At 33.1% G+C, this 72,089-nt stretch overlaps 1 protein-coding gene, 1 long non-coding RNA gene, 2 other non-coding genes and 1 pseudogene across 5 annotated transcripts; 3 read left to right on the top strand and 2 right to left on the bottom strand.

Annotated features, from left to right (window-relative positions):
- The first annotated feature begins 28,312 nt into the window (after positions 1 to 28,312).
- On the top strand, positions 28,313 to 30,672 carry LOC122523436 (annotated as a pseudogene).
- A 6,195-nt stretch (positions 30,673 to 36,867) lies between these two features.
- Positions 36,868 to 39,236, top strand: LOC122523338. The gene is made up of 3 exons (XM_043645013.1): positions 36,868 to 37,011; positions 37,399 to 37,770; positions 38,832 to 39,236. The coding sequence occupies exons 1-3, from the start codon at positions 36,868 to 36,870 to the stop codon at positions 39,153 to 39,155; spliced, it is 840 nt and encodes a 279-aa protein (XP_043500948.1). The 3' UTR covers positions 39,156 to 39,236.
- Positions 39,237 to 40,220: 984 nt separating this feature from the next.
- Positions 40,221 to 40,304, top strand: Trnal-uaa. The gene has a single exon. It is a non-coding gene; the product is annotated as a tRNA-Leu (tRNA).
- A 485-nt stretch (positions 40,305 to 40,789) lies between these two features.
- Positions 40,790 to 46,386, bottom strand: LOC122522942. 2 transcript variants are annotated; one of them, XR_006305213.1, is made up of 3 exons: positions 46,221 to 46,384; positions 41,372 to 41,477; positions 40,790 to 41,171 (listed from the first exon to the last, which is right to left on the bottom strand). It is a non-coding gene; the product is annotated as an uncharacterized LOC122522942 (long non-coding RNA). The 2 variants fall into 2 exon arrangements; XR_006305214.1 differs by lacking the exon at positions 40,790 to 41,171 and having other exon boundaries at positions 41,223 to 41,477; positions 46,221 to 46,386.
- Positions 46,387 to 47,148: 762 nt separating this feature from the next.
- LOC122523705 lies at positions 47,149 to 47,339 on the bottom strand. The gene has a single exon (XR_006305356.1). It is a non-coding gene; the product is annotated as a U2 spliceosomal RNA (small nuclear RNA).
- Positions 47,340 to 72,089: the final 24,750 nt, after the last annotated feature.

Below are 72,089 nucleotides of genomic sequence, written 5' to 3'. Positions count from 1 at the left end.
TTTGAGAGAAACCGACAAACCGCGTTTACCTTCATCTTCTTCGATTCGCACGTATTTTTTCTTTTATACTAACATAAGTTTGGTACTCTTTTAAACGAATCACAGACTCACTTTCATCTTTCGTATCTTTTTTACGTGTGTATGCGTTATACATATGTTAGTCGATATATATTTTGTTTTGTTCATTTTTGTTTCTGTTTCTATTTCTTTGGGGTTTACTCGAAAATCAGATCTTCTGACAGGTTGTAACACGCGAGAATAGAAAGGAAAAAGAAGAAAAAAATAATGTTCGTTTCATAGTTTTGATGTATTATATTTATTTATTTATTTATTAAAATTGTTAGATACTGATTTATAAATGAACGAAATTAGGGAAATAATGTAATATAAAGATTATTATATATGATTAAGATAATATTTTATAGATGATATTATTAAAATTGATTAAATATATCAATTATTTAATTATTTATTAAATCGATTAATGCAGAATTAGATAAACGAAGTTAAGAAAATAACGTAAAATAAAAATTATTATATACGATTAAGATAATATTTCATGGATAATATAGATTGATTAAATATATCAATATGTCGATGATAAGAATTTACATTGAAAAATATTCTATTAATGCAACTTACGATATGTATAGTAATTTATGATTCCGAAAATGTTTGGATGAAACGTTAAGAAATGAGATAACATTCAATGATATCTGGACAATTAATAAAACTTTGAACAATTTTGCATAGAAACAATATGTCAAAAATGTTGTCGTTTTTTTAAAAGAAAATAAAAATAAATCTTATTCTTTATACAAGAATTTTAAAAAATTTCGTCCTAATGTGCAATTTATGAATAAATCGTTAATACGTTTAAAATTAAACCTATACTAAGAGATAATAAGCACACGATAACTATTTAATTATTTTTGTTCGATTAATACCAGCCGAAAGTGACGTAACGTTGTATCTTTGACTACAAATATCAAGAACATTCCTTATCTATGAAATATTATACATAAATTCAACCAAGTTACTCGTTAAACCGATTTTAATTTCTACTTTTTCATTCTATTGGAATGCGAATAGGAATTTTTTTTTTCCTTTTTTTTTTCAATACAAGAACGTTGAAATTTTTCTTACCGAACTATCTTACATATAGTAATATGCTAATTATTAAATAAATATTTAAATATGTCATTCAAAGAGAGAAAAAGAGTACAGATTTTATATTTTTAATTATTATCCACAACGTTTGATACGCAGCGTAAACGACGTTTTCATTTCCGCATTTAATTTACGATCTCTTGTTTCATTGAGAAAACTTAAAAAAGAAAATATTATAAAAGTATCCTCCGAACGTGTTCATTAAACTGGATACATATTCAACGTATATCTATTTTTATACGTGTATATACGTTTGTATGCGTGTTTCTATGCACCGTTATTTAACATATCGTATTAACGAATTATATCATATCGTTATTTGTCATCAGTAGTTTCTCTTAACAAAATAAAAAGATTATAATATATATTTTTGTTGTTAATTACACGAGAGAAAAATTCGCGAACACATAAGAATATAATATGAATACATAAAAGACAACACACATACACACATAGTTTCAAAGTTCGATCAAGATGTTTCGTTCGTTGCACGAGACCACTCGTAATATCGTTATCACTATACGTGATCGATGACGTATTCCAAAGCGTTGACTCGTAGACATTTTTTTAACTAACACTTCTTGTTAGTTCACTGAGCATGATCGGTGATGTAATTGATAGAAAAAGAAAGAAACACGTAGAACTAGAAAAGAAGAAAAAGAAGAAGAAGAAGGAAAAAACACACAGACACACAGCAGACATACAGACAGACACACACACACACGAATGAGGAAGTAAAAGAATGAAGGAAAGAGAGACAGATATATACATAGGATTACTGGAAATACGTAACGTACGACGGCGTACTATGATTCACGCGAGATTAGATCGAAACGACGACGACTACGACGACGACTATGACGATATAAAAAAAAGAAAAAATTAAATATAAAAAAAAAAAAAAAAAAAGAAAAATGCTCAGCCTGTGTGTCGCGTGTGAGGGAGGGAGTTGTTGTTCTCTTTTTCCATCATACAAAAAGCTGCGATAATCAGAAATTGTCCCCCGAGGAGGAGGAGGAGGAGAAGGAGGAGGAAAGGACTGAAAACTGTACGTCGGCACACGATGTCTCCTCGACTTGTACGTACACTAATAAAAAATGATTTTACGGTTAGATTAGCACGTCATTTCGTCGAATACTTCGTAGTCATTGTCTCGGTAAAAGACATGAAAAAATAAAAAAAGGAAAGTACGTGTGTAATGAAAACACGGAAGAACGTTAGGAATTGATTCGTAAGATTCCTACGGTGTGTAGGGAAAGGGGGAGGTGGTTCATTTTTCCGTCTGGTACGAGTAAAACGATTGGTCGAAATAAAAAACCTTCTAAAATATAGAAAGGAAAGAAGAAGAAGAAGAAGAAGGAGGAGGTAAAAAAAAAAGAAAAGAAGAAGAAACCACAAGTTTTCCGTGTAGTAGACCAATGAAATTTCGGGAGGGGTTGTAAAAAAAAAAGGTATCCTTTAGAAGCACGTTCTCATCCGGGGACGTAACCGTATTAGACCACGTGCAACCTAACCGGGAATGAATCTGATTGGTCGAGACCGAGAGAAAGAGCAGCCGGCAGACGCCCACAATGTGCACGTTTATATAGTACTGCTATGCGAGAGTTCATTCATAGTTCTACGCCGGTGTGTCTAGTCATTCATTAATCCGGCATACGCACGAGACGACGACCAACTTCGAACATCGTCGCAAAACAACCACTATCAGTACATATACCAAACGTTTAAGTTACCGATATCTCCGAGTATAGTACGAAGACGACTGGGAAGAGGTGTTTACCTTTACGGAACGTGCGCTACGTGTATATATTGTATTATACATTTACGCGAGATAGGAAAGAAAAAAGAAAAACCCTTTTACTACATCATCATCTTATTCTTCTTTTTTTGTTGCTGCTGCCTGTATAATCATACTTCACACTTGTGCTGACCTGCTTTTCGAGTTTGCGTGTTGAAACGCGCATGTGCGAACCCTGTATCATTTTACTACTACTACTACTACTACTACTACTACTACTACTACCTACTACTTACTACTACTACCAGTGAATTGCATCCAGAGAGAAAAGGACACTTCCAACGGGGAAGAAATAAAAAGGATTATTATTATTATTATTGGTTATCATCTAGACTCTTGGAATTCATCTCTAATGAGCAAAATGCAATTAGGTAAGGCCGATGATTTTTTTATTCTTTTTTTTTATATTCCGATTTTTAATTTGTATATATATTTATTTATGCGTTTTAATCAGACTTAAACCGTTCGTTTATCTTTTATTAGTTTGAGTATCGTTGATTCCACGTCGTTTAAGAATTTCCTATTTCGCGTATCGTATCGAAATTCTAAGCTTATAAAGTATTGCGAACAGGTGGATTAAAGGAGAACTATCGTTGTTAACGGATACACTTTTTTCTCTTCCCCACACCGGTGCACCGGTGTGATGAGAAAACCTTTCATCGATTTTTTTTTCCTCACCCCTATCCACGAGCCATCGTCCGCGGATAAAATTAACTCGAACACTCTTGTTGGCGTTAACCAATCGCTCGGGGACACATCTTTATTTGCACCCGGTATTCAAACTTTTTTCTTTTTCTTTTTTTATTGACAATCTCACCTTTCCTTTTCCCCACTTTCCCCTCTCCACAACGTTTCGAATTACTCTGTGCTAAACTTTTCGCCATTCTCGCGATTTTTCTTCAGGGTGGTTACTTGATTCCGACCTTTATCGTTAACGGAACTAATGGATTTTCAAAGCTTCTCTTTTCTTCTTCGTGTTGTTCGTTTTATTTTTATTTGCTTCGGCGCGGCAAATCGCTCGTGCCACGATCACTCAAAACTAAATTCACGTTGTCCTATCTTTCTCATTGTAAATCATGAAAAACTATTACACCACAGTTTTTATCCCTTGTGACAAAAAGAAAAACAAAAAAACAAAAAAATTAAAGAGAAGCACGTTCACGATGGAAAAAAAAAACAAAAGAAAAACCTTTTCCATATCGATCAGTCCCACACTAACACATTATAAATTACACGAGAGTAATGCAACGAATGATGTCAGTTACCTAAAGAAATAAAGAAAAAAAGATCATCATCTAATAAAACTAAAATCGATGATTTCATAAGAAAACAATTGTCTCGAGAGGTAAAATAGTTATCTCTATGATTCATCTCCGTGGCGCCCAAGTTGATGCCACCTCGTTATTACTAATCTTAGAATATCTTTCTTATCTGTAGTTGCAATGACTTTCTTTTTTTCTTTTTCAAATCGTTCAGAACGGAAGAACTGGATTTGTTCGCGAAAGACAAGAAGCGTGGTGCGTGGGTGTTGAAGGAGTGAGAACGCGTACACACGTACACGTACACGTACGCGAACGGGGTGCTAAGTTAATTAAGTTCGCCTACTCGTTAAGGAAAAACGTTAATCGTGATTCTGCGTATCGAGAAAGGAAAAAAAGAAAAGAAAAGAAAAAAAAACAAATTAGTGGAAATCTAGGGGAAGGACTTCATGCGAAATGATCGTTTTAATTAAAATAACATAGAAATCCTTTGTAAATGGCGTGATCTCGAGTTAAAATAAGGACGTTTACAAAATAATGAGAATTAAACGGGTCGAGGGGGGAAGTTAGGGGGGGAGAGGAGAGAAAAAGTACGAGGAATCACGAAATTCTGAAGATTGGAAGGATGTTAACGTTAGACCGAAAAAAAATTAGTCTACTACGGGAAACCAAGGACTTGGTTTAATACTTAATCGTAATTCCGTTCCGATGACTAGCAAAAAAAAAAAGGTGAAATTCACAGTCATCGCGAGTGAGACTATCTCGCGTTGGAGTCAGCCTAGCGTGACGTACGTTAGATTTTCTATTTTCTCGCTTTAGTCGCATCTCCAATCTTTGCACCTTCCCAACGTCTTTCGTTTTACGTAATCCGATCGACGAAAATGACAGCGCGAGGGATTCCCTCGCGAGGAAACCCCGATGATGATTTTTTCTTTTTTTTTCTTCTTCTACCGGATCAAGATTCTTATCGGAAAACCTCGAGTCGGTTGTGCATTTTATTTCCGAGTAGATAAGTTTCCGAATATAGACAGGCTTCAATTTTTTTTTCACAAACATTACGTTGATATCGAAGATGTTTTTTTCAAGAATGAATTATTCATACATGTTAGATTACTCAAATCTTTTTACAAACAACGATTATTATTAAAATATATTTTCTCGTAACAATATTTAATATAATAATAAAAAAAGAAAAGGAAGGTGGAAGGCGAAGATGTTACGTTGAGGTATTTTTTTTTTGTTCGGGTGTCGGTCAGCAAACGAGATGATTCGCATTTTGAACGCTTTCCGAAGATCGACCGGCTTTGGGTTTGAGTTTGGGTTTGGGTAGCGTGCAGCAGACCGAGGTGGGTTAATTAACGACGTGACGTCGTAATTGGCGGGGGTAATTCGATCCCCTTAGCGGGAGAACGTCGGCTCGCGCACGTCGTTAAATTAAAATCATGTAGGGGCGAGAGGTGGGAAGAGAATCGTGGCAACCTGTCGACCGTGTTGTTGTTGTTGCTGTTGCTGCTGCTGCTGGATCCTGGATCCTTAAGCTAAGACACGAGCAACCTTCCAATTTGTAAATGCATAATATTCGTATAATTTGCTCGGCGCTAATGGGGATTACACCGGTAACCATCGTCAAACTAATGTCCCAATCACTGGACTCCCGATATTTAAATAATTATTTTTATTTTTATTTCAATAATTTTTCTCAATGCTTATATACCGGATTGAATAATTTTTGACGGAAACGATACTCCTGAATGGCACACGCCTAACGATTGTGATCGGTGTGAATCGAATACTTTTTCTGTTAACTTAAACTATATTGAATTGATAAGCGCATATATGCGTCCTTAAGTCACACGATTTGGTGCTTTCACGAATTTCGTTCGTTCTGCCGATCGTTCTGACGAAACAAACGTCAGTCTTTTAATTGTATGCGTTATCTCGGGTCGTAATAATATCTTATCGGTGACGTATCCCGACGTTCAAAGATATTATTTGTTAATTGCCTCTCGCGTCTCGATGACAAGCCGACGAATAGATTATTCAGTATCGCTTGAAAGAGAAATATACTTGTTCGATTGTTTGCAAACAATTCTATCCTACCACTTCGATTATCGTTTGTCGTAACATTTTAGTGAACGCGTCTAACAATTGGAATAACTAAAAACCGAATGATTTTATTACTAATGTTTAACTATTTCGATAAAAGTAAAAAAACAAAATGGTAAAGAATCCTTAAACTAATGAGAAGAGAACAAATTAATAAGCGCATGTGTGCGCCTTTAGTCAACACGGATGGTTTTAGTCGGGCGCATATATGCGCCCTCATCGTTCAAAGGGTTGAACCGTCATAAAAATCACCGGATAATCATCAGCCAGTACACCCACGTTGCGGAAGCTACTAAGGGTGATACAATAACAGGTGGGGGAACGAGAGAGTGGGGTACAAAAGGGACTAACATCGGGAGCACTGTTCGGGAAAAAGAAACGACTATGTCGATTTCCGACTACGACAACGAAAAAGAAGAAGAAGAATAAGGAAGGTAGACAGGCTGGCTCGTCGAGGCGCGGCACAAAGTAAAGCGGAGAGGAAAGGAAGAGAGTTCGTAGAGTAGAGTGGTGTGTGGTGCGTCAGGTAGAGTGGGCTGGTGGAGGAGAGGTGGCCTGGCGAGGAGAGGAAGGAAAGAGGAGGTGGTGGTACCACTGATGTGAGTCGAGTCGAGGCGCGGCAAGGTGCAAGAGAAAGAGAGAGAGAGAGAGTGTGAGAGAACGAGAGAAGCAGCTAGCTAGTCTCTCAAGTAACTGGGAGTTGCGAGTCCGGGGGAACTCAGTCAGCACGAGATCGGCAAGCCGAATGGTCAACCGCGCCGATACCCTCCCGGCTTGGAAGAAAGTACGCGCGAGACAACGAGGAACGAAAAAGGGAGAGAAAGATAAAAAGATTAAGAAATAAGGGTGAGAGAGAGAGAGAGAGAGAGAGAAAGAGAGGGGATAGAGGAAAGGACAAGAAAATAAAGGGCAGTAAGAGCGTGCGCAAAAAGGGCGCCTCGAATGTCAACTGAGTTTTTAATTCGCGTCGACCGCGTCGCGACGCCTAATAAATATATCGACAACGTTGATAGAAACGTTGTTACTGCTGCTGTTATTACTGTTGTTGTTGTTGTTGCTGTTGCTGTTGCTGTTGTTGTTCCTGATACTGGTACTGCTGCATCGTTGTTATTGTTTATATTGTTATCGGTGGCAATAGATTTGGCGCTAGAGATTCGCGCTGACATGTGGAGATTCCTAGTACGATGTTACGTCACCCTGACGTCCATTTGACGCATCATTGATCGACGATCGATCGTGTTAATATCAGTTTCCTCAGTTTTATCTTATTCATTGATTTCGTTCCTTCTTTTTTATCCGTTTATTTTCTTCTTCTTTTTTTTCTTCTTCTTCTTCTTCTTCTTCTTTTCGTTACTCAAATCGCATTGTATTTTCTTACCTGTTTGATCGTAAAAGATTCTCGTGGTTAATAATAAACAAGAAAAAAGAAAAAAGGAAATAAGAAAGACTTTGTCAGATTGATCGGGAAGACAACGAAGATAAGAAACTTTCTTGCCTCCCCTAATCCCCTACCGCGACCCCCAGCTCGACCAAGGGAGGCGGAAGTGCGCGAGTGGTGGATGAGGACGAGTTCAAACGGCCTGGAGAACCCGAAGAGGAGTTTCTTCTGCAAGAGGACCAGGAAGAGATGATCTTCGAGCTGTTAATGGCCTCACCGTTGTTCGCCCTCGCCACACTAAGGCGGTGTGTGTACATTGCTAGATCCTTTTTTTATCATATTTAATATTCTCATTTATTGTTTAGATTTATTTGATTGACCTTTCGTTTATTTTTTTTTTTTTATTTATTTTCATATTTTTTTATTCTCTCACATCATTTAAATTAAGTATCCAACTTATCCGACGATTAAACGTCGTTTCCAATGCAATTGCAAGGCAACAACAATTTATAGTAAAGAATAGCATTATGTAGACGAGTTCGCTTGGACAGAACGTTAGAAATAATTAGTAATCCTTAGTTGTAGGAAATGATAATAATCGTTTTTATTTGCTCGGCTTTTTGATCGGCACACTTGCTTGCGAGTGCGAGCGCGAACGGTGAGAAAAAGAAAAAAAGAAAAAATAGAGAAGAAAAAAGAAGAAAAAGCGACGAATCACGTGTACGTATCGTTACAGATCGTCTTCTTAGAATTAATAATAAAAATAAATAAAGTAACGTAGAGCAATCGGTCGGTCGGTAGCAAAACGAACGTCCGAGTCAGAACGTTTCGTCGGGGAACATTGTACTTTTTAATGACACAATGACACGTGAGGATTCTTCCATGCGACGGGTTCCATGCGAGTACAGTTTCCCCCACCGCTCCCCATGTCTCCTACCACCCATCAAGATTTCCATTGATCGAGTTCCGTGAATTCATTATGATTTTGGCGAAAAAGGGGATCGTTATGAGCTAAAAAGTAAAACCCATATTTTGATTCCATTCGTTGTGCAGCGATATGAAATTACTAGAAATTACTAGATGAAACGATACAAAATTGACTAAGGTTTTCCTTAAAATATTTATGTCAAATGGTAAAAATCAACAAAGTTTCTCACATTCAATCGATTAGGATAAAGGAATTTTCGTGGGAGAACAAACCTACGAAATGTAATTGCGATAAGTTAGATCAGTCAGTCAGCCAGTCAGTTTAAATCTTGAGTATCATCTTTGGTGGTGTCATTAATTCGAAAATGTGACTTTAGTGGTTCCCCCTGTAAAAGATAGCAGCAAGTATCCGTATGTTTATTTTTCATTGGGATAGGATCGACGGTCATTCGTCTAGACGTCCACCCTTCGGCTTGTTGGGACCGTTGGAAACGTTCTTCTGATCAGGGATCAGGGTTCTCGACTTCCTAGATTGTAATTATACGATAATCTTGTTGACTAAACGTACCCGTCGGTTAGAAAGATCGAAATAATTTATTATCTCGCGACATTATCTTTTGCGCGCGCGCGCGCGCTCACCGTAATAATATACCCGTAGTTGGAGGTTAGTTCGCGAAAAGTAATCGCGCTAATATTCCGTATAATTTGTTTACGTACAACACTGTCAATTCGTAATGGATGAAAAAAGATGTTGAAGAAAATGAAGAGAGAGAGAGAAAAAAGAATGATGTAGAAAATAATCGAGTTACGTTTCGCACGTAGGATTTTTTTTTATCTATCTCTCACTCTCTCTCTCTCTCACAGACATTAATGCGACACAACAAGAAGTTATATTTAAAAACTTACGTTCGAAAAAAAAAAGAAAAAATCATCGTTGATTATACTCGTACGATAAACCGCTCGAGTATTCGGGCTATCATCATAATCGATGACATCATAATCTCAGTACGCGAACGCTTTGCCAGTGATGTCAGAATAATTTGAAAATAGTTCATTGGATTATCGGTAACAATAATTTTCATCGAATTTCATCTATCATTATTTAATAAATACGTTGGTACGATCAAATCTGACGATCTTCGTTCGACCAATTAGAAAATGCATCATCTCGTATTAATAAATATTCTTTATCTATTTTCTTGATTTTACCTTTTCGTTATATAAAAAAAAATAAATATCAAAGAGATTTACAAGCTATAATATTATATATTCCTTGCGTTCGGTAATAAAAGCAACGATCTGGAAATATCTCAGTCGTTCGTGAAATTACCACAACTACTTGTAAGTTGATTTATATAATAGAACGTTTATATGAAAATAATTAGCGATAGAATGACTAAGCAATAAACTGAGTCAGTGTTAAGAGGAGGGCTCGTTGAGATAGCACGCGTCGTGTTTATTTGGCTTCGCTCTAAGAACCAAAAGTGGGTGGGTAAGATCGAGATCGTCTAAGATTTCCCCCTTAGTTCATATATGCTTGATATAATTTGATTTTGTTGTGACTACGTGGTGTTCTCTCCCCCAATCCCTCCACCTCCTTCCTTTCTTCCTTCCTTTTTTCGCGTGTCATTGTTGTCTGAACGTATCCTAAACGATTATACGATTTAAAAGTAAGGGGAATCATTTAAAAGAAAAAAACGTTGTCGTAGCCTTTCAACGAATCAGATCATCGATTGGAAAATGGTGTGTACGATACTTTAAATGGTAGACACACGTAACATCTAAGTGACAAAGCAAATGGTGAATCTAATCGCGATGTGGAAACATAGTTGACAGGAGGAGATGAATTAACCGTTGAGGAACACTGTTTCTAAGCGTTGTTAGATCTTTGGGATAGGAACGGGACCTCGTACAGAAGATTGGAACAATCGCCAAGTGAAAAGTATCCTTATCGAATCTATCCGTCGGATAACGCGTGACAAATACATTGCTAGTAAGCGTCAGTTAACGCGGTACATACGATTGGATAAGAAACCTACTCTAATCCCGTTCGCACGCTTCCTTCCTTCATTTTTATTCGTCATCCCTTGAAATTGCAACTCAAACGAAAAAAAGAATCTAATAAAAGTTCGAAAGTTAAACACGTTTAGTGTCATTCAAGTTATTAACTGTTTTAATTTGCTATTAAATAAATATTTTTAAGTATACCATTGGTGGTACACATGGTCTGGTACGCGTTAATGGAAAATTTTTGAGTACAGGTAACCTTTTTTATAACACGACAGATAGGTTCCTAAAAAATACCGTGTTATATGAGACTTAAAGTTCACATTATTCCTTTGCTTTATTATTTTCAAGTAATTTAGTTTTGTAAATACATTAAGCAAAAATCATATTATCCAATGGTGTAGAAGTATAATTAAATATTCTTCTAGTGTTATACCAAAACCGTATTGTAGAAGAGTTACCTGTACTATAAAACGATTATTATCGATCGGATTAGTTGAAAGATAAAAAAGAAGGGGGCGGAGTTCAAGCAGTTAAAGAGAGGACGGCGTGGGTGTAAGAAAGTTGCGTGAAACTCGAAAGTACGAACATTTTCCATCCGTGTGTCCATCATTGAGTTCGTTGGGTTTGTCGCGGGTCGCAGAAAGAAAGGCGTGCGTGCGTGCGTGCGCTATGTTGGTCCGGGACACACATGAACTGTTTGCTATGGGGTACCATCGCGGATCCCTTTTTTTTTTCTTTCCTCCTTTTTATTTCTGGTCTCGCGTAGAGGAGTCCCTCTCTCTCGCGAGAGTCGAGTCACAACACTAGTAAAGTTACAAAAGCCAAAGGCAAACAGATCCAGGGACGGGCCTTAACCGGTTTATCAAACACTCGTGTGCCCCGAAGGTGGTCTGTCTTCCGTTGTCCCGCTGAAAGCACCAAAGACCAAGACCAAAGAGAATCCAACTGAGGTGAGATTGAGTTAACGACGAGTTAGATGACGACTTTCTCGCCTATCTTCACTTTTCCTGATCGTTCTCTCTCTCTCTTTCTCTTTTTCTCTTTTTTTCACGTTCGAAAGAAAAAATCCCACCCCACCCAACTCCCGCCCCTCACCTCCCCTTCCCTTTCTCACGGATGATCGTTCACGAAGGCGGAGAGGTGTAGAAGAAGGAGGAGTCAACACTGAGCCGGGACAAACCTTCATCTTTTGTTGTCCTCCTTTTTCTTCATCTTTACTTATGGTATATATATATATATATATACCATGTATAGATATATATATATATATATATATATATATGTCTACTCGGTGAAACTCGTTGTTATATTCTTTTTTTTCTCGGTCAAAATCGTTAGCACCTTCTCTTAGTTAGTCCGCCGCCATCCCCCCCTTCCCCCTAACCCCTAGCACAAATTCGGATACACTATTATTTTTCTTACTTTCGGTGTAACTCATTTAGGGGCGGTGGGGTGGAGTGGGGGTTTTAGGATCCAGGCGCGAGCGTGGGTTTTGAAAAGTTAAAAAAAAAATGAAAATGAAAAATTAAAATGAACAACGGCATTTTCTTTCGACCGGGTCGATAAACGAAACCAGACTCCGATTATGAAGGTAATATCCACGTTGAGGATGATTAATCGTTCTAGTAGGACTTCACGAAGAGCAAAGAGGGTCGATATATACCAAGAAATAATGTATGCCGTGGGAAATGATAAACCGTGCGACCAAAAGTACTTCGTGTAACTTCATACTCCGTATGTTCGTTTACCTTAAACCAAAGAAAAAGAAAAGAAAAAATGATACGAGAGAATAAGTTACAAACTTATGGGAAGAGAGAGAGGGAGAAAGTTGAAAAGCAATTTGGTGATACATAAAATTACATATCCGTGTCGAATCGAATTGCTCGGCGTAAAGAAAATCGCTATCGAACGAATCTCGAAATTGTAACCATTGCGAGAACCAGGATTGGGTCTTGTTTTTGTTTAACCCCGTTTTACTTCTGTTTCTGATTGGTACAAGTTTTCGTCAGAAAAATCGAGACGTACAAGTATCGATCGTATCAATTAGAACAATTTTTTATTTGGATTCGTTCTAATCGCGCATATTACCGCTTTGAGTGCTACGGGCGCATATATGCGTCCAACGAAAACAAGATGAAAAAGTTTCGATCGTATTGATCAAATCGAATCGATGAAAGTTTTTGATTTGGATTCGTTCTAGTCATGTTTATTAACCCTTTGAATGCTACGAGCGCATATATGCGCCCTTAGTATACACGTAGGACGCACATATGCGCTCGTCAATTTGTTTTTCTACCTACCACCTTGGTACGAAGTTCTTTTCTTTTTTCTTCGCTTATAACAATCAAAATAGTTCACACTACCAATTAAATCATTCCGTTTTCAGTGATTCCAATTGTTCTCCACTCAAAGGGTTAATTAAAACATCGATAAATAATATCGTTTACCGGTTTAGAAATAAAATAAATGAAATAAGAGAGAATATTTTGGCAGGAGGATCTTTCGTAGGACGTAGTGCCGAGCCCTTAGACGTAGTCAGAGTTTAGTTCAGGAGGAGAAAGAGGAGGAGGGTTTCTTCTTCCTACGTCCCTTTCGCTGTCGCCTGGGCTTGACTTACGTCCTACGTTCGCAAATAAAAAGTAGAAATAAAATTTTTAAACGGAGAAAAGAAGAAAAAAAAAAGAAAGAAGAAAAAGCCAAGTTGGTCGCGCGCGCGCACACGCGTACACACGTTCGCGTCTCCATTCTCTTTCTTTCTCTTTCTGTCTGTGGTTTCGGGTTCAGCAGGGTTCACCGGACATATTATGGGACAGGCGTGCACTCCAGCGTGAAATGAAAATATTATGCCAGCGCCCATGAGTGGTGTCGGCCCCGTGCCACACATCGAAGGATCACAACGTTGTTGCCCTTTGAAAGGGCGTCGACGAGAAAAGAACATTTTCGAATCCTTTCGTACGGTTCTAAAGCGAACGTAATTGTTCACACGGTTTTTTTTATTAGGCTTCACATGTTTTACGCTAAGGTGTATTGTTTCGAAACATTTTTCAAATGATTCTTTTCTTTCTTTCTTTTTTCTTTTTTCTTTTTTTTTTCGAAGAAAACTTTTCTTCTGGCATTTCTCAAACGAAACTCTCCATTCCTGATACATTATGATATTTCGAAATGTTTAACAACCTTCAGATCTTGCTTATTAAACCGTACGTTTATATTGTTATCTCAAAAGGTTTTACCGTACCGGATAAGTTATTCGCATACAAGCGTGGGATTAAAATATCAAGGCGATATTCGAAAGGTCGAACTAAAATCTTTGTATTTTTTATATTTTTCCAAAAAAATCTTAATAAATTTATAATATTTTTAACATTGTTTTCGTTTTAATCAAATAAGATAATATACAGAAAATTCGTTTAGTTATTTCTTCGATTATGATAAATCAAGATTTTTTTCTAACTTATTCGTTGAAAAGTTTTATTACACAGTCCAAAGGAAATGATATTATATTTTTACGAACCTTTGTTGATTATTTCATTCGTCACACTATACCTTGCAACTGTGTCCTTCGTTAATGCGTCAAAAGTTGCAACGCGAGACGATGAAATATATTTGAGATACCGAGATTGCCGACACATTAACGTCCGTAGTTCCCGTAATTAGATCACGCCATTGACGGTTTTTCATCATTGTATCGACTATTTAACTCTCTCATAGATTTAATCGTTTCCCAAGCGGCATTATGGTTGTCACCGTTCGGCCATTTAGAATTGTTTTTTTTTTCTTTCAACCAAACGAGGACAGTTTCGCGTGGATGACTTAAAAGAAAATATCTACATAGATATAACTAAACCAACAAAAAATGAAGAAAAATATATTTATCGTTTTTTAGTTCGTCATAGAAATCGTTGATTTTTAAAACTCGACGAGGTTTGCAGGGGATCGAAGAAAGAGATCTCGATACGGCGTCAGGCAACAACTTGTCTGCCCCTCGACAACAACGAATGAGAGAGGTTGAAACCTTGATGAAGCATCGGGAGTTACTTTTTGCGCCAATTTGTTAATCGATGTCTACTACTACTAGTATCGAGGAGAGAAAGATCGAATGAAAAGAGTTAAGAAAGAAATAAATAAATAAATAAATAAAAGAGTACTACTCTGTAAATCGTTCTCTCGTGCGAAAGAAAGAAATAAAGTGGAACTTATGGTGAGGTTGGCCGGAGCCCGTAATAAAACCTGGGGCCGCAGATATATAAATTCAGTTTCATACATTCCCGTCTGGTTTTCTGACGAGTTCTCTTGTAGTCTGAGCTACCGGTTGCCAATACCTCGATGTTTCTCGAATAATCGTTCGTTGTTTAACCCTTTGAATGCGGAGCTCGACCTAACGATTGCAATCACTCGAGGACGGAATGATTTTTCTGTTAATTTTTATTATTTTCATAAAATAAAAGAAAAGGAAACAAATTTCGAGCAAAGGAAAGTAGAAAAAATATTGATAAGCGCATATATGTGTCTTTAGTATTGTACAAGCGGATTATTTTCGTTGGACGCATATATGCGCCCATAGCATTCAAAGGATTAAGAAAAGTTATCCTTCTTGTGGTGTAAAAGTTAAACAAAATATCTTACATTTTAACGTTTAGCATTTACATTATTTTGGTAAGTTAATTAGTTATTGAATATTTCTTCGATCCTTATCTGTCGTCAGGTTTTTATATTGATGATTCTTACTAAGTTGTAAATGGTTACGATAAATATGCATCAAAATTGTACGGTATTGTAAGAATAACTTATTATTTATTAGAATTTATTGTTCCAAAATGTCCTTTAAAAAAATACGATCCATTATATATGTATTGACATAGTATTACCATGTTATTAGAAATGATTTATTTTTTGAAAGTGTACTACAAACATAATATGAGATTATTAATTATTTAATTATTCATTATTAATAACAATGATTTGTCTTGTCACTTTCCTCGTGACTTACGACCGATAATTGTTAATACTAATTAAAATCGTGTTTAGTTTTTTCTTTAACGTAGGGTAATAGGGTAATACTTCGATAAACACCGACGGGCCTTTTTTTCTTTATTGACTATCACCGATCACCGATAAATAAATATAAAAAGAAAACTCACGAAGGCCGTTTTCGGTTCCTCTCCTGGCAGGGGAGAGTCTCTCTTTCGTTTCGGGCCATTACGTCGAAGGAGGAATACGAAATACCGATTCGTTGCCATTTACGAGGTATAAATACGAGATAAACGGATCGTAACGACATGTAGGATTTATCGGAACGCGTGTAGTTATTAAAGGGGCATTAAACGATGTTACGCTTGTTCGCGGAACGTGGTGTGTGTGCTCCAAGTTCGTTGTTTCTTATTCTTATTCCTTTTATTTCTCTTTTCTCGTGGTTACACGTAAGATATATACGAACGTTCGTTCTGTTCACGCATACATACGCACACACACGCGCGTGCGCGCGCGTGTATTGATATCGATATCGGAATCGAACGAGATCGTACTAAAATTCTTGCCGATTAATCCGAAGTTGGTAAGAACCGTTCGAAGTATTGTAATTTAGGATTATCGTGGATTACTTTTTAGTTTAATCGTAAGTAGTCGCTAATTTCTCAGATTTACGAGCACCAAATGGTATCTTTCATTTGATTTGATTTGATTTGATTTGATTTGATTTTATTTGATTTTATTTTACGGGATAAACCCATTAACGCAAAATTTACAAAAATCAGATCAGGTAACGAAAAAATCAAAATTGTTTTGCTGATCTTTCGTCGAAAAGTTCGACGATAATAATAATAATAATAATAATAATAATAATAATAATAATGATAGGAAAAATATGTTACTAATCGTCTAGTAACTTTTATTATTTTCCAAGATCAGTGATTTCTAATATTTTTTCGTGGATTAATATTATTATTATTATTATTATTATTATTATTATTACACGTTACAAGGAATTATTTTCTCCCTTTGTCCCACGGATTTTCTTAGATCTACTCGGATCTATTGAAATAATCTTACGAGGAACAACAAAGATTGTTACCAAAGATCCGTACGGTTAGAAATATCGTGAGATCATTGTCGTAAAGTAGACGAGATACTCGAATCGAGAGAAATCGAAACACTTCTCTTTCTCTCTCTCTCTCTTTTTCTTTCGAGATAAGAAGAAGAAGAAGAAGAAGCCGACCAATCTTTCGTTGGTTTTATTATAGTTGTTGTATGGTTCACCGGGTGGAATCGTGTATGTAAGTTGGTACGCGGGTGGTACCCTTTGCTAAAGTGAGCCAATGTTTAAATTTCACGGTCCATAGTGAATCGAGCTTTACGACGAGTCCTGCACCACGGTATTCCGTTGCACTCCACCTACGTTCTGCAATTACGGTGCCCCCAAGTAAACCGCAAGCACGCGGTTCGCGATGTCGCCTCGCGAACAGGATGACGCATAGCATACTTGATTTATGTTTCCAACTTGGAACCTATTCTTACTCGACTTGCCAATTCTCTTTTTAACATATATATATATACATATACATGTGTGTGTGTGTGTGCACGTGTACACATATAATATTCAAATAAGTTACAAATGGATTCAACGATTTTTCAATCGACAATAAATTGTTCCTTTCATTTCTCTTCGTTACTAGTGATACTTGTCTTTCATTTTTTCTATTCTTTTTTTTATTATCATTATTTTATTTTATTTCGTTAAAGAAACAACCCAGTAAAAGTAGTTCACAATTTCTTATTACGTTCTTCCTGTATATTATCATTGTCTTTATTTTATTTCATTGAACACAACTCAGACAAGCCAGGGAGTAAGTCCGTGTAAGGTGAGAATTAATCTGCGTAGGTGTCGGAAAACCGATACTCGTACGTCCTTGACGATGCCAATAAAGATTTCCGCCTTTTTTAAACGCGACAACGAATAAACATCGAAGGATATAACGACGATGATGCTGACGATGATCAGGATCATAACAGTTATACGCAAACGAGTAAGGAATCCTACAAGATAGTATAGGAAGGAAAAGGGAAGGGAAAGGATGCCTTTTCTTTTTAGCCCGGGGTGTGTTGATTTTAAAAGCCGTTCGGCCAATTACCGAACTTGCCAGGAGCATGATCTTTCTCCTTTCTCTTTGGACCACCTGACGCCATCCATCCTTACCTCGATTGCTATTCTCTACCTCGGGGCTCTCGTGCGCAATGAACGATGCGTTCATTCATGCCGATGCACGCGCATACACGTATATGTATATATATATATATCTGTGTGTGTGTGTTTGTGTGTAGGTGTGTACGTTTCAAACGTACGAGGTACCTCGTGATATACAGCCCTGGTGATACACGGAGATCGATCGATCCCTCGAATCTTTCTCCTTTTCTCCTTTTTATTCTTTTATGCTCACCCTCGGTAGAAGAAAATCAGGTGCAAGCCAAGTAGATATAACAAGTCGTTTATTTCGTAGATAAAAGGGGAAGTTGTAATACGATGTTCACGCATCAATGAGATTAAAGAGTAGTCGCGGAAAATGATTGATCTCAGTTTTATTTAACTTTATGTATATTATTTATTTATTTATTTATTACTAACACTTGCCATTAAGGTTTCTCCTTGCAATATTTTATCGACAAGGATCAAAGTTCGATCATTATTTATTAACTAGTTTCGTTCATTAATTAATAATATATATATATATATATATATATAACGTTTATTAGATTCTCGTAATAGGTTAGTTACATCGTGGGAAAGTACGACTCGCGATGAACGTTAAAGTAATGGTTTTTTTATTTTCCTTTTTTTTTTTTTATAAAAGTCACGTATTTAAAATAGAGAGGAACCTTTTACCCTCGTTGGCAAAAGGTAAAGAATATATATACATTCTGTACGCGTGTAAGAGTACGTGGTGGTTTTATTTTTCTTTTCTCTCTTTTTTTTAACAATTAGGTATTTGGAATTTAATGTCGTGTATGACAAGAAGGTCAAGTAATTAATTAATGACGAGAGAACGTTCGTTATGATGCGGATGAACGATTACGAATGTAAAAAGGTTGTGACGCGGCAAGATAAAATGAATTCGTCGTTTAATCATCTTTTTGATTCCAATCAAAAATCCTAATCTTTACATCTTAACATTAAATTTACGGACTGACCCAATTTGACTCATTAAAAATTGAATTACTATATATACATATAAAACTTAAATGTTATGTTTGAAAAAACACATATGAATATAAATATTCATTCCTCCCTTCTATTCAAACAGTGTTTGCCCATCATTAAAAAATAATGAACGAAACATTCGTAAAGCTAGTTGTAATATTATTCGCGGTAAGCATACGATAAACATCTTCGATTTCGAACAAACTGGTTTTTACCAAGGTGTTGGCAGTGAGAAACCGTAACGTGTAAGAAAATCGAAGTGGAATAAATCGTTGGCGATAGGGTCAAGTCGATCGAGACACGATCGTTTCGCGTGTTGATAGGAAACTGGTAGATACGTTTACAAAAAAAAACAAGAAAAGGAGAAGAAGAGAAATGAAATGAAATGAAATGAAATAAAATCAAATCAAGATCGTCGTACTCGTATCGTTGGAACGTATCGGACCCAGTTCTACGTTACCAACACTTACAAAATTCATCTCTACGTATATTAACGCTTATACCGGATCGTGGGTGGAGCGGGCCAGTTCTCATGGTGCCTGACCACCGACAACTTTGATTCAATATGATTGTTGCAAGCCGGTTCAACGATCTGTTTGACACGCGAGTGTGTTGCGATGGTGGTGGTGGTGGTGTTGGCCACGCTAAACACGCGTACGATCTTTGCGAGACACCACGTGTTATCTCTCTCCCCGCCGTCCCCTTGTTATCTCTTTTTCAATTTTTTTCCTATCGATTTCTTTCCTCCTTTATCAGTATTACCAGTTCCAGTCCCTTGTTAACATAATCTTTTAGATCATGTTTTTATTGGAGCGTGTTACTTTGAAACCCATTCGTAACAAAAAATTATTCTACGATGATTTATATAATCTATATAAACTATTATTATATTTAAAATTTAATACAAATAAAATAGTTATTATCCAACCGGAAGCAAATATCTTAACTCGTACAACAGATGTGATATTATTCGGTAAGCAATATCGTATTCAAATGTGAACTATCTTAACGTACCTACTACGTGCATCTACCATATGCAAAAGGAAAGATAGATGGGAATAAAGAAGAAGAGAAAAGGACGTAGGTAGTGTGTATAGGGCGATGACAGAAACCCAAGTACTTTATTACCCCGAGGTCGAAGCCGTTATCGTGTTTCACAATGCGAGATAATCGTAAAGGGCCGAAAGGGACGACGACGACGACGACGACGACTACGACGACAAACGACGAGGCGTGGTACGCGACGAATCTTTCTTTCTTTATTTATTTATTTATCTTTATCTTTATCTCTTTCTCTCTTTCTCACTTCGAAAGATCTCTCAGCAGTGTGATGTCTCTGTATACGTGTTACACGTTCGCGAGATAGTCGTCATAAAGGGCTTTATAAGCCGCGGCACGAGACTTCAATTTTATGTTTCCTCGAGAATGGTTAGACCTCCTGCCGTTAATCGCATGATTTTCATACCATTCTACAAGACCGAAAAAGGTTTTCTCTTAGGTAAAAGGGACGAATAGTTTTGCTTGTTTCAAGTATTCTTCCTCCGTGTTCAACTATTACAAGTTTTAGTTCTGTATGTGTATATACTATATATATATATATATTTAATCGTATATATCTAAGGTTGTATCGATCATTATCTCGGCAAGATCTTTGTTTGTAAATGTGAATAAGAACTCACACATTTGTCGGAATTGAAGAGACATTTTAATATGCTCAAATGCTACCTTACAACATTATTATTCTTATCGTTCAATTTTAATCATTGGAATATAATCGTTTGTTCGAATATATTTGAATAATTTTTATTATCTTAAATAGTTTAACGTGTCTATTTTGCGTGTCTATTGCGCGTCTATATGCGTGTTTATCAATATTAATATAAAATAATGTAATGTTAGTTTGCGTATTGGATTATTTTCGTGAGTCTTGTCATATGAAAATAATATTAACTTTTTGAGTGCTATGGGCGCATATATGCTTATCAATTTTTCTAAATCTTCCTTTGCTAAAAATTCTTCTCCTCTTTTTTTTCTTTTATTTAATCAAAATAATGAAACATTAATAGAAAAATCATTCCGTCCCTCCGATGATTGAAATAGTTAAGTGAGATCCGCAAAAAAAAAAAGATTGCAATAAGCCCGTGAGATTCTTAAAGGCTTAAGAAACGAAAACTTTAATTATGTTCATTTATTAATAGAATCTATAATTACATATTAATTAATTTATTATTTAACTAAATCTGGTCAATAATATCAATCAACGGAAAAACACTTTAATTTCAAGTAATCAGCACTGAAAAGGTTAAATCTTTATTTTTGATTCCAGTTAAGAATCGCTTAGACCGTTTCGATTAATCGATAATAACGTCCAAAAACCAGTAACCTTTTGCGAAGTCATTCGCCTTGCGCTCACTAATGCAGGTATTTACCCCCGCATCCTTCGAAAGGCGTGTTCGCGTTCGCGAGAGATCGCTCGTCGCCAACAACCAGACCGATTGGAATGTGTATAATGAATAATGTATAATATACTGACCATTAATCACAATGCTCCTTTCATCCCGTTTTATTGCACCGAACGCGGTAATTTCACAATCGTTTGCATAATCTATTTTTCTCTTTTGTAAATACTATATCTATCTCTTTCTTTTCCTTTCTTCACTTCTTTTTTCTTCTTCTTCCTCTTTTTTTTTCTTTTCTTCTATCGTTTTTCGTAATATCATCACGTTATACGTAAATATATCAATGACTACTTCGTTTAGTACGTCCCCGATCTTGTATATTATACACCTACAAAGGATACAATTCTACATACTCGAAATACATTAAATGTGTATCCTATAACCGTTCTTTTCTCTTACTCGCTTAACCATGCGAAAGAAGGAAGAATACATTGAACGGGCTGGAGGGGGGAAGTGGGGAGAGATGGGGGAAATTTTATTGTACCAGTCGATCGATTTTATCGTACGATAAAACGTATTTTACGAGCCGTCGTAGAGAATCATGTATCATGTATTTAGTTAAAATGAGTTTGGTTAGAGTATGAAAATGGGGGAGGGAGTGGGGGGGGAATTGGTTAAATGACAGATGTACTTAACTGGACAAAGTTTGTTTCATTGAATGAACGTGTAAGCGACGCGCATAAATACATTTATCGTATAATACAAGGATAGAAACAAACCCGACCTATCTTTCTCTCGACAAGATCGAAGCAACCTCCCGAGGTCAGGCGCGTGCGAGAGAAAGCTCGATTATGGCTGCCGTGTTGAATCACCACTTCTCTCAGCCTTTTGATAGGCCATTCACCGATCCTCACATCCGTCATTTAAAACCCTTCCACAATATATACATATATTTACCTTTTAGATTTTCCCTATAAGAGAAAAAGGTGAAACAAACTTTGACGTATTTATCTTATGCGAAATCTATAATATCTAAAAGATAGGATAAAAGATAGGATCGTTGTTCGTTCGAACGAAAGGATCGAACTAACGTAATCGACGATGACATTGAACGCTGCGGTACCGATCGTAAAGCGCATTCCTTTTTCTCTGGCACCTTCCTCCTCCTCCTCCTCCTCCCCGTCCCTTTTTCTTCATAAAACTCGAATAGAACGAGATAGCATGAAGTTGTCGTTAACGATCAATTCTTAAGCCGATGCCGACGGTAGGCTGTCACCTCTGGAAATATAAACGATGGATGACGTCAGTTATAATATGACATCAGTGATCCATATCGTCGTTACGGCTCGATGCCAACTTTCCACCGAGTTTCACCTCGAAACCATCTCTCGACAATGGGGTGAGAAATACAAATTAACGTTCACGAGTTAAACCTTTCCTTTTCTTTCCTTACCTCGTTCCCCTAGCTGCCTTACGAGTTAATGTGTGGTCATCGAAGAAGAAACCCGGGCAAAGTTCTAATCCTCGTGAGATCGGTTCGATCCGTCTGGTGGATCCCCTGACGTCATGGCCCACCAACGGAGAACATCACTGAACGGAAGCGTTGAAATCTCCGGTTAACGAAGTAAGAAATATCGTCTACCTAACGTAGACGATATGATTTATTCCCTTGGAAATTCTAATTCCGTGTGTGTGTGTCGATACTTTCATTAAATTTTATTATTTTTATTCGTTTATATTTTATTTTATCCTTTTTAATATCGGACAATGATAATGATTTTAATAAAACATTGTTGTAATACGATTTTATGATTTATTCGTAGGATCAAATTTAGGATAATTTTGTTAGATACTTTCATTAAATCTAATTAAATTTATTGGGTTGGCAACTAAGTGATTACAGATTTTGTCGATAGATTATTAATAAAATAATCGCACTTACTTAGTTGCCAACCCAATATAGATGAATATTTTTATTTATTTATATTATTTAACTTACGATTTTGTATAATTTATTTGCAGAAAATTCTAATTCTGTTCGATAACTTCCCCTTCGTTTCTATTTTATAAAATTTTGTTTATAACTATATTAGTTGTATTTTTATAACTTTTCTTGAATCCTACTAAATTATATCAACTCGAATCAACATTCTTCCGCTTAGGTATAATTTTTCCGATCAGCGTTAATAAAGTTATCGAACGTTTATATACGAAAATCGTAAAAATGTTTTCGGGGTTTGATCGAATAAAATAAAAATAAAAAGAAGAAGAACGAGCTTCTTCTCTCCGATTCGATTGAAATAAAATAAAGAAATAAAATGTTAGACGCCTTTGCGTTATTCTTCCGGAATTGGTCCTCCTGGTCATCGCGAGTGTATCGATAATTTCTTCTTCTTCTTCTTCTTCTTCTTCTTGCATAAATGCGTTGTCGTAGGTGCGTGCGTGCGTGTGTGTGTGCATGTGTATGTGTGCGTGCGCGCGAATTAAAAAGAAAAAAAAAAGATAAAGAAAAAGAGAGAAAGGTGGAGGTGGAAGTGGATGGTCCATTCTATCACCTTCTTTCTTCTTTGGTTTTGCGTGGAAGCGAAACACACAAGACTCGCGTGAAAGACGACGGTCACGTGGCAGAAACTCGTCCCACATACCTTTGTATACGCGCATCCTTCTTCAAAAAGAAAAAAGAACAAAAATAATAATAATCGGAATAAGAGAGGAATATATTCAACTGACGAGGGTACTCGTGCGTGTAAAACGGATCTGAACGGGTAAGAAAGAGTGCGTGATTCGGATCCGTGTGTCATTTTGGAATAGTTAGCGATGTGTATTTCCTCGGGGTATGCGTGAGTTTACTTTTTGCGAACCCTTTTCTCGAAATCTTCTATCTTTTTTTCTTTTTATATCACATTCAAATCTGTTTTTCTTATACTAATTCGATCTATCGACAATAGTCGTTCTTAAAACGAGAAAATTAGCTTCGTTTGGCATTTTGTATATGTGTTACCGTTAATGTTCACATTATCTGGCTAATCTACAGATTAACTGATTTGGTATTAGGCAGGATTTCAGAAAAATGTGACTGTCAATCTAAGTGTATCACAAATGTGGTGTACTTGTCGTCAAAATCAATTGCTATGTAATTTAAACTGTCATCAATCTTTAGATAAACATAATCTGATCATACGTTTTGTAAATTCATTTTCTTAATTGTAATAATATTAAAATAAATTCTAATAAAATATTAATTAAATATTAATTATTAAATAAATTAAAATAAATGATATATTAAATATAATATTCTACCTATTCTTTTATAGTTTTTTTATTGATTGATAATCTATCAACTAATTATAATGAAATCACCCTAGTTAATCTGTACATTATCTAGATAATTTGCAAAATAATTGATTTCTGATAGATAGTAATAATTTTCTTTTTTCCTCTTCGTTCGTAAAATAATACAAATATTAAAGATTGATGTTAATAAGCTCCCACACTCGAGTACATTGAATTTTTTTCATCTTTCAAAAAGAAACCGAAAACGAAGGTTAATCGCCACGCGATTGGCTACTCCCCGGTGTGGCCAGTAATCCGGATTTGTTCCCAGAAAACGGAAAGTAATGTTGCCAGAAGACCCCTCGAGCTATCAATGAGAATGAATTCAAAACCAACAATCTTCTACCATCGGTTTCAAAAATAGAGAAAAAAAATGAAAAAATAATTTCAACCTTTGTTCTTGTTGTTTTACCTTCTTCTTCTTCTTCTTTTATTTCGAACAAAGTGTGTACTAATACACATGTAAAAAAGAAGTTAACATTTATTGACGACATCTAACTATCAATAAATCTTTCCTAGCGTCTAGCTTGTTGTTGTTGTAATAAATCGTTTAGAATTTTCCTCTTAGTGGAACGAAATGTGACAAATCCCCGTGTCTCCGTCTCTGTCTGTCAGTCTGTCTATTATTTTTTTTATTCAACCAAGTGAACAGTGAGTCAACTATAAAGGTATAGTGGTTAAAACTTAAACTTTACACACGGGAGCAGGCGAATTTCGTAACACGGGACAGACTGTGTGTACGATTAACGTTGCAATACTGCAATAACTTCTCTATCGGAAAGCAAGAGTACTTAGGTGCAAGAGATAACTTAGCTAGCTAAGTCCGGTGGATGACGTTTCGTAGAACCTAACGAGAAAGAAAGAGAGAGAGAAGAGAAGAGAAGAGAAGAGAAGAGATGAGAAGAGAAAAGAGTGGGAGAAGAGAAGGAAGAGAAAAAAAAGAAAAATATCTGAAAGAGGTACACGAGTGGGGTTAGTGGCGGTGTAAATTGATACAGTCGAGAATCGAGCGTGCATACGATATAGTGAGGGCACCTTTGGTGTCCGGACTTACCGCATGCGTACACGCCCACGTTTACTGTCTGTGTATACTAGTTTACAATGTGTATCATTCTGTTTTATGTTTGTGTTAGGTTTCTACTATATTTGTGTATATACATATTTATTTATGTATATATATATATATATTTAAATACGTAGTAGGAAATGTGACAATGCAGTACAATCCGACATCTGAAGACGATAGAAAGAGGAAGAAGAAGGCGTGAAGGTTTCGATAAGATACACCCGTGTGAAACGACCGGCTTCCCTTAAGGATTTGGCTCCTGAGATCGGCTTAATCGAATCGTGATTTATTGCGAGGTAGAAAGATATACTAAAGTTGTTTCGAGAATATTCGAAGGATGAAAGATCGATCCTGCCACCGGTGTAGTCGGATGATTCAATAATTATTTCCAAAATATTTTATATATTGTCTTATAAAAATAGATTATTCAAACCGTATATAATCGAATCGTATATAATCATTCAATAAATTAATTTATATAATTGTTTTAATAATTTATACTATATTATTATAATATAATAATATACCGTCTAAAAATATGTTTATATTGAATCAATAATATGAAGATCTGTTACATTTTTTTCCCAAGAATCATCTAAAACGATAGACGCGTGTTCATTAACGCGTGACCAACGTGCAAAACACATGCACAACTATATCAAATCGCATCGAACTACGACTTCGTTTTACACCAATACGATCGATAATTAACATGCATTTTCTCGGACACGCGGCTAACCAATTAACGTTCGTTAATTATCAGAACACAATCTTTTCCAATCTGACACTTTATTTCTCTCTCTCTCTCTTTCTCTTTTTCTATTACATACGCATACGCATACGCATACGCATGTATATATATGTACTCGGAATTCCTATGAGCTGACGACTAGTAAAATGCTTATGCTGTGTCATTGTTTAGAGAGAGCTGACACGAGATTACATTTACACTAGCATATAAAGGTTCTCAATTTATCAAAAATATCGAGGATTACCAATGAAATTTATAATTTATCTTACAATGCAATTTCATTGCACATTTTATAATTGTTAAAACATTTATACATTATACATTTTATATGTTGCTTTTGTACTGTTGAAAAATTTACGTGCAAACTTGCTGCTGCCATTTCTTTCCCTTCGTATAAAAAAAAAAAAAAACAAGAAAAAATATAAGACAAATTTGAAGTATAGTAAGAGAAAAAAGGTTGAAAACAAACCGAAGAGAACAGAAGAAAAGAGAAAAAAGTTGAACTCGTACGAGAGTTTTGTTCTTTAGCTCGAGGCAAGAAAGTTTTCATGTCGGGAAGGATATAACGAAGCCAAAATAATCGTTAAGGGAAGCAAAGTGCTCGTGCTCTCCGATGAGATTACCCTCCGGGGTGGGGGTGGGGCTGAGGGTGTTAGTACGCGACGCGAAATCACGAAGGGAAGTCGTAACGCACGACGTTTAATTGCGCAATAAATTGTGATTCTTCGATTTGCAACCCATTTCCTACTGTCGGGGCGACGATTGGTCGCTGTTAAATTGGCGCGTAGGTGCGATGGTAGGTTACTACGTGGTTGGTGTAGGCACGCATGCCGTGAAAGTCGGAAGTACCACCTCCCACCCTTCTCTCTTCCAACTCGTCTTCTTATTATTCTTATTATTCTTTTAACTCTTGTCTTTTCGTTTTTTTAGTTAGAAAACACCATTTGCATTTGTCACTTTCTACGAGATTTATTAATATTGTCTTACCTGTTCAAGGTAATTCATAAATCAATAATTAATAATGACCTTCTTTTTTTTCGTCCGATCAATAATAATTTATCACGCTGTGTTCGAAAGTTGGATATTTTTTTTTATTAATAATGACAAATTCCGATAGATCGTATTAAGATTTGTCAAAGATTGACAGTCGATGTATTAATCGACTCGATCGATCATTATGTAAATCAATGTAACTTGTCAACGAGTTGGATCGTATATAAGGAATAATGTAATGCTAGAAAAAACATTATTAACATTGGATGAAAGTACGACTAACTAAATTATATAGCTAAAGTTTCAAGCTAATCGAAATATGTATATACAGTAGTTATGATTTATTTCGAAATATTCCAAGTATGCAGTTCCATATCACCAAGTGTTACAGAAAAGTTAGTAAAGAGTATGCATAATCGTTTACAAGATGTTATTCGTTTGAACCAAATATGAAAAAACTGCAAAGTTATCTGTTCAAATACTTTTGTGGCTTCAGCAATCTTTACGTTTATAAAAAATAAATAAAAAGTTTCGATTGAAATTTTATCTATACAATCTAGGGAATCATACATCCATCCATCTCCAATGTTAATAATATATTTATTATAATTAACAAAGTATTTCTGAGATTGGACGTATGTTCAAATACTTTCGTAAGTCACTGTACGTGAAATTTTATCTATTACAATCCTAGGGAATCATTACATCCCTCATCTCCAATGTAATAATTAATAATGTTTTTATCATTAAAAAGTATTTCTGAGATGGCACGTATGTTCAAATACTTTCGTAAGTCACTGTACGTAATAATGGAAATGTAAAAAAGGATTGAAATGTTAGTAATATGATAGTTGAAATGTAATTATCGTATTATTATGATCAGTAGTCCCGACGTAGAAATGTTTTGACTATTGCAGATTCGCTGGTACAGACGGTTATGCTGACAAGCCGTACATTATTCCTAATTTCCGGGCTGATCAGCACGGTTTCCGGAGCACCATTTGGTTATGGTCTCAACACCGATATCACGGAATCTAAAAGTGAAATGGAACCTTGGTTACAACCATGCGGTACGCCGATAACGGAACCAACCATACAACCAATCGTACGTCACAGCGTTCACAGACAATTGAAAAGGATACAAACGCAAATAAGGATTGCTCACAATCACTAGAAGGAATATAGAAATGACATTCGTCAGATTTACAATAAGGTAAATTTTTGTTGAAATTGAACGTTAATTGTTAACAACTATCACCTATACCTACATTAAAACTATTTAAATCGATGCGGAATAATTTATGTCGTACTGAGATCGGCCAATTAGGCTTGGTACGTTCTGACGAAGGCCAGTAATACTTACTCATTCGTAATTAATCATTCGCGAGAACTCGGGGTTAAGATTACGCGTGTCTGGTTCTCGAGGCAATGCACGGACAACACCCGGAGGAGTCCGCATCGCACGTGCGGTACAATGCAGACAACACAAAGTCCTACTGTCCGTGAGGTACGACGATTTGCATTAGTTACGCGTGTCCCCCCTCCAACTGAAGCAGACTCGATTTTCTCGTTGACTATCTTACGAGATCGTTTAGATGCAAAGTCTAATGAATGGGCAACCGTATAGTGACGACTTAGCTTTCGTATTCAGTTTCACGTACTAAACGTTAACTAACACTCCTTTCTCATAAGTGAAATATTATTTTCAACCTACCCCACCCTCTCTCTTTCTTTCCTCTTTTTTTCTTTTTTATTTCATTCTAAGAAATTACTAATCTCTTTTGCCCAACCCGTAAAGTAATCGAATGCAATAACAAAAATTCGCGTTAAATCATAAATATCGTATTTGCGGATAAAACCTCTCGTTTCGTTTTTCTTTTTTTTCTTATTACCGTAGCATAAATTTATCGATCGAAAGGTTTCCTTTCCAAAGCCCCTGGAGGACTTTTTGCTAGATAACATAAATCGAGTTATGGAATTCGATTTTTCTTTTGGAATTTATTTCATTCGCAATTCTTCTTTTTCCTCCTTCTTCTTTTCTTTTTTCTTTTTTTTTTTGTCTCCCGTTACCTACCTACTTACCACTACTAATACTGATGCTACTAATACTACTTAAATATAATTGAACGAACAACGACGATCTTCCTCGAAACGAACGTCAAGACTAAACACTCGGCCGTATCATTTTTCTTTCGCAGGTGGACAAAGCGCTGAAGGGGCAGTACAGATTAAACTGGCTTCCGGAGAATACGTTCGCATGGTACGAAGAGGAAATTTGGTGCCTCGAAAAGGGTAAAAAGGCGGAACGTGTTCTTCCCCGTCTTCACGACGGTCTTCAAAGGTTCGCGGTTACTTTTCTAAATCTACGAAAGTTCGAATTGAAATCGGAAATAGATGCCGATCTTAGGATAAGCAAACGAAACGAGATCATGGATACCATGCTAACTGAAATACTTCGAGTAAGTTTTTTTAATTATTATTATTATTATTATAGTGAACCTAAAGTTCATGCGGTTTTTTTTTTAATAATTAATATTTCACTCGCATATAAAGTAATTTTTATTGACTTAGACAACAAAATATTGCACTTATCTGAAACAAACTTTTGGTTCACCCTAATACATTTCATATATTTATATCTCCCTCCAAATCATTCGTATATGATATTTTTTTCTTTTTTCCTCGTCGATATTTAGATACTTTGCGAAGTAGAAACGATGATGACCAATCTAGGATTGGAAATTCCAACCTCGCACAAAGCAGTCATAGTTACGGAAAATCATGACTGGTCTAAGGAAGGTGATCTAACGTTATTGCTCATTCAAGATTGGGGTATACTAAGATTGTTCAAAGATTTTTTGAGCGATTGGAAGAGTGCATTTCGTAATGCAACCATGAGAGGACCAGGTACCTGTGTTACTACAGCACCAAAACCACCTATGTTAAGACCGAAAAAGATCGATGATTATACGAAAAAGAAGAACAAGAAGAATCCATGTCCTAAAAAGAAGAAAATCAAGAAGGTCAAGAAAGATAAGGTCAATAAAAAATTAACGGATAGTGTACGTCTCAATTTGAATCAAACTGAACCTTTGATACGAGGTACAAGACTATGCCCAAGGAAAAGACTGACGAAGAAGAAACAAATTACTTTGCAAATTACTAGCACGACACAATCAGCGACGACTATTCACGATTTCGAATGATTTTTTTTCACAACTAAATTTTTTTTTTTTTTTCATTTTTTTTTCTGTTATCTTTAGTATAGGATAAATAATCACATTCGATGTCGAGCACTCGCAAAAAGAAAGAAAATGTCTCTACACGATCATAAACGAAAATGATCATGCATAATTCATAAGCACACATCATAGGACACATCATCATCCACCTTACGATCTTTTTATTTATTGCATCTCTCACCACCGATCATTTATTTGTCTTATCGCGTTTGTTTTCATTTTTTTTTTGTTTTTTATTCTTCTTTCTCGATCTTACATTAGAGAAAGGAATTTTCGACCACTCTTTACCCCACAACCCTTCCCCCTCCCTGTACATATCGAGAGCGAAAATTCGTATGCGAATTTGTTTTTTTTTTCTTCCGAAAGAAAACGAAAACAAACCGAATAATAAATTATTTCTCTCTTTCTCTCTCTCTCTTTCTTTCTCTTTTTTTTTAATTATTTTTTTACGTATCGATTTAAAACGTAAAGCTTGTTTTAAATTTTAAGCCAGTAATTTTTGTCACTACTAGAGGACCAGTATTAAATGATTAACTTCGAAACAGTATTATAACTAATATAACGTAATAAATAATAATAATAGCGATTAATAATAACTTTGATGCACAGAGAGACTTATCGATCGATGCTAAGGAAGATTTGCGATTAGCACGATCAATCGGGATGTAGCGTCGAGAAGGCACTCACCTGGGAATCACCTAGCCATGCGTATATATATACTTTTCTCTTCTTTTCTATTTTTTTAATTTTTTTTTCTTCTTCTTCTTCTTTCCTTTCTCGTTTTTTTATTTTATTTTATATATAATCACGAGAGAGCACACGTACGTTCAAAAACACTCGTCGCGAAATGTTACGGAAAGATGCTTTGAGAATTGAAGAAAAAAAGATAAAAAATAATAATCTTAAGAAACTTGTCTTTCGAAAATATTTCACGAGTATCTTTCTTATCTTACTTTCTTTCTTTCTTTCTATTTTTCTTAAGTATTATATTTGTCTCTTCGTTAAATTATATCGAGTATACTTATTGCGTATTTATTCGACAAAGTACAAGCGACCATTTACAACGAATCGCAGAAATATTCGTAACTATTTAATAGCGAACGGAAAGTTTTCCTAAAATTTTTTAGCACACAATTCATATTTTATTTAACTTTCGAATCGATCCAAATTTGATTTGCAGAAAAGAATATTCGATAGTTAGAGAAATATTAGTGTACATAAATGCTCACGAGATTTAGTATACTTAACTAAATAAAATGTAATGAAAAATACAATAATTATTTTCTGCGAATAGTATTTGATCGATCAAAGTATTAAACACAATAGGCATAAATCATGCAAAACTAATTTAATAAATGATATCAAATAATATTTTTCTAACAATGATAATACATTCATTTCAATCAACACAAATATAATCAGAAAATTCAAACATATATATATATATATTTCTGCTCATAAAAATGTTGAAACATTGCATTGCATTGCAAATATAAATTTATTTAAACATTAATTGAAAATGACAAATATTTTTATGATTTCGTTGTAAACGTGTTCAAATATTAAACGCATCGTTCTCTCGCGATAAAAAAAGAAAGAAAGAAAAACATAAAAAAGGAACAAGTAAACCTAAATCATTCCATATATTTCGATTTATGGAAAAAAAAAAAGGAAAAAAAAAGTAACTTTATTTATCTTAGCTTTAACGTCTGCGGGCGAAAGCTTGATGTTAGCTGTGATATCCCCGAGCGTACGCGGACAGTGAACAGTTCCTACGTTGTATACATAGGTACATGTATATAAGTATATCATCGTATATAGTCGAATGCGTACCATACATATTTAACTTAAACGTTAGATTACTTTTCATCTTTTATCATCTATTTTATTTTCCTATTTTCTTCTATCATTCCTATTTCCACAATAGAATCTCTTTCTTCTTTGCGAACATGACAACAACTTTATCTATCTTTACTTGTGTACTTACTTTTTTCCTTTTCCTTACTTCTCTCTCTCTCTCTCTCTCTCTCTCTCTTTCTCTCTCTATCTACCTATCTTTTTAATATAATATTTTAGGTAGTAGTAGTAGGTGATAAATTATATTAACACTAGATTTATGGACTGAGCCAATTTGATCCATTGAAAATTTAATATTATTTTTTTATATATATTATTATATAATTAATTAATATTATATTATTATTATAAATTTTAATATTATTTTTTCAAAACATATGAATATAAGGTATTAATTCTTCTTCCATCTACGTAACCCATTATTCAAACTATGTTTGTAAATCATTCAAAAATAATGAACAAAATATCCGTAAATCTAGTGTTAACGAATCGAAAATTGGTTCTTAAGGAAAGAAATAAGAAACAGAAAATAGAGCGGACAATTATGCTTAGTTTTATCTTTCTGTTTTCGGTTTCTTTTTTGGTATAGGCATTTACCCTTTTTATCTGGACGCCTATGTGAAAGGTACAACGTTCTGTTTTAAAAATGATTTCTTACTTCTGAATTCTTCGTGACTTTTCATTCCATTATTTCATACTATCCCTTACTATTTTCATATTCGTACTTATTTTGTAATAAGAGTAATGGCAAACATTTTAAAGATCGAGTAAAGCGAGGCTCGCATAGTATTTGATAAGAATTTTAGGAAAGTATTTTCGTGTATTTTTTAAAGGGTTAATTAATTAAACGAATTAATGCGAGGCATTGGACGGTGCGATATGCGTAAAAATATTTTAGGGCAAAATTTTTACGCGTTAACCGTCACACACACGTGTTATTACTTTTAATATCTTTTTTTTATCTATTTCTTATGTATTATTTTGCTGCGTTACATTACATCGAATATACACGTACTTATATATATTTATTCGACATACAAGCATACTTACGTAATGTCTTTAATCTATTATATTATATCACGTTACCATCGCATATATTATTTATTTGTCATCATTCTTATTTTTTTTGTCCTTCTTTTTTATTATTTGTGTATAATCGTCTCGAATAAAATTCTATGTTCTTTTTTTCTACACTGTAAATTATAAACGAGTGAATTCTTTAGCAAGTTGACTTTTTTCTCTTTCTCTCCATCTCAAACCCATATTTCCCTTGATTTTATTTTTATATATTATAATATATTAAGTTGTATACCCATAAGTAATCAATTGTTTCCAAAGAATTTTTTTGATGCCTTTAATTTTTGTACGATTGTTGAAGAAAGGAAACACGTATTAAATATATAAATATATATATATATATATGTATATATTTGCGTGTGTGTATTTTTCTCTGTGCGTGTCTTATTCTCATGCATATGAAATAAAATATTCCATAAAATATTATATATTTATATAAATAAATCAATAATTATAAATATATATTCTATAAATATATATATATATATATATTTTTGAAAACGTTTAAAATAACGTTAGCAAAAACTGACCAGATAGGATACCTTTCCTCAATGAATGAATGCACACAAAAAATTTAAAAAAAAATATATCAAGATCAATTTATGAAAATCGGACTTTAATCTTATATATTTTGATTTTTCATACTAGAATAATATTAAATTTAATTATAAGATTAATACGATTATTAAAGAATACGGTCTTTACGTATACCGCAAGAACAGCTTTATTATTATAAATAATAATAAATATTATATTTTATATATATATATATATAGAGAGAGAGAGAGAAACCATTGCAACATTCGATTTCGATTTGAATCGAATTCTACGCGGAAAACATGAATCTCTTGCGATTCGTTCGTTATCAAGAACGAACGAACGAACGAATTGAACGTCTGGCCAAAACATGTAAGTCTAATCCGAGTTTGTCGGTTTCGCATGATCGTAGATGATGTTGCAATAAGGTCGCGTAAGGCGTTCGTGCGTGAAAATAACGCGTCAGGTCTGTCGTGTGTATTAATAATAATAATACTGAAAAAGGTATATATAATAATTACTAACACGTTTATAAATGAATTTTTAAATAATCTTTAGACTTATTTTTTTCAATAATATCCTATAGTTTTACGCCTACTACGATGATCATCGAGTAGAACACGCATCCTAGGACACGTGTAGGCATAATGTCAAATTGAACTTTAAAATTACATGCTATAAACGTTTATTTTTCATTTTTAAGTTCAACACGTAATATTAATTGTTCTTCGATCGTGTCGAAATGATTAAACAATATCGATTCGACAAACCATTTACAGGAGTACCGAAATAGTAATAGGAGTGCACGTTGTAACAGGAAGTAGAAATTAACATTACTACGATGTCTGATACCTTGATTATGGTTAACAACATTTTTACAATTACAATTTGTAAAATAAAAAAAAAACAAATAAAAACAACAATAAATTCATCGATCGATTCACGACGCTCTAATAATATCGATAAGAATAAAATATTTTTTTCTTCCGACAATATATTGCACCACGGTGTTTTTAATCCATCCTCCTTTTTCTTTTTCTTAACCAAACATACACTTTCTACAATGATCAAGATCAGATAAGATCGATAAAGATCTAACACCGCTCCCAATTTATTCCTCGTTCAAAATTTATCGCAATAATACTTATTTGTCGCATTACGAATCAGCACTAAGGGATATCGAAAGAATCGTTGCATTCAAATGCACAAAATCAACCAATCAACTAACCAACCAACCAGTCAGCCACGTGATTTTTTACTACGATCGTTAAAAATATACTATTTCATGCTAATAGCAATCGTTCGTTTATTTTTCCATGACCTTGATAAACAACCACGAATACGGGGAAATAACAAGACGCATTCCTCGTTCTCTCTCTCTCTCTCACTCTCTCTCTCTCTCACTTTTTTCTCACGTCTTGTACTTAATCCGGCGTGAGAGAATCTAATCTTAGTTCGGTGATCTTCATAAGGATCTAATTATAGTATCTCCTTATATGGATCGTGTCCTACACGCGAAGTGTCTACGCGAGTTAGAACAACACTACGTCGTACGACGTACTTGAGCTTACGTCGAACTTCATTCACAACTTTTTTGTCCCGTATTGAGAATGTAACTCTTTCGCACTGGGGTAAAATTATTGACCACTTGACGTCAGGTTCTTTGGCATAAGGATATTTAACATTATATCTACGCAAAAGTTTCGCGCATTATTTATTAATAACGATAATAAACATTAACGGATCCGATGTACGATACCAAATTTAAATTTCATCTAACTCGCAATAGATAAATAATATCTTTACATTGGGATATAACTGGATATAACTGGGATATAACTTGGATAATCATTTCCTTTTGGATCCTGTTTCTTTCACACACCTTTCTTGACTATTACAAATTTTCACGAGATAATAATAAATACTTCTAGTGTTATCCGATTATTCATTTTATTATCATCCGTAAGAATCGTATTTTTTGTATTTTTATACGCGTAAGAATAAGAATACTCTGGATTGCAAAAGACAACGTTTCGTAACTCCCACCCACCACCACCACCCCTCCTTCCCGATTCCAGAGTCTTAACATTTTTGTTATTATTTTTGTTCTCTTTCACCATTTCGGATATCGAGATCACGATCGTGGTGTCTCAGTGGTGACAACGAGTTTGGTCGGGGCGTTTCTTCGTGGCTTTCCCATTTGAATCACAAAGTCAACAAATCGTTGTTTGCGTCTGCATAGCTGGTCGGACGAAAGATTTTTGCCGATACGTTGTACTATACTTTAGAGTATGATCGTTTCAAACCGGTACGGAACAGTAAAACCCGTGACTGTATAACTCGACCGATGATTACTTCGAAGAAAATCGATATGTCTATAAACCGTCAACGAAATCCACGAAAATTTATTAGGTTACTAAACGGCGAATGTTAAACGCGTCATAACGGATACATTTGGATAACTCTGCACGTATACCTTTTTCAATCATCATAAAGGAATGCCGGAAAAGAAAGTAAACTATTTTCTTTTCTTGTACTCTGAAAACATCGTGTTTCTATGTTTTTCTTTTTCGTGTGGAAGAAGACGGTAAGAGGGGTTTTGAAATTTTTACATACCAACATTGAAAACATCCAAGTTGTTGAATCCAATTTGAAAACTTGTTTCTAAACATATTTGTTACACATACTTAAGAACAAACCTAACGAAATATTTAACGACGAACACATATCAATAATTGTTATTTAAAATAGACGAAATTGCATTTACCATTTAGCAATGATCTTTTCAAGCATATACCTATGTTACGAAGAAGATGTAAATAAGAAACTTAGTATCGGCGAAAAACCTATGGACAAAAGATTTCCGGCCACCCTGCCGAGTGCGGCCTGTTGGGCCGTACAAGACGTCAAACGTGCGTACGTACGTTCGATTGTTTACACAATCCCATATATAAGGAGTAAGGAGTAGGGTTTGACAATCTCAGTTGAAGATTTCACAGCAATCGTGAACAACGGTGTCGAGTTGGACGAGCTAACTATATATATATATATATCGTTGGTCCTTTTGACATATTCGTGCATTCTTCAAAAAACCGAGAAAGAGATCTTTGCTGTACGTCAAAACGTGTTTAGTAAAGTCTCGAGAAAGATAGGAAAACTCTTCCTCGTGTCGAATCATTTGATATATTAAGTTACACTTAATAATAAGAACCGAGCACAGTTCCAAGCCTAGAAAATAAAGTGAACGTTATTTCACTTTATATATAGTAAGAAGTGTGATACAAGTTTAGAGACGTGTTCAACACAGTGCGATCAAACAAATATGAGATTCGAAAGATCTTGCGTATTCATTGCTCTTCTCGCAGCAACAACAGTCATTGCAGCTCCGAATAATAGAAACGTCAGATACGTGACGGATATTCCTCCGTGGTACCTGCCGTGCGGCGATGTTATCGAACAAGGTTTTGACGCTGACTCCCAGCAGGAGTTAGGCTCGATCTTGAGCCGTTTAAAATTGCAGCATAAGATCACGTTGCAGGACTATCTCAATCACGATTACGAGTATCTTTACAACCGCGTCAGAATCGGCGTTCATGAACATCAGTACATACCAAATTGGATCCCAGGGAAGAAGGATTCTAACTATATCAGGAGACTTGGAAAAAGCAGTCAGCAAACGGTAATAATCATGTTTATTATATTACGAAGAATTACACCTAATAGATAGTACTTAAAACGAATCTTGCTCGTTGACTCGTTCGATTAGCGAATTCGAAATCAACGGATTTTATACGTGCACTTCTTATCGATCAAGATAGATAGATAGATCAGCTTGAGCTTATTTCAAAAACACCGACTCGTGTTTAAAATCTATATTCACGATAGGAAATGCAATACGAAGGTAGGTAGTAGGTATTAACGAATGAGTAAAAGTAAAAAGAGTAGCGGAACGGATATAACGTGTTAGTTTGCAATCGTATCTTAGTTGTTGGTACAACGTGCAACACCATGCGTGCACTCTATTGCAATTGATTAACGCAACGTTAAATAACAAATTTTAATGAGACGGTAATTATTATAAAGTAGCAGGATAGCAGGAACGCGTGAGATCGTTTCACCGGTTTGTGATGCTCGCGCGCGCGTGTGTGTGTGTGTGTATTGCGCGCGCATAACGCAGAGAAACGTCGACGTCGCCAACGACGACGACTACGACGACGACGACGACGACGACGATGACAACGACGACTGCAACTGTTTCTCATGTTAGCCGGGTCGAACTGCTCCGTAATCACGCTCGTCTGCTTCCTCGATGTGAGCGTACTGATAAAAACCGCAACTTAACCGATAATACGTTTACTACCCGCTACGTGCTTATCCTTCCTCAGTTTATTGCATGTATTGCAACGTACATGCTTTCCTCTACCACTCCCCCCTTTCTTTCCTTCCAGCCCTAGCAACGTTGAGTGCACCTCCTTCAACACCACCACCACCACCACCACAATTCCTCTTTTTATCTCTAACATACTCTTGAATTCTTACAAAGCTTCATTCATCGATTCGTTTATTCAAGCTGCACCACGCGCAAACTTTCGTGATAACAATGAAAGACTGAAACTGGAAAGAAGGGTGGGAGAAAGAAAAAAAGTGTCCACGAGCAAGCAAGCGTTCTTATCTAAAATGTTGTATTGTATTGTTTCATTCGTCATTATATCTAACTCGTTACCTTGTCATCTGTTACAGATCCTTAATCATTTGCCAAAGTTACACATGGACCTACAAAAGTTTGCTGTTGCATTCGAAGAATTGGTACGAGACGAGCCCATTTCGAAAATCCATGATGCATTGAAAGCAACGCAATCTCATATTCTGAGCATCTTGTGCGAAGTTGAGAGCACTATTGCCGATCTTCCCTCGATACGTTTACCTCAACGGATTGAAAGAAGTATCATGAATCAAATCGAAAGGGATCCGGTTGACGATACTAGAAGACTCGTTCGCGATTGGGGAGTTTTAATTAAGTACAAAGATTATCTTCACGCTTGGAGACGCGTGTTCGATTATTAAAATGGACGTTATATTATGTTTCTATACGTGTGTATGTGTGCGAAATGGAGGATGCTATTTCGTAGGATTCTTCGAAAGGAAGAACTTTGATAAAAACGATACGGACAGTTGATAAAATACGCTGATATAGATTAATTTAGGAATTATCCGTCGAGTGTTCATAATCGATATCGTTTAATCGTTATTCGCACATAGTTGTTTACTAAGAAACATCGAAAACGTACACAAATACTACGTATAGGTTAGATTAGTGTGTGTGTGTGATTCTTTTTTTTTCTTTTTTACTCTTCTAATTTATTTATTTATTAACTTATTTAATATTTTGTTTTTGTTCATTCAAGAACTATTATTTATTATTATTATTATTATTATTATTACTATTATTATTATTAATATTATTTATTTATTATCTACGGCTCGCAATCGAAGTGAAGTTATTTATATGATGAATTATTTATTTATTATTGCCTGACAAGAAAACAGAACTAACGTTTTAGTTAAAAATAATCCTAGGGCTGCCTGAATAATGTGATACTATTTTTGTCACCATAGAGTACTATACTTTAGACTACGGATTATTTATTGTTCATAAAAGACATTGTTTTATATTATGCAAGAATGTTGGATTAAATTCAACGTTGAGAATGACTACATATTTGTATTATTATTGACAGACCTATAAGATATATTGTGATATATCTAATTAGGTTTGTATTTTTTATACGAAGAATTTAATAAGAAATAATAAGAAATTTTAATAGCAATGGCAATTTACTCTATCACACATTTATTTTATACTTTTGCGAATTCTATAATATTTATCATTATTTTTATTATACATTCACATTATAGTACAATTTTATCTTGATACTAGAGACAACTGATTAAAATTAACATAAATATTAATACCTATTTCATATAGGTATATATATACATATTTTATATGTTATACGAATTTACGATATAAATATTGTTTTTTACATTCAATTTGCAATGATTATTTTTTTTATTCCAATTAAACATTTCTAGTCTTATATAAGATCATAAAACAATGGCACTCAACGAGCTAGGTTGGCCGAGCGGTCTAAGGCGCCAGATTTAAGTTCTGGTTCCCACATGGGAGCGTGGGTTCGAACCCCACACCTGGCAGTTTAATTTTTTTTTTCTTTTTCTTCAAAGGATAATTATAAATAAAGTATTTTTATTTCGTTATATCACAATAAGAATTTTATATTATTTTTCTTTTCATTTTTATTATATTTTAAACAGATATTGTCGATTGACATTTCAAAAGATTTTCTTTATTTTGTAAAGATATTGGTAATTAAAATAAAAAGGAAGCAAGTATTGATGGACCTAGTCATTTAAATAATTATAACTAAAAATTCAGATTTTATCATCTATTTATACTTTTATATGAAAATGAAACATTTAAAGAATCGATCAAAGCATCATTTATTGTTTAATAATCAAAAATATTATTATGGTATATTATAAATAATTTTAAGAAATGAGAGAAAGATTAACAATACTTTTTAAACTATGTGTATCTTTGTAATAACACATGAATCTAAAGAGTAGTAATAGTAAAAAAGTAGTACTAATAAAAAAAAGAAAGTAAAGAGTAGTAATAATAAAAGTCTAAATAGTAGTAATGATTTTGAAAAAACATGAAAAATTTTATGAATTATGTTCATTCAGATTTGGTACCTTTGTCAGATATTTTCACATCTTTAAATCGTGATAAATTTAACAATTTTCCAGAAAATCGAACTTTGTATTAGAAGATCATCATTTAATAAGAAGTAATAGATTTTTCGTGCCACCTTCGTGAACTTCATGTTATCCTGATAACATGTTCCTTTCGTGATATTTCCCAAAATTTTCCCCTCGCTTTAGATGTTATTTAAGAAAAACATCATGTTAAGGGTGTATAAATTACTATTTGTAATACCTCCTTAATCTTTATGTCTTTGAAGTTCATAAATTTACTTGTGGCATGTATCAGATGCTTACCTTTATAGAATAAAAAAAGTTTCATGGAGAAAGAATTTTGAAGTTGAAATATTGATAACTTACTGTATATTCATAGTTTATTATCAATCGATAGTTTACCAAGAATTGATAGATTACCAATAAAGCAATATTTAATTCAATAAATGATAGACATTTCTATTTTTGCGAATGTTGGTAAGAGCATTCAGTCGGTAACTTACCTGAAGAATATCAGAAATTGAAGTGAGAGTTGGTTACTTTAGATCATACAGAAGTACGTAGAAGCTCAGGAGACAGCATGAAAAAGTTGGCATAAAACCTCAACAGCTGAAAAAAATGAATAGGTGCATTTAATTGCTAGATACTTGCTAATTCAAAATCCATAATTGCTAACTTTTTTAATTAATTGTTTAAGTAGTTGTTGATAATTGAAAATGTGGAAACATTTTTGTTATTTCTAAGAAAAGCAATAAAGTTTCTAAAAGAAGAAAAAAAGAATAAGTGCGCTATCATGCTAGCAAATTGCTAATTTAAAATCCATAATTGCTAACTTTATTTAATATTTACTTAATTAGTTATTAATAATTACAAATGTGAAAACGTTTATTCTCATTTCTAAGCAAAGCAATGAAGTTTTCTATTGCTTTTTGTTTTAAAAAATTGCCTACTAATTGTTTGTCGGGCTCCTAAAGATTATTTTATTAAATATTTTTTATTTTTCGTAATTATTTAAAAATAATGATTACATTTTTAATAATTATAAAATAACGACGCTATGTGTTGGAGGTATGGTATAAACATACGAAACCACAAGTTCAAGGCGCAAGCGCACTTTGAAAAAAATAAAAGTAAAGTTTGTATATATATATATACCTGCAGAGGATATATTTAATGTTGATTTCCAAAGAAACAACCTACAGGGTATTGAAAAAAAACTGATGTGTGTACTTATGTACGCACGTAAGAAGTTATACTTCTTTGGCATACCAAAACGAATACAACCTCAATAACCTCAAAAATAACTTCAAAGAAAAAAATAACTTAACAAAAAAATTTATTATTATTATTATTATTATTATTATCATTATTAATTTTTCTTATAACTTTTTAATTTTCCTTGTTTATTTTTTAATTAATGTTATTATTATTATTATTATTATTATTATTATTATTATTCTTTTACATAGAATATAGTTGATAAAGAAACCTGTAAAAAATAATTCCCCCAAGAAGAATCGAACGTTAATAACCGGCGCGAGAAGCAAAGACCTTACTATTTAAGCTAACCCACCACTTGAAAAATGTTTAATTTTTTTTCGTACAATTATAGCTTTGAAGCTGAATAAAAATGTATTACTGTTTTCTTATAACATAATAAAAATGAATTAAAATTATGTCTAGACAAAAATAAATTCCACGTTTTTAGAATATCCTTTCCTGTATATCTTGAATTAATTTTATGTATAGATATAAAATTCTTCTTTTTCAAATATGTATTCAATTTGATATACAAATAAATTTTTGTGAGGCACTCGTATACAGAACGCTCAACAATCGATGACCAAGACAATAATACTCGTTATCGCCTAAACAAATAGAAAGGGAGAAATATCGGTTTGTTCTCTTACTCGCACTTTCATTCAATACCGTGAGTCCCGAAGTTGCCGAAGATCCTTTGTTTATGTACTAATCACACGGACGCTCGCATGCACACTAGCCCGCTCGCGTGTAAAAGCCGAAGGAGAGGCGGGACTTTGCTCCCCACTCTACAATTATTTTTTTTCAATATTTCTCGCTTATTTTTGCAGATACGAAAATAAACCTTAGAACATTTTTGAAGTTATACTTCTTTTGGCGCGTTTGGGGAAAATGTAATGGGGAGTGATTTTGTTCCGAGCGTCTGTAAAAACGACACCATGAAGTTTGTCGGTATTTACGACGCGCGGCAAAACGATTTCAAGTTTACGGCATGAAGTTGTCTCTTCTTCTTCCCCTTTTTTCTCAAGCGGGTCACCCATCCAAGTACTAATCGTACTCAGCGCTGCTTTACTTAAATGATCGAAGCGAGAACTAATGCTGTAACCGCGCCATGGCTGTTGACGCGTGAAGTATTTCGATATATCTCTCTTATATTTAGCGTGGACTGATATCTACATTTTTATATTTTTAAAGTTATTCTTTTCATTCTTTCTTATATATAATATATCGATCGATTGAAAATATTTTTCTTTTCTTTTTTGAAGTTATTTAGTTAACTTAATAGAAAAGAATAATTAGTAGCTTATCTACTCATATTTTCAATCCTCCTCCTTTTTATTTGGTCACGCTATAAATATATATATATATATATATTTATATAAAATTAAATAACTTCAATAAATAAATGAGAATAAAAATATAATAGTAAAAGAAAAATAATCTTCTTTCATTAGAAAATATTATCGATCATCAAGCAGGGAAGAGGAACAGGTTTCTTTATCAACTATATTCTATGTAAAAATAAAATTAATAATAATAATACTAATAATGTAATAATAATAACATTAATTAAAAAATAAACTAGGAAAATTAAAAAGTAACAAGGAAAATTAATAATGATAATAATAATAATAATATGTTATCATTGTGATAGGTAATCTGTAATTAATTATAAAAATATGGAGAATTTAGCATGAAAGAATGGAAACGTATTGTGCAACATGAATTTTTTTGATTGTTTTGAAGTTATACTTCTTTTTCAATACTAAATAACGAGCGTAGCCTGACGAGGATTTCCTTCAGAATTCGTGAGACACTCAACGTAATTACAATTTATGTACCATTTATAAAGATTATAGATTCTTAGCGTATATTCGAAATACGCGGCTCAATCATTTCGAAAATATTGAAAATAAGGAAATTTTCTTATCGTCCCTCCCCACTTTTTAAACCGTTGCTTAGCACGCCCTGCAGGGCCTATTAAACAAAGCACTCGTCCCATTATTCCACTGGACGCCTACGACGACACGTCTTAGATAAGCAGTAAAGAATTTACAAAGAAAGCGACGAACAAAGCGATTTAAGCTAGAAGCAAATAAGAAAAGTATAAGTATTCCTTATACTTCCATAAACGAGGTGAACCTTTTTGTTGAATCCGTATACAAGCGAAGCGAGCAAGAGGTGAGATACGTGTTTAATTTTTGTTAAAACCGCAATTCCTTATTATATTTAATTTATCAACCAGAGCTTTTATGCTACAAGACTTTTTGCCTGACGAGCCAATATAGTATTATACTTTATATTGATTTAACCAAGAGTTTTTCTTTTTTCTTATTTGTTGTTTTATTTTATTAATTTTTTTAATAATTGTATTTTATTTAAATTGTATTAATATCTTTATTTTGTTAAAGTTTTTATTGAAGTTATATTTTATGTTATTTACAAATGTAGAGTATATATTGGCATTCGGGAAAATTGTAGTTATTTCATATTGAATACAATGAAGATGGAAAAGTAAATGTTGTGTGGCTTAAGTTTCCAGATTCACTAAAGATTTGCCAGAAAATCGTACAAAAAGTTGCTGACACGTTGCGATTTAAATTAATAAAACAATAGTGCCGATCGGACGTAGATCTTCAACTATTCTCCTTAGCAACAATACAAAAATTAAGATTAAGCGTTCACATTTATCTATAGTTTAAATTTAATTATTTATTATTAATTATTGAAAATTTATTTATTTTATTTTAATTATTTTAATTATTTTAATTTTGAAGTTATTATTAAACTATATATCTTGCAGCTTTTTATTGACCAGGATCAGTATACTTTAAATTTCTGTTTTAGTTTTCAATATGCCTAAAACTAATGCAGAGAAATGTAGAGATTATCGTCTTCGTAGGAAAAGGAATAAGGAAAATAAGGAAATAATGAGGAAATAAGGAAAACATAATGCACGCTAATGCCAAACGTTGTAGGGTTCTTGGCTGCGAAGAAAAATTATTCAAAAAGGTTATGAATTGCCTGCGAATGAAATTTTATGTACTCTGTCAACTTCTAATTTACTTTGCGAACCATCGGCTAAGCCTGTGATTACCGGTACAAATTTAAATAATTTAAATGTCCCTGCTTAATAACTAATATTATTGCTAATTATTTATTTTTTTTGTTTAGTTTTTATGTTTTGAAGTTATTTGAAGTTACTTACATTTATTTTATTTAACATTTATTTTACATTTATTTCTTCAAGAAATCCAATTGTCTGCGAATGGAACTTTATGTGCCCCATCGACTTCGAATTTACTAGTGACTTCTGAACCATTGGCTCAGCCTATGATTAACGGTACAAATTTATACAATTTAAAATTCACAGCAATAACTAATAGTACTGCTAATTAATTTTTTTGAACTTATACTTCTTTTGGTACATTTGGGAATTTGGTCTTTATTTTTTACTTTTACTTCTTCAAGATTTGTCACAACTATATTACTGTGCAGCTGATGTGCATATGGAAAATTCTTCTATGTGTGTCATCATCGTATAACATCAAAAAACATTACATTAACAAACATGGAGCAAAGTTCACGATCTCAAGCACGAAATAATCAATATTAGCTGATGCTTCGATTACATGTATTGTCTAATCAAGACATATACCGGATGAAGAACGCAATTCGTTAAACCAAGACACAATCATGGATCAGGAATTACCTCAATCAGATGTACCACCCTCTATTTATTCTAACTCTTCAGACCAGTTAGTAATTAATCATTCCACTGGCGAGCAAATTGATATGGATTTAGATCCTTCTTTATCATATAGCAATTATCATCAATTTAAACGAGCTCATAAGGAATTTAAAATAAAATTCTTGGGCAATTCATTTGAACATCCATGCTCAGTATGTGACAGATTGTGGTTTAAAAGGATTTAAAAAGAGCCATCTAATGAACATAAGGATATTCTAATACAATTATACCTAATGTACCTATAGAAAATACTAAGCTTTGTAATACATGCATACAAGCTTTAAACAAGAAGAATATTCCTCTAATATCAACATATAACGGCTTCAAATATCCAGATGTACCTTAGCATCTACCACCTTTATATTTAGTTTTTGAAAGATTAATTTCGCCTCGTATTTCTTTATGCAGATCAGACGTCTGAGACATGTAAATGGTAATACGCCAGTTATGGTCAATTAATTAACTTACCTGTTTCAGTTAATACAACGGTCAAATCTCTTCAAAGAAATATCGATAACGATTATTGTATAAATGTACATATTAAACGTAAGAAAATTGACCGATCTAGTTACTTACATGGCATTGTTAACAAGCGTACAATTAAAGCTTGGCTACAATTTTTAATACTGTCTCCATTGTATAGAATGTACGATATTAAAAATGATTAATATTTTAATGATAATCAAATTCACGACAAAGTTGGACAAAATGATGTCAGCGAACACATTCCTGTAGAAGAGAGTCTTACGGCGCACCAACCGACATTATATGGGATGAAGAACAATATTTACGTATTGCACCTGGCAAAGAAAATTACCTCAAAGTTTATTATTTGATGAATTTTTCTTATTTTCTTATTTCTTATTTCATTTTTATTTTCTTTTATTTTTTATTTCTTATTTTATTTCTTATTTTAATTAAACCCTTCTTCTTCTTCATGTATAAATAAATAAGATTATACTTATTTTTTTTGCAATTATTTTTGAGGTTATTGGGTTTTATTCGTTTTGGTACGCCAAAGAATTATAACTTCTTACGTGCGTACATAAATACAACACACCACCCAAGCTTTTTCATTCTTGGTTCAAGAATCTCTAGTCAATTTTCTGTTTATAGGTAGCAGAATAATTTGATAGTTATGTACCGTCATTGTACCATATGCACTATCATTATCTTGAGGCGTTTATATCAATAAGAATATGCACTATTGATTTCAACGAGATTTTATTAATGTGCTTAAAACTCTATCTAGATTATGTTTTGTATATATAATGTTGGGCTGAATCCGGCAGTACTGCAAGACCGGCTCAACCCGCGGCAGACTCGAAGCAAGCTCCGAAATTCCACCATTTTACAAAAATCTAGCTAATATTCTGGCAATTCTATGAATTGCGTATCAGATATTAAGCTGATAAGAACAGATACTACACTTTGATCTTAGCCATAGGCCGAGAAGCGATAATGAGAATGGTTTTCGTTTCGTTATTATTCTGTTCTATGTAGGAAAATGATTGCAAGTATTGTGCGACATCTGGTGGCATTCGATGATTTTCTTAGTAGTCCGATGTGGCGCTAATAGGCCAGTCAACGAGGGCTAAACATCGACTTTTTTAGCTAAACGCCTGCATATTTGACCTAAGGGTAAGTTGACGACGCTGAATCGAATGGTGCTAATTTTATTTAAATCTGATCCCGAGGTTTTGAGAAAAAAGATAAAAAAGGGTAAGATATGGCGTTATCTTAGAATCTAGGCATTTAATCGAAAAAAGTTTCAAACAAAAGTTGTAGAGAATTGAAAAATACATAAATATGTTGTATGGTTTATCTTCGTATCTGCAAAAATAAACGAGAAAAAGTGGTCAAAGTAATTGTAAGAGTAGGGAAGCAAGTATCGCCCCTCTGTCGGTTTTTACACGCAAGCGTGCTAGTGTGCGTGCGAGCGTCCGTGTGCACTAATACACAAACGAAGGATCTTCAGCAATCTTTGGGACTCTCGGTCTTGAATGAAAGTGCGAGTGAGAGAAAAACCAATATTTCTCTCTTTTTATTTATCATGCGATAACGAGTATTTTGGTCTTGGCCATCGAGTGTCGAGCCTCTGTATACGAGTGCAAATGAGAAAGAAAACCGATGTTTCTCTCTTTCTATTTTTTTCACTCGGTAGCCAGAATTTTACGTCTTGGCCATCGAGCGTCAAGCGTTCTGTATATCTATGTATATCGGCGTATAAGCGCGGCGTTTTTTAAATCGAATCTTGATGCTTATGGCACGCCGTTTTTTTATTTATTGTCAAAAATAATGAACCTTCAATAAAAAAAAAAATAATTTATTTTAGCAGAAACTATTATTATTTAGTGGACAGTAAAAATAATGAATTAATTTTGTGTCTCGCTATAAAATTAATTAGAATAATTAATTGATATAAATTCTTTGGCTCACAAAAATTTATTTGTATATCAAATTGAATACATATTTGAAAAAGAAGAATTTTATCTGCATATAAAATTAATTCAAGATATACAGGAAAGGATATTCTAAAACGTGGAATTATTTTTTGCCTATACATAATTTAATCCATTTTTATTATGTTATAAGAAAACAGTAATGCATTGATTCATCTTCGAAGTTTTAAGGATTGTACGAAAAAATAGAATACTCGTCAAGTGGTGCGCTAGCGTAAGTAGTATCAACTTCGCTTCTCGCATCGGTTATTAACGTTCGATTCTTCGTGGGGGAATTATTTTTTTCATAAGTTTTTCTATCCTTAGGTTATATAAATTATTTTAAATTTCCTAATTTCTAATTATTATAGAAAAAAATTAAAATTATTACAAAAAAATTCAAAGCAATAAGTCTTTTTACATCCTGCACAAATAAAGGAAGATTTATTACTTAAATTACAAATTCATCCTGTAAATATCATCCTAAAAATGTATCGTTTCGGCATGTAAAAATTAATTTTTGTTATTCATTGGATTTTATTTAATTTATAATTAGTAATTTTATACTCGCGTAATAATGTAGATTTCTTAATAAAATTTCGTTGTGCAAAATTTGAAAAAAATCTGAGGTGGGACTCACTGCCGTCTCCTATTAAGGATAGAAAAAGCTAAAAATGTCGATGTTTGGCCCTCGTTGACTGGCCTATAAAAACGACACCACGAAGAAGTTTGTCAGTATTTACGATGCGCGGCAAAGCGATTTCAAATTTACGGCATAAATCGTCGTATTTTTCTTTCTTTTCTCTTTCTTTTTTTTTCAAGCAGGTCACCCATATCCAAGTACTAATCGTACTCAGCGCTGCTTGACTAAAATGATCGAGCGGGAAGTAGTTCTATCACCGCGCCATAACCGTTGACGCATAAAGTAACTCGATATAGCTCTCTTGTATTTAGTTGTGATCTGATAGCTATATTTTGATATTTTTTATTCTTTCTTATATATTAATATGGCGATCGAGAAAATGTTTTCCTTCTTCTTTTTTTGTTAAATAAATAAATAATAATAATTAGTTCCTTATCTTCTCATACTTCTAATCCTCCCCCTTTTTACCTGGTCACGCTATACATATATATATTTATAAAATTAAACAAATAAATAAATGGATACAAATATAATAATAAAAGAAAAATAATCGGCTTATAATAGTGGATATTATCGATCATCAAGCAGGGTGGGAGGGAACGGTTTTCTTGATCAACTATATTCTATGTAAAAGAAAATTATAATAATAAGAATATAATAATATAATACATAAATTAAAAAATAAATAAGGAAAATAAAAAATTAACAATGAAAATTAATAAGGATATATTAGTGGATATTATCGTCATCAAGCAGGGTGGGAGGAACAGGTTCTTTATCACTATATTCTATGTAAAAGAAAATTAATAATAATATTACATATATAATTAATACTATAAATTAAAAAATAATAAGGAAAATAAAAAATTAACAATGAAAATTAATAATGATAATAATAATAATAATAATTCTTTTTAAAATTATTTTTTTTAAGTTATTTTTGAGGTTATTGAGGTTATACTCGCTTTGATATGCCAAAGAAATATAACTTCTTACGTGCGTACATAAGTACACACACCAGTTTTTTTCAGTAACTTAATATTTGTATTTTTCCTTTTTTTTTTATAAATTTTATGTAAATGTAAAATCACGCTTTTAAATTCAATTTTATTGCAACGGTAAATAACGATTTGATAAAAATAAATACAGAATTTAATTGCAAAGTGCATCTGCGAATTGGACGATGTATATGTCAGGCTATTATATCATTTGACTGTATGACTAATATAGTTTTCTTCTTGTTACAGGCGATCATCGTGGGATTTAACAACAAACCTCTCAGATTTCCTTTTATTTGAACGTCTTAAATGACTCCTTTTTAAAATATATGTTTAAATGCATTTCTGAAGACACACACTATAAATCAAATATAATTATTTAAAATTCTGTTACCATATTACTATATTATATATACTATATATACGTTGTCGTGTTAAATATCTACTATTCCCCACTAGTAGTCATGTAATTTAGATGAATGTGCTTACGCGAAAAGTGGTCTCCTGAGCATTAAAAAGTTGGCATAGAACCTCAACAGCAGAAAAACGTGAATAAGTGCGCTATCATGCTAGCAAATAGCTAATTTAAAATCCATAATTGCTAACTTTATTAATTAATTATGTAATAAGTTATTAATAATTAAAAATACAAAAACGTTTTTTCTTATTGTCAAGGAAAGCAACAAAAGTTTTCTAGTGTTTTTTGTTTTCAATAAATTGCTCATTTTTTGTTTGTCTGGCTCTTTAACTTTTGTTAATCAAATATTTAATTAGTTATTAATAATTGAAAAAAAAAAAATATTTTTTCTCATTAAATTAGCAATTTGCTAGCATGATAGCGCACTTATTCATTCTTTTCTGCTGGTGCAAATTACGTTGCTTTACTTAGAAATAAAAAAAAAGTTTTTGCATTTTCAATTATTAATAACTAATTAAATAATTAATTAAAAAAGTTAGCAATTATGGATTTTGAACTAGTAAATAGTTAGCTATGAAATGCACTTATTCATTTTTTTTCGTTGTTGAGGTTCGATGCCAACTTTTTAATGCTGGTCTCCTGAGCTTCTACGTACTTCTGTATGTTTTGAAGTAACCAACTCTCACTTCAATTTCTGATATTCTGTAGGTAAGCTACCGACCGAACGCTGTTACCAACATTCGCAAAAATAGAAATGTCTAACATTTATTGAATTAAATATTGCATTATTGATAATCTATCAATTCTTGGTAAACTATCGATTGATAATAAACTATGATTTGATGGTAAGTTATCAATATTTCAACTTTCAAATTCTTTCTCTTTGAAACTTTTTTTATTCTATAAAGTTCGCATCACACATCAGACATTACATATTTTTTTTTATATTAACCTATATGTATATAATATTGTATTAGTCATTGTAGCTTATAATAAATGGTTTAGATATTAATAGATATTCCATATCACATATATTTTCATATTATCATGTTTATGCTAATAAAATAATCGTTAAGAATAAAGTAAATATTTCGAAATTCTAATCTAATATTTTTTAGTTTACGTCATTATTGTAATTAAGAAATTCCAAAAGATTCTCTCTTTTTTTCTTGTCTTGTATATTTTTCTAATAACGAAGCAACAAGGTTCAGATTACCTTTTTAATCGTTAGGAAGAATAGAATGAATAGAAGATCATTAAATAAGCTTGGTATACTCAATTCGTTGGTATTAAATTGTCTTTTCTCGAGTAAGATGCATTTTAATTAAAATTATACACTGTGGTAAATTATTGCTATATAATATACCGTTCATTCATTCATTTACCTATCCATGTATACGTGTGCTCACGCGCGCGGACAGTGATACCGGATGAACAGGATGTGGTGCACCACAAAATTTTATTGCTCGTTAAATTGTAACTCTTACTTTTTGACGCCTTCGCGTATGAATATAATCATCATTCTGTTCGACTTATTCTATTTATTTATATATTTGTATTTATTAATTTATCACTTATTCATTTTATACGGTTTTTTCAACCCCATGTTGCATCTTCATCCTTATTTTCTTGGGATAATTCTTGGATACTTATGAGATAGATTATGGTGTTTCTTTTATCAAGATATCTTTTTTCTTATCTTTGATATATAATAGAATTTGGATAAAAGGAAAAAATATAAATTAACATTAGTATATTTTCTAGTTAGATATTATTATTAGATAAATGAATTCATTAAAAAAGAAAATAGTGCACTATTCTTATTTTATATAATTTGGTTTTTATTGGAATCAATGTAACACACTTATGCTTAAACTTAGTACTTCGTTTCATTAATAGAAATAGATGTTCTGCTTAAATCTTATTGTTAGATAGATGAACCAGATTGATTAGAAGTAGCTTGCTAATTTAAATTAACAAAAGAATAGTGCACCACTCTTTTTTATATATATTTATAGATTAATTTACTTAAACAAATTTCTTTATTGAATTTTGTTTATATAGGAATCAATGTAAACTTAGTATTTTCTTTCATTCATAGAAATGATAAGTAAAAGTAAGAAACCTTACGTTTCGAGATGGAAGAAAGAATGATGATGCAAAAGTATCGATGCAAAATATCTTTCTCAGAGATTATTGTTAGGATTTCTTTGATGCGTTTGGTTCTGTCTCCATTGGTACTGGGAATGGGATTTTTGCAAGGTGGAATGCTGCAACTTCCTTCGAACGGGCGTCATCGACCTAACAGCAAAAGAATAAGAATGCCAAGCCTAGGATATGCTCCTGCATGGTAAACAGACGCATTCACAGAAATCTCCACTTCCTTTCGCGAACGCTAAAATTCTCTTTCTCTTTCTTTCTTTCTTTCTTTCTTTCTGTCATTCCGTCTGTCTATCTATCTGTATTTCTATCTTTCTCTCTTTGCTTAAGTGGCTAAAACTTAAGCAAAGAAAAGGTAAATACTTCTTATCTATTTTCTTCTTTATCACGTTACAGCAGCAGCTGCTTGTTGCTGCTGCTGCTGTTCATGCACTTCTTACTTTTACTTCTATTCTAAATTCTATTTTATTGGCTAGATAGTTTTTATTTTGTTCTTATTTTTATAATTGTTTTGTATAATTTGTCATAAGTGATTATCATTTCTTTCTTGTCAGTTAGATTTTATTTAGGTTTATATTATATATTGTAACAGTTTAGTGTAAGAAACAAATATAGGTTTTCAGGGTTGTATTAGGGTTTGCTACATATCAGATCTATATATTTATCTGCAGAGTGCATATTGCATTTTGTATTTCTTTCTATCGAGATGACCTATGATTGATCCAAATCAAGATTCTAATTAAATCTAACGATTAAACATTTCCTTTAGAACGAAATAACGAATCCTTTCTTCTTCCTCTTCCTCTTCCTTCATTTACTTAGAAAACAAATTCACCGGAAATAAATTTTTCTCAAGCAACAACGCGTAATTCCTAACTAACGCGCGTGTCCTACTTTACTTTCTATACGAGGGTAACTAAAAGAAAATTATTTTGTGGGATATTATGATATCGGCCAAACAACAATTTGTTGTTCTCTTTTCATATTTCTTTATTCCTTACCTTAGTTTTGTTTCCTTCCATGGTTCCTCTTTGAATTATCTTAAGGAAATCAGCCAAACCGTTCGCTGCGGTTCTTCTGCATCCTGCACGAAGAAAATTACTTTCGTCGGAATTTCGACGACCACAGTTTGGTGGTAGTTGTGGTGAGAGGGTAAGAGGGTGGGGGAGGTGCTAAGGGCTCGCTAACGGATAGAAATCCCTTCTTCGAGAGGGTCTTCGAATTTTCTTACTCGAAAGAAATGGTGAAAAAAAAAACTAAGGAAAAATAACACAACGTGTACGATAATTAAACTAACATCATTTTTTATTATCACAAAAAGACATTTTTTCTTCCTTTATTTTGATATAAGAAAACAAACAAATATATTGTAGGACTGATACGATAAAAAGCCAACTAGACAATATTCATTATATATATATATATATAATTTTTGTATATAAAATAATTAAAATATATTAAGATAATATAATGAATATATAACCAAATAAAAGCAAAGTTACCAAGAAAGATTACAAAATAATTATGACAATATTCAATATATATAAGAAAGAAAATTGTGAAGTTTATTGGACGATTAAACGGGAAAATATATTTCTACTTTAATTTCATTTGATTTTTGTCAGTATCTATCTATAAAAGAAACAAACGAAGGTAAATGAAAAATATGACGCATAATATGGTGTAAGTAATAAGTGCGTAATAAAAAAGGGATGATAAATGTTTATAAAACTCGTTAAAAGTTTAACCGAGGATACTCGTCCTTGTAATTTCTCTCTTTCTCTATTTATTTTTTGTTCTCTTTCTCTCTTCTTGTCGGCACGTAGAAAAGAAAGAATTCATCGTGTGTAGACACTTTGAACGCTGTTAGCTCACTATAGGCTAGTATGAGGTCTCGCATAGAACAAGGAGGAAGGTTCCAAGAATTCGTTTCTTTTTCTACACAGTCGACAAACAGTAGAGAGAGAGAGAGAGAGAGAGACAGGAGCGTCATAAAACGGTTCCAGTTCCCACGGGACCATACTTACTCGCACCAAGGTTGTTTAGTTGTGCTTGGTACTGAAAAAGTAAACGGCTTCCTTAGATCCTTAAATCTGTTGCTCCTGCTCCTGCTTATGCCCCTGTTTCTACTCCTGGTCCTGCTCTTGTTTCTGCTGATGATGTTATTTTGAAGAAAAGGAACGTAATATTCTCGAAAAATTTAGAAGGAATACAGTCCAAATAGTATTAGAGTGAACCAAAAGTTCGTGAATTTATTGTGTTATAAATGTATTGTAATGGATTGTTTATAAAACTTTGGTAAATGTTGTTGTTGTTGTTGTTGTTCTTCTTCTTCTTCTTCTGGGTTATAGGAATTTTTAAGCAGCTTTTGTTTGGTCTCAAGTTCGATTAATTTTGTATTTTTTTTGACGATGTTTCTTTTTTAAATAGTTTTCGATTTGTTGGTAGAAGATGTGTTTCTTTTTTTTGTCAGGTCATTAAATTGTGTGGAAAATTTGGATTAGGGTTTGAATTGATCTGTATTTTTATTTATGTTCAGTTTGATACGTTCATAGGGAAATATAAGGTATAATTATTGGAATAAGCCATATATATATATATAGCCATAAATTTAACAAATTAGAATACGAATTAGTCGGTTTGATAAAAAATTGGATAATAAATACGAAAACAATTTATTTCTATCAATATCGTTATCATTGAAATAAAAGAATAGAAAAAAGTTTTTGAAATAAGTATCCACACACACAGGTGAATTTGAAATATTGCAAAATTCTTATAATTAAATTAGAAAAATATTGTAGTAAGGAAGAAGGTTTCTTCAGGTTGTTTCAACTTCCCTGTTGTGTCGTTAGCCGATAATAAATAGTTTAAAAGCACCATAATACCGTTTGCCTTTTTGTTACGTCAAGGAAATGACGAAGGGCAGCGTAGTTATTTATTACATTACCTTCTTACTTACGGAAGTCTAGGCTATTGCATCGAAGCCCATTGTCGCTTGAGAGTACTGCAAGAAGGAGAAGAAGAAGAAGAAGAAGAAGTAAGCTCCTTCAGTTTAAAAGGATTGAAAGAAACTTCCCTTTTTTCTATTCGATTCTACCAGTTTCGTAAATTCTCTCAAGATGACTAGTTCAAATTTTATTTTTTAATATATAAAGTGAACTAAAAGTTTCTAAATTATTATACAAATCCATTATCCTTGTTAAACAAATTTTTGAGTTCTTAACTAGGCTCATAATTATACAATTATTATATTATAATACTAAAATAATTAGCCCAACGAGTTTTTAAGGAAAATAATTTATTTTGAATAAATTGTCTTATTATATAATTGTAACAATTAATTTCTTAATTTATTTTTCTTATATGTATTGAATTCATCATTGTGTTATATTATTTAATAGAAAATAATTATCAAAAATGTGACACTTGTGTTGAGTGTCTGGTTGAAAGCAAATAAAGCAGGGTGTTCACGAACTTGGCGAAAAACTCTACGAAAACGTCATCCTCGTTGTGACACGTGCACGAAAAAGAGAGAAAGAGAGAGAGAGAGTGGAGGGGGGAGGGGGTCAGATAGACCGGAAGATGAAAGTTCAATGGCTGTACGTCCTGAAGGACTCTTTCCCACGGCTTAGCAATGAGTTCCTATTTATTTGAGCACCGACATCGATCTTTCTTTTTCTTTTTCTTTTTTCTTTTTTTCTTCTTTCTTTCTCGTCCTTTCTTTTATATCGTCACTATTTAAATAGATCATGCATCCTCGAACCTGTAGAAGGGTTTAATTTTTTAGATAACGAAAAGAAAAAAGAGTTTCTCGTATTACCTTTTAGAGATTGAATATTTATTTAAATACTATTATTATATTTTTGTTTTATGTTAGTCATCGTAATTCGAATCAAATTCAAGGATGAACGTGAGCGTATATAGTATTTGCTCGGAAGAAATGTGCATGAATTTTGATGTTCCTTTACGATCTGCATATAATGACGAAGCTTGATTGGGTCCCAGACGTGACGCACCTTTTTTATCTTAATTTGTTCATTTTTCTTTTTTTGTTTTTGTTTTGTTTTTCTTTTAACATATTATATAACATATAAGCATACGATACGTAAATATTTGAAAAATTCAGATAGTGTTTGATTTATTTCGTTTGCAATCGATACGCATGAGCCGAATAACTTTTTATCCTTCTTCTTCTACTTTTTTATTATTTATTTTTCGTTCTCTTTTTCGAAAAGAGATTTTTGACAGAAGGAAACATGTGGGGGTTTCATCGCGTCTCTCGTTATTATTATAATTAAAAAAATATTTGTCATCCTTTTTCTTCTTCTTCTCATCTTCTTCTTCTTCTTCTTCTCCTTTCTCGTTTACCTCCCGCCTAGAGAGCACATTAAAAGTTTCAAGATGGCGGTGTCATATGGCGCCAAAGATATATTATGCATCCATATAAACTTATCATATAACTTAGTGCACTAAACTAGAATAACACAAATAAACATGAATTACACGTTCATAGAACTACGCAATCTACGAAATACACACTAACACACATACATATATACATATACGTATGATTAGAAGTATAGTTTAATTTGGTATCTCTCGACTGGAGTCATAATTTAGACAATTTTTTAAGTGTTACTCTCTCACGAACCATTTTTTGCCCCTCCCATGGTCTTTTCTACTTTTTTCTTTTAATTTTCTCTTCCACTCAAATATTTTCTTTTTTTTTTTCTTCAGTTGGGAGAACATCTTGCCAAGATGCTTTCCTGTAAGGGACCATGAGAGGAATCCTTGGAAAAGTAGGACATTGACTCTCCTAGGATTTCATTTACTTTTTCCTTTTTTTATTTTCTTCTTTTTGCTTTTTCTTTTTCGGTAGAAAAACGTTTGAAGTTACTAACGACACTTGTTAACCATTTTACAGATATACGAATATTTTTGTTTTTCTTTTTTTTAAATAACTTTACGATCGTACCACCCAATTTATTATCGGTTTTCTTAGAATGTATTCATTATTTTAATCTTTCTCATATCCTGGGAAAAATATTTTTTTTCTAATTAGTAGGATCGACCAATGTAAGTCAATTTTTTTTGTGTTTGTCTTCAATAAATACGTCAAAGATATATAACGCATTTTATGTATCATAGAATTAAAATAATTGAATTACTTCATTTAAAAAAATTATATAAACAGAAAAAACAGAAACAGTAGACATTTAGATAAGCAAAATATGACGTATTAGCATGATTGTGCATGATCTAAAAAGAAGATGAAAATAAATTAATAATTGTCACGTTTTTATCAGTACGATCAAAACGTAACATCCTATTACGAACAGTCCCACATTATTAACACCCTCCTGAATTTTCAACGCACTCAATTTCACATCTCTTTCTTTCTCAACAGATTATGGTTTCGATATCGCATAGTCAGAATCATAGAGTAGAAAATTCCCACAGAGAGAACATTACAGTAGAACGAGCAGTATTGAATGAAGCTCCGTAAAGTGGCACGAAATAGAATAAGGGCAGCATGCCTTTCGTGGGTTTCACGGGAGGATGTATCACGGGAGGTTTCACCATAGTAATTGCATTTATACTCTATATAAGATATACTACATGTATGGAGGTAGGGCAGATGCTCATCTTTTTCTTTTTTCTCTTTCTATTTCTTTCTCTCCCTTATTCTTTGGGGTCGCGTGACGCCAGAATCTTTCTCGCGATATCTCATGGTCCTTTAATGGCCCCTATAACACACACACACACACACACACACACACACACACACGCGCGTGTCGAGTAAATACATATATTGTATCACTAAACATATACGTTTTTATATTTACAATTTAACTTGCGTATAAATATTATATAAAACGTAGATTGATAATTTCATTTTTTGTATTAAAATTTTATTCGATACGTTACAGTTATTTAACATATTTTTAATTTACATATTTGAATCATATTTTATTTATTAATAGATTATATTTTTAATTGTAATTTTAATTGTTAACATTTTAATTTATTATTTAAATTGATTTTAAAGACAATTTAGATATTATTTAGATCTGACAAGTTGTTTATTTTTATCAGAAATGAAAAATCTTCTATTAAAGAAAGATTGAACAAAAATAAATGATGTGCAGTTTACGTAGAGAATTTATTCATTAATGAACACATGGTTCTAAATTATCAGGTTCTAATAATTTCTATTTAAAAAATATATCACATTTATAGGTCGAACAGTTGAAGAAAATTTTAGCAAAATAAATGTATTTCTAGATGTTAATTATTAAAACAACGTGATACGTAGTTGAATAGTTGAATTTATTAAACTTCAAACCATTAACGATCATTTAAAACGCTTTGAATTCGATCTAATACATTTAAGAATGAAGTCACGAAAGGAATGCGATCGTTTATTAATCGTCGACAGCTAACATGATCGATAACCTCCATGATTATCTCCCGTTATCTTAGAAGAAAATAGACAAGTTAATACAGTGATACCACAAATGGTTTATTAAAGACTAACTTTGTGTAAATTATTTCTTCCTGTTTTGATCTGTTTCTCTTTCTATTTGTTGATAATTTTAATTAGGCTTCGACTTGAAAAAAAAACGTATGTTACGCGTTACGTTATGTTTGGGAAGAATGAGAACAGAAAAAAAAATATTAAATGACTACGTGAACGATCAAGATTTATGGAGATTGAATTCTGGTTTATTTTTTATTCACCTTTTTACAGATATTATATATATATTTTCTTTTTTTCTTTCGGAATCCCTACAATATGAATAATCACATAAACGATCGTGACTAAATTTCAATGGAAACAACAAGAAAAAGGAATTATTCATACATCAATCATTCAAAGGTATAATTCATCATCAATTCTCATTTTCATTCTTATTTTTCATTAATATTTGTGCTAAAACAAATTACAGAATTGATCATAAATCCCTAGATATTCAAATTTCTCCCCATAAACATCCTAGAAGAACTATTGGTTCATTTTCCACATTCCTATAATTCTTTTCATTCTTAACTTTGATTGATATTTCTGTTAAAACAAATTACATGATTGATCATAAATTTTCCTTCCAGACTTCCTCCCCCCCTTCGACTAAACACCTTAGAAGAACTCATTCATTTTCTACATATGAAACATTTTCTACATATGAAAACATTTTCTGCATTCATATTAATCTTACAATTAACTATTTTTTTGATTTTCAAACATAAACATAAGATACTCAACTGCAATGTAACAATAGTTCTAGTACTTTTCAAGGGTTGTTAATCACATTTTGCATATATCAGGACACGTTGATCTACGCGGAAATGCGAATCAGACTGTGAGTGAAGAAGTAAGAGTAAGAGTAAGAGTAAAAGAGTAGAGTTAAAGGAGAGGATAGAAGAAGAGAGGAGAAGAGAGAATCGAGAGAACCGACAACCGTTCTGCCTGTGAACGGAAGACGCCCCGGGTAGGCATGCCCAATGAATTCGTCTGCGACCGAATGGTAATGTTACTGCGTGCGGTCCTTATGTCGTGTCGGCTTGAACACGACAACCTACTCTCTCTCTCTCTCTCTTTCTCACTTAACTTCTTTTAAAAGAGAACAAGAGAGAGAAAGCAAGAGAGAGAGTGAACATTTCTCTCTTACATTGTCCTACGTATATAAATGTATATATGGGTTGTATATGTGTCGTATAAATGTATGTAAGGCAAGAGCCAACAGTGCCGTTTGCAATTTGTTGTCTGGGTTCCAATTTGCCAAGTGAGTGGCCGTGGGCGCTACCACCGTCGCTTCCGACGGATATTCGGCGTCGAAAATTGCCAATTGTTTCAATGGAACTCGATTCGTATTGTGTACACCAACAACACACACGGACCTATTTATTATTTACTAAAATACTTATCACGCTCTGGGACTTTTTAACTTCGGATCATCTCGATCAAGGATAAACTTTCTTAAAAACTGGTCCACCAATTTCTTGATATTAATTTCATTTTTATCGATCAGTTTATTCATTCGATTTTAGTATGTATAATATTATTTGCGAGTCATTTGATTGTATATTTTAAGAATTTGAATCGGAATTCACGATTGTTCATTTTTATTTTATAATTCGTGGTATTTGATGGGATTACTTCTAGAATCTATCTAAATTTGTCTAATTGTGGTGATTACTATTATACTTGTTTTTTTTTCTTTTCTCATGTATAGAATTGTATAGTTGAATTGAGAATGAACATTTGTTTTTTATATTTATTTTTTAAGTAGCATTGCACGGGGTTTTATAATAATAATTAAAAGATGTTTCCTAACGCTAGTGAATAGGGATTTATTTTAAGCTAGGAATGAACCGATGACGGGGTGGTATTAACTTCTTGAGAATTTATTGAATTACAGGAGGCTAGGGGAGCTCATCTTAATCCTACTTTTATCATCCTCGTCTACCTTTCCTTGACTTCTCAATTAAATGAAAGAGAGAGAATAAGTTAGGTTTCTTCATACGATCTATGGCATTCGCAAGGAAGGTCATACCATACCCCATACCATACCATAGCATGTGCCAGGTCAGATAATCATGGAAAGCCAACGTGGTTGATTATTAATGCAACAGTCCAAGTCATTGAAGTATTTCCATTTAATTGGACGGCTCCGGTTGATTATCGGCTAATCGTAAAAGCTTAGTCGCATATTCGTCGTTAGTATAATTCATCAATCTGAATGGTGACTAAGGTAATTTTGAATGACGATTGCGTCATGTTAGAATGTCGAGGATAAATTTGATCAGGATATACTTGGGTATAAAATTCACATCGAAATGATCGCTAAACGTGTTCTTTTTTCTTTCTTTTTTATTTCTTATTAAATACATTTATTAAAATTGTTAAATATATTTATCTGCTTATATTTCAAATACCCAGATTACATATATATGTATATATATATGTATGTTCCAATGAATTTTTTGTCCAATTCAACGGATAATTAATTATTGTAATAACCTAGAAACTTTTGACTTAAACTTCGACGTTAATATGCAGATTAAAAATGGGAATTCTTAATGTTCATTAATCATGTTTCATGGAAACTAATAATATTCCATTTTAATGTACAATATATACCACATACACGTGTTTGATTTGAATATACACACTTATACATAGAAACACATAGTCGAGGAATTGGATAGTTACTGTTATCCGATCAATGAACTCATCCAGTCGAAACGTTACTATAAATTCATTCGTATTCTATCGGTAGATAACGATAGACAATCTACGTGACCAAGTAAGAGAGTACCTTTTCAAAGGACAGTTCATGAAGTTGCTTCCGTTTCTAGTAAAATCGAAATACGTTTAACATAAAATACTTACAAATGGGTTTTACGTATGTATTATCTATCTATATATATATATATATATATATATATATGTGTGTGTATGTATAAGAATCTATCTATGCTTGTTATACGTGATCTAACGCTATGGAATTCTAACGCTTGCTAACGTTCATGAAGAAGTTAAGAAACGGTTTCAACGGTCGACCCTACGATCCCTAAGGCCATACATCACTTCACATTATTTCTCTTACTACGTGTGTGTGTGTGTGGTGTGTGTGTGTGTGTGTGTGTGTGTGTGTGTGTGTGTGTGTGTGTGTGTGTGATTGTATACTAGTTGGGTGGTAGTATATAAGTGTTTTAGTTGTTGGTAAGAAGAACACTCACATTGGCATTGGCCATAACGTTGGCCAACGTTTCTGGTGTTTCTTCCTTTTGGTGTAACGACTCCTCAAAAATGCACCTACGATTATCCTGTTCGTGTCTTGATATAGCGTGACTTGAGGTTGGTTACCAACAGGTAACCAAAAAAATGCTCTTTGTAATGTATACATACCCTAAGGAATAAATATATACTCTAATCGCTAACATACCCAAGAATCATCCCTTTTTACATCTTCTGAACTTGCTCGGACAAAAATTATCCTTCTTTTTTTTGTGTGCAACCCTTTTGAAAAAGAAATTGTAAGAAAGAAATATCTACTTCGAAATTCCAAGAATTGACAAGAGTAATTTCAAGTTTATCTAATTCAATTAATTATAATTAATTGAACACTTAACAAAGTATTAGTTTAATTAACCAGAACAGGGTTTAACCGCTAACGTTATTAAATAATTTCACATAAAGTGTTTCTAAAGACCTTTCGTTACGGTTAATGAAATTCTGATTGCACCAAGATGGTATTCTCGAGACACGTTTTTAACGTTCGTTTGTTTCGAAAAAAAAGGGAGGAGAAAGAAAGAAAGAAAGAGACGTTACGGACTGAAGATTTTCACCCCGTAATTAGAATAATTTAATTATTTAAGACATATGGTTGGTATATTGCTGCTGTTGGTTGATGAGAATAAAAGAAATAAATAAATAAAGAAAAGAAGGAGGAAAAAGAAAAGTGAGAGGATGGAGGGATAAAGGGGGTTGTTGGACGTGTGCCATACGTTTAGAACAACCCCCCTAACTCCTTTAATTCATCGTCGAACGTCAACAGTACTTGGTTATCTTCAAATCTTCCTTTCCACGTTCATCGAAGACGTTTGATGCATTTGTACGATTAAGAAGGACTCATAAGTAGTATTCCATGTGTGTATATCTGAGTTTAGGTGGTGGTGGTAGTTGTGTTGGTGGTGGTAGTGGTGGTGGAATATGGCACGCGTACAGCACGTGCGTTTCTTCACGACTGTTGGACTTGGATTAATACTGTGTATGCACTGTTGAACTTAACTGTAGAAGAAGAAGAAGAAGAAGAAGTAGAAAAAGAAGAAGTAGCAAAAGTAGTAGTAGTAGTAGCAGTAGGAAAAAGGTGGTGGACAGAAAAGTATATGGCAACGTGACATCATGCCTTATGTTCATGAGTGGCCTTCTTTCAAAACCACTCACCGGAAAGCTGTCATTCTAGGGAATTCCAACTTTATGTTTTCTTTCGATTGATAATTATTATTGTTATACTCCTATTATTCCTTATGCTTGATTATTTTTATTAACAGTTGGACTGTTGGTTTTATTTTTATTTTCTTTTTTTGTAATTGTTTTTAATCATTCGTTTTGATTAACGATCGGATTGTTATACTTATATGATACTTTAATCGGTTGCGTTATTTTATTTTAAGATTGTAATTGTTTGTTAAACGGTATTTGGACAATTTGTACTAATTCATCAGAATTCGTATGAACGTTTATATAATCCTAAATTCTGGACTATTATCATAAAACGCGTTAAGAAGAAGATTATTATTAGGGTTAAACAAAAGTTCGTGCGCGTTTATTGTGTTACAACCTGCATAATATAATGGAATGTTTTTTGTAAACATTTATTTTGGAAATATCAATATAAAAAGAACAAACGCACAAATCTTTGGTTCATCCTTATATTACAATGAAAACAAAACAAAAAAAGAACAGGGCTTAGGATAAATTTCATACAAATTGGACAAGAGTTGAAATATTCTTTTTTGATAAAAAAAATATTCGTTGGGTTAGATGAGAAAGGAAAAAAGTTTGATAAACGATTTTTTACGTTAGGACGCGAAATTACCGTTCTTTCAGTACAGATCAAACGTCTTTGCCCCCTACCCTATCCTCCCTCCCCCTGTTAGAAAAGGGAGACCAGCAGGAGGAGCATGTGTAGACAGAATGAGAAAGAACAAGACGAAGAAAAAGTATGCATGCGCGTACGTGTATCAAAGAAAGAGTAAGATAGAAAGAAAGAGAGAGAAAGAGAGAGAGAAATGCAAGAAAGAAGAGAGCACGTGCCACAGCACACCTGCGTTTTCAGGGATATGGCATAGGTAAGTCGGGCACCTGGCAAGACTCAGACAGTCTCTTTTGCTTTCTCACTTTCTTTCTCTCTCTCTCTCTTTCTCTTCTTCATTTTCTACCCTCTAAAGTAATACTATTCTCTGATGCAAGAAATATAAATCGAAATAAAAGGAAGGTAAAGAATAAAAGAAAGAAAAGGGCGATGTTTTTCGCCCTTAGGTAAAGGGCAATGGTCGGAGAAGGAAACGAATAAACCAAGTCAATGATGATGATGATGATGATGATGATGATGGTGATGATTATGATGAAAGCGTGAACGAGTGGATTAGATACAGTAGTTAAAATCTAGAAGAAATTTAATGTTTTATCAAAAACCTTCCATGATTCATCATTATTTAAAATTGCTTATGTTATTTTGAAGTAAACTAAAGTAAAGTAAAATATGTCGTCTTTTTTGGGTTAATATTGATTTTGTTCTTACCTTTGCACCCGTTGGAATAGTGAAGAATAAGAACGTTCAGGGTTGTGTTATGGATTATTAACTGCTTTTGGGCAGCTGTTGGCTTTTATTTGGGTTCAACGTCTTCGAACTTACATCAAACAAGCTCATGCTTGTTGGTAATAATCCAATATCTTTGATATGAATATAATCCAATGGTGAGGGGTTGATATGTACGAAAGTTTATAACAATTTTGTATCGTGAACATATTTCTATTGGATTTGACTCAATTTAATTATATGATTATGGATTGAAAGAAAAGTCTAACCAATTTTCTTGTAATAATTTATCTCTATTTTATAGAGACGAGGAAAAAAAAACAAGTTTTTCTATAGAATTCAATAGGAAAAGATTAATCTAAATTTCAGTAAGAAAAGAACAAAAAAAGTATGCTGAAAAGTAGATCTTTGATAGAAGGATGAAAACAGTTAACAACGTATGATACGTTATTTCGTAGTTCCCCACTTGAGACTGTTTTTTGGAACCCTCCTGCTGTGAAATAATTTCAAACAAGGAGGACAAACCGACTCTGCGAGAGGTGAAAAGACGTTACGTACAGCAGTAAAAGCAGTAGTAGCAGTAGCAGTAGCAGCACCACCAGTAAAAGTAGTACTAGTATTAGTAGTAGTAGTAGTAATAGTAGTAGTAGTAGTAATCATCATTATAGTCGTCATACCGTCTACGTCGTCGTCTACACAATCTTCGTCGTCGTCGTCGTCGTCGTCGTCGAAGGGCACACCCTTAGCATGACAATAAGACATCTGCTTGGCACGAGCTTCATAAGGGTGCTAGGGAGTCTTAGGGAGTCCTGTGGTAGGGCCCACCCTTAAATGCAATCGCCGTGTTTCGTGTCGTTGACGATAATCTAGGAGGAAGAGAAGTGGAGGACGAAGAAGGAGAAGAAGAAGAAGAAGAGGAGGAAGAGAAAGAGGAAAGGAGAACTAACGTAATGCTCTCATGAAGAAAACGCCAAGGGTTCGTACATTGATCTTCGTTGCAAACACCTGGCTAGCTGGCTGGCTAGCTGGCTGACTGGTTGGTAGGTTGGTTGGTTGGTTGGTTGGTTAAGTTCTTTACTCGTTTGCTTGGCTGTCTGCATCGACACGAGTCTCTTGTAATTTCTCGTTTCGGTTCATCCACGTTCGATGACGTCTCCAACTTTGCCATATTGTTCAAGGTTAACAAACGACTTTTCCCTGTTACTGGTTTCTTTTTTTTTAGGTGTTTTTGAGGGATCATTAGGTATATCTGAATGTTTCAAACACTTTTGGCTAAATATTCTTATGGTATAAGGTTTATTAGACGATGTATCATTCATCAGCTGTCATGAGCCTCATTAATTTTCAACATAACTTATCTGACCTAAAATTTCAACCAAAAAATAATTTTCCAGTTAATGAGTTAAGTGTTTATCTAACAATTAATATTTCAAACACTTTGTATCATACATTTTGATAATTCTTTGAATAAATGTACAAATGTTTTTCGAAGAAGAATATATGAAAACATTTAAAGTATGAAATGAAAAATATTTTTATAGTCATATGAACACCACAAGTGTCATTATCTTTTGAACAACAATGGACATTATCTATCGAATAATGAAAGTTCTCATCTCTTATGGTTGTCTTTCGTTCTGAAGTTAAAAGGCAAGTGCAAAAATTGGAGGTGGTGGGCTCCTTTTGCTGCTGCGGGGTAACACCATATGGCGTGAATTTGATTAATTACCCGTTCCTTCCATGCCAACCACCGCGGTTGAATCTTCTTCTTCTTCTTCTTCTTCTTCTTCTTCTTCTTCTTCTTCTTCTTCACCTGCACAGAGCTAACGTATGCAACACAACTACGAGGTGTTATGAACGATTAAAGATAGTATGAAAGAGACGTACACACACACACACACAAACACATACTCACACACATATATATATATATATAGAGAGAGAGAGAGAGAGAGAAAGAGAAATACTGTTGAACGTCATTACGTGGAAGAAGAATCGTTTTCTCGAAAATGCATAACGTTTACTACCAACGAAAATTGTTTAACGAGTTGTTTGACTAACGTTCTACGATTTGTGCAAGCTTTACGACACCAACTTAACGATAGTTTTCTTATCAGAAACATTTATTAGATCTCTCTCTCTCTTCTTTCCCCTTCATAGTTTATGATTCTACGTGAGTGGAATTTTGATATCAGAAAAGCCTGGATGGAAATATTAACACGTTAAATAAAACGTGTAATAATAACTTTGATAATTCATTTTTTTAAATGTGTATTTGTGACAACAACGAACAATTTTTGTAATTAGTGTATTGTATCATCTTCATTTGTTTTTATGAATTATTTAACATGTTATTCTAAATTGTAATATATAAAATCAAATGTGGTGTATTCTCAAAGTTTCGATCAATTAAGTTTGAGTAGAGTTTTGTATTTGATAAAATGATAATCATTCAATGATACTAATTAGTATCAAAAAATTCAATGGAGTATTGTAAATTATTATCCATTTATTGGCTTTGACTAATGTAAAGAAAAGTTATAACCAACTTTAACATCGAAACGAATGGATCGACTTGTAGTTACAATGTTGCACATTTTGACGAGTCATTTCTTCGTGTTATCTTTTCTAACTCTATATATAGTACATAGAAAGAGAGAGAGAGAGAGAGAGAGAGAGAGTGGGCATGCATATACTATGAAATAAATGCATGAGTATGCAAACGAAGTGCACTATAGACTGCGCAAAGTTTTCAAAGCAAATCTCCATTGGCCTTAGAAGCATAACGTAGAAGAGTTTCACGATAGTTTTTGATTCGACACGTTCTCGCCATTGTGTTCCTCGACCACCATAGAAACGCCATTAAACTCTACTAATATACCACGTATTTATAAACTATACATATTCATCTGAAATTACACAGAACAAAATTGGAAAAAAATTTGTCCAACGTAATTACAAAAAATATAATATAATTAAATAAATATAAATACAAAATATATATATTATAATATGATAAATAAATATAAATAAAAAAATTTATAAGGTAATGTAAGAACATCATAGAAACGCCATTAAACTTTACTAATATTCCACGTATTTATAAGCACAACACATTAGATTCAAAATTACAAAAATCAAATTGGAATAACAGCTGTCCAACGTGATTAAAAAAAATATAATATATATTATAATATAATAAATTTATTTTATATATATTATATAATATAAAATAAGGTAAGGGAAGGGAAAGGAAGGTAAGGTAGGGTAAGGTAAAGGTAAAGGAAGGGAAGGGAAAGGATTGATCAAAAAAATTAAAGAAAAAAAAATCGAACGTACTTTTAAGTTTTATCAACTTTCGTCACGATCAGTGACTTATGCAAGAAGAAGAAGAATCATTATCATCATCATCATCATCAACAACAACATGGTGGGGGAGGAGTTAAGCGGGGGTAAAGTTAGAGGGGATTGAGTGTGCTCGTTAAACAGATAAACTAAAGACAGACGAATCATTAGAGTGAAAGAAAACTTAGGCCACCCTGGCGCATTCATTTGCTTGGAGCGTTCACTCGATCACTCTTTGATCGACGATTTATTATACACACACACACACATATTTAGAGTATGCAACAAACAGATGTGATGGTCATTCGGTAAGGCTGACTGCTTAGTTATAGTACTCGATAATTTAATCTTGGAAACGTTAATAAGTCGCGATAACGCATGCGATCATGAATAATCCTTATTACGGGTTCAATCTTTTATCTACCGGAAGTTCATACTACATATTAACTTCTTTTTTCTTTCTTCTTCTTCTTTTTTTTTTTAATAAAGTAGAACTTCATTTTCTAGAATCGTTGTTATCAGAAATTTAAGACGACATATTACTGAATTATATTTCATACGAGAAATCTATGGGGCAGGGGGGGAATAAGAAAGTGTTATGGGAATTAAAGTATATGTGTTACAGGAATTAAATAATTAGAATATTTCAATAATAATATTATGATCAAATGTTAGGAATTATTTACGAATCATTTTTTTTAACGTTTACTCGGTGCAAAAATATATCGAATTGACATATTCCTACCGTTTTATTTAAATTTTCTAATAAAAATGAACAATTAAATTGAACAATAATGTATTAACATAAATTAATTCGAAACATAGATATGCTAAAAAACATTTAATGAAATACGGAATATTAAAATTTACAAAAAAAAACTGCGGTAACTTAGTTGCCAATCTAATATATTAAAATAAATTAGGAGAACGGGGGGGGGAGGAAGGAACAAATTGAAATATTAATCAAATAATCGTAAATTAAATTGAAATTTAAAAAACACGAAGTTTGTTACTTTGCTAATTCGTTTCTGTCGTGTATATTTAAGTCATTCGATTAGATAAAAAAAGAAAGTACGAACAAGATTAGGTCACCCACGCGTGAGAGAAAAGTTTCACGAATAGACTTATGTTAGTTGGGTATAGGACTTATACGTTTCTGTCTCTGATTTTTGTATACGAAACATTAGAACGTTTCTATTTCAAGCCACTCGAAAAGTGTTGGTCATGCATAACGACGTTCTATCTATGAATAATACGATGTAAGAAAAAAGAAAAAAGAAAAAAAAACAAGGAAAAGAAGAACCTTGAGAGAACGAAGAGGATCTTTTATAATTTTAAACTAAATATCGAAGCTGGGATTCGTCAGAGTCAAAGAACTCGTTTTCTATCTAACCATCTTTTATATCTATCTATCTATCTCTATCTCTCTCTTTCTCTGATACATTCGAGAACTACTCTCTACTCGTATTACAATAAGTATATAAGTATCCTGTGTCTAAACTTGTTTCAAGTTATTTTTTTTTCCTCGAACGATGACAAGTTCGTTTAATCGAAATATTCGATCATTTCAATTTTAATCTGATTTTGACAAATATTTATATCAATCAATTTTTCACTCTTGTCGTTATCATATATTATAATACTTTAAAAGGGTTTAGATATTAAATCAAACATTTTTCTATATAGATGTTAATCAATATATAAATATAATATAATAATTCAAACGTTTATTAAAAAATGAAATTGAATAACAAAATAACAAAATTGTTAGAATAAATAATTAAGAATAATAATAATAATAAAATAATAACAATAAAAATAATAATTTAAAGCAATGAACGCATTAATGAATATAATAGAAAAAAGTCGAAACCGAATTTGATTAGTAGAAAAATGTTGTTAATTTTCACGGTGGAATTCCAATATAATCGTATATGATGGTATATAAGTATAGGAAAAGAAGAAAAATTCAAAGAAGAACGAAGTTAAAACTTACAAATGGTTCTCTCGCGCCTCTATCCCGACGATTTATACGCCATACTGTCGTAAGTTCATAACCTTCGTAGATCCCTTTAATGTACCGACCCTCACGGCTTACCATCTCGTTCTTGCATTCGTTTTTACACACACACACATATACACATACATATATATATATAGAAATAAATGTACTTGTATATACCAGAATAGAAGAAGGGAAACGTCTATCTGTGCGTAGAAGAAGAGGCCGATATTAGTCAACCTAAAGATTCACTATGACGTACACGTAATAACAAGTTAAATAAATTTACAATCCCATTGGCAAATCTCATTTGACTTAAACTATGTAACATTATTATTATTATTATTATAAGTCAATTAATCCCCGATATCCAAAATCTAATGATTTAATATTTATTTATTATATTTTTATTCTATTTAAAACGATTTTTATCTTATACTTATTTTTGTAACAGATATTAGATTACAAGATATTAGAATTAGAATTTGGAATCTTTTACGTTAACTATGTATTATAATATTATTATAAGTTAATTAATCTAATATCCATCTAATGATTTAATATTTATTTATTATATCATTCTTTTATGTAAATGATATTTGTTAGATTAAAAATATATGTTTACACGATACTTATCTTATACTCGTTTGGTATGAGATATTAGATTACAAGGTATTAGAATTAAGGGTAATTGCCTGCATTTATTCATTTTTCATTAGGATTTTTACATAAAACATTAGGTTAGAAATGTATTTGAGAATATTCTAGACTAATATATCGTATCGATATCCTGTCTGGATTTCATTGGTGATCTAACGTGATCTAATCTCGTGATTAATAAGAACACACTCGAACGATATATATCGAAAGAACGATCGATCGTATGGCCTTTGAAAGAGGTTTCGACTCCTCTCGAGAGATTAGAATAACGATTAGGGAGCAATGGAAGGACTCGTTCACCTTACTGGATCCATACTGGTTGTGTTAAGAGTTCAGAATGGTGTGGAGTCACTTCTTCTTCGGTTGGTTGGTTAGTTTGTTGGTTGGATGGTTGGTTGGTTGGTTGGTTGGTTGGTTGGTTGGTTGGTTGGTCGGTCGTACGTTTGAATATGATAGGAGAAAATGAAGATATCGGTGATGATGCTGGTTATGCTGGGGAGCTGGAGAGGGAAAAAGAGAGAAAGAGAAGAAGGATTAAGAGGAGAGAGAATGAGAGAGAGAGAGAGAGAGAGAGAAAGAGAGAAAGAGAGAGAGAAACTGTTGTTGGCAGAGCGAGAAACGATGAGAGAGGAATGCGGTCTCCTTGGACCTCTGAAGTTTCTTCCAACACAAACTCGAACTCGCTATCTTTCTCTTTCTTTCTTTCTTCCTTTCTGTCTCTGTCATTTTTCAATTCTATCAGTCTTTTCTTGGTTTTTAATTCTGTCCTCCTTTATTCATTATCAAATTCTTGTACTCTTATTTTTTGTTTGTTTTAGATTCTATCATTCTTCTAATCGATTTTTAATTTTAACTAATTTTCTTATTCTTTGTCTCTCATTTATTTTCCATATTCTCTCTATCTCTCTCTCTCTCTCTTTCCTTCTTTCTTTCTTTCTTTCTTTCTGTCTTTTTTATTTTTAAATTTTATTCTCGTTTATTCATTATCATATTCTTTTTCTCTCTTATTAATTCTTAATTTTAATTTTTTTTTTTTAAATTCTACCATTCTCTTAATCCAATTTGAAGTTTGACACATTTTCCTATTCTTCGTCTCCTATTTATTTTTAATATTCTCATTCTCTCTTTATTTCTTTTTGTCTTTTTCATTTTTTGAAATTCTATCTGCCTTTATTGATTTTTAATTCTATCATTCTTTTAATCCAAGTTCC

This window comes from Polistes fuscatus, unplaced genomic scaffold (genome assembly GCF_010416935.1).
Source record: "Polistes fuscatus isolate 324 unplaced genomic scaffold, CU_Pfus_HIC Scaffold6, whole genome shotgun sequence".
Taxonomy (NCBI): Eukaryota; Metazoa; Arthropoda; class Insecta; order Hymenoptera; family Vespidae; genus Polistes; species Polistes fuscatus.
This window is presented reverse-complemented; position numbering and strand designations above follow the sequence as displayed.

What these genes read in the sequence shown, in the direction of transcription:
- LOC122523338 (XM_043645013.1), top strand. Translation starts at nt 36,868, where the DNA reads ATGATCTTTTCAAGCATATACCTATGTTACGAAGAAGATGTAAATAAG. An exon ending in AAGACGTCAAACGTGCGTAC is followed by an intron (nt 37,012 to 37,398) that starts GTACGTTCGATT and finishes TGTTCAACACAG; the next exon opens with TGCGATCAAACAAATATGAG. An exon ending in GAAAAAGCAGTCAGCAAACG is followed by an intron (nt 37,771 to 38,831) that starts GTAATAATCATG and finishes CATCTGTTACAG; the next exon opens with ATCCTTAATCATTTGCCAAA.